The following is a 72089-nucleotide window of genomic DNA, read 5'->3' as shown; positions in this document are numbered from 1 at the left end:
AATAAAATGACGGCGAAGGCTTAGCCTAGAAGTGGCTATGGAAGAACATAGTAAAAGCTATGGAAGCACATAGTAAGAGAATAGGATACTAATAACTGCGGGTAAACGGGGGGAGAGAGAGAATACGATGTATCTGTGATACTACGTGCGGGTTACTGAACTGCACGGGGAGGGAGAGCAGAGCGATCAGCAGCAACTCCAACTACTCCCTACAGGTGTATGGTACACATGCATGCTTAAACTCAGGTAGCCGGGTAATTGTGCGGACCTCACCAGGGAGAGCGTTCCACAGCAGAGCACCAGCAACAGAAAATCTCCGCTGACCGCGGCGGCTACGGTTTGCCTGGCTTAGTAGGCCATTTGACTGCTGATGGCGGGTAGGGGTGCCTTGTGCTGGGGTCAGAAGCTGGGCGAGCACAGGGCTGGTGCGGGCGTGGATGCACCGCCAGATGGTGATCAATATTTTCTGCCTGTAGAGCTCGCTGACACGGTACAGGGAGTGAGCAGTGAGCAGCGGCTGCATGGCTGTCCGGGGCGGGTTGCCATCTATACAGCGGATGGCTCTGTTTTGCGTGGTTTGCAGTCGTTTCAGTTGACCCTCTCGCATTGCGGCTGAGAAACAGCAGGAGCCATAAAGCAGGTCGGGCATTATGACCGCCTTCACATACACCTGACGAGAGCGTCTTGATAGGCTTCGGCGTGCCCGCCACAAGGCGCCAATTTTCTTGGCAACCTTGGTGACCACATAGTTTACATGGGTGTCCCAATCTAGGCGATTGTCAAGGTGAACGCCGAGGTAGCGCGCAGAAGACGCTGAGGGGAGGAGACAGTCGCCGCTTTTGACTGTTACTTCCTGTACATGCTGCTGGGGAGAGATATTCAGAACCTGGCTCTTGGTGGCGTTCAAGATGAGGCCTCGGGACTTCAGCCAACCGGCCAGAGCAGTTGCCGCTGTGGTGAGGGTTCTGGACGCTTCCGCCGCTGAGGCCTGGGAGTCGTACAGGGCTATGTCATCTGCAAATTGTACACTTGGCACAGGCCAGGAAACCAAAGGAACATCGCGCGTGTATATACTGAAGAGGACAGGGCCGAGAACAGAGCCTTGGGGCACTCCGCAGGTGCAAGCCAGAGCAGGGCTGGTTGAAGGCGAGATGAGGATCTGCTGCTTGCGGCCGGACAAGTAGTCGACGAACCAACTAAGGGCTTTTCCAGAAATTCCAACCGCAAGGAGGTCTTGAATTAACTTGTCGTGGTGCACTTTATCAAAAGCCTTCGACATGTCTAATAGGCACAGCCCTGTGGTCTTGCCACTGTCTCTCGCCTTCTGCAGATTATCAGTCAGCACACAGAGGGCGTCTTCCGTGGAACATTTCTTGCGGAAGGCAAATTGTGTTTCGGGTAATGCCTGGGTCAAGTCCAAATGACGAACTAACTGGTGTTGCACTACCCTCTCCAGCAACTTGGACACTATTGGGAGAAGGGATACAGGTCTATAGTTGGTGGGGACTGATGGGTCACCGGCCTTGTACAGTGGCACGACAGACGCCAATTTAAATGCGGATGGAATCGTTCCAGTCCTCAGCGAGGTGCAGAACAGCACAGCAAGAGAATATGAAAGCAAGTCAGCACACTGCTGTAGCAGAGAGCCCGGTATGCCGTCACTACCTGTGGCTTTCCGCGCATCCAACTTCTCAAGGAGACGTCGGACGTCAGCAGGAGTCACAGGATCAAGTTCGGTTAAGGAGACGGGTCCAGCGGGACCGTGCGGGGTACAGAGTTGTTCAGGACGGTTGGGATCGGTGACAATGGAGTGGAACGTGTCGGCCACCTCGCTGATGCTACAACTAGGATCTTGGCGGCGACGTGAACGCCCAGTGACTGCATTTAGAATGGCCCAAGACTTCCTAGGGTTGGCCACATTTTCTTCGCACTGACGGGAGAAGTACTCGTTTCGCTTGCGCCGATACGCGTTCCGAGCAGTGCTACGTGCTTGTTTAAACTCTGCATACAGTGTGCCGTTTGTCCTATCCTTCCGCCAACGACTGTGCAGCCGCCGTTTACGCTGTTCGAGCTGGTGCAGCTCTCTGTCAGACCAGGGAGGTATCGCCCTCCGGGAAGGCTTAGAGTTGTGCAGCGGGGCATGCTTGTCCAAAACGTACAGGAACTTAGTGTGCCACTCTTTCCACATGTGATTTACATCATTGTGATCCGAAAAATCATGTAGAGAAGCCTCAAGGATATCTTGCCGAAAAGAGTTAATGTCAACGCCACGTATATTCCTGGTCAGCCGCGACGTCGTGGATGACGCGGGTGGAACGTCATTGGCAAGCTGAATAAAGGCTTCCACAGCGCTGTGGTCACTAATATCAGTGGGCACAACCGTTGCTAGGGACACTAGCGCCGGGTTGGTCAATATGAGATCGATCATCGTGCCTTCAGGACACTGTGGAGTTTCACGGGTCGGCTGCATGACGATGTTCTGGAGGCCAAACGCAGCACAGAGGTCGGTGAGGTGTTTGTGCTGGGGTGCCGGATGGGCTGGGTCCATATTGACATTAAAGTCTCCAACTAGGGTCACGGAAGAAGACTGCACAGCTGCTCGTACAATATCTGCTTCCAAATCTGCCCAGTAAGACACTGGCTCCCCCGGTGGCCGGTACACGCAACCAACCAGGTGCCGACCTGGTTTTCCGTTTATTTCTACCCAGACTGTTTCTGTAGATTCAGAATGCAGATCTGGGCGGGATCGAACTGGGAGATCTTGACGGTAGTAGAAGCAGACTCCGCCACCCAAGCGTTGAGTGCGGTCTTTTCGAATCAGATTGTACCCGTCAATACTGAGCTCTCCGTCTGTGATTTCGGGATCTAGCCATGTCTCTGATAGACCCAAGATGTCGTACTGACGCGTGCGGATGAGGCTGGCAATCTCTGGCAGTTTGTATCTTAAGCTACATGCATTGAGTGTGGCTATTTTTATGCCAGACTGAGTCGGCGTAGATGCATGGGGTATAAAAGGTGGTGCATGAGGATTGAGAGGGAGAGTCATAGTAGGGGCTAGATGTTGATGCAGATAGATACAGACAAATGCGGAATAAAGTTAAGCCAATGAGACAAACAATGCAAGGCGCGCAACCTCTAACAACTTACAAGCTGTCCCTTCGCCTGCTCCCGAGCTTTCGCTGTGGCATACTCATCCGAAGCCTTGTGACGAGTTGACGAATGGCTTTGCTCTCCTCACTCTCAGTCACCTGGACTCCCTGCTTTGTAGCCGGAGTAATAACACGCGCTGGGAACGTGTGTTTCCCACGAGCCAGCTTGAAGCCTTGGTCATCGGGTGATGGGTGACCAGCTTTGCCTCTACTCATCGGGAACGCGGGTGTGGATGAAGATGTGGGGGCAGTCGCCTCGGTTCGAGCACTCGTGCAGGGAGTGTGAACTCCCAATGCATTGGCGTACGTCCACGGTTGTGGTGCATCAGGGACATGATCCTGTGCCTCCTTGTTCACACTGCCTTCTTGTTGCTGTTTTGCTGGTGTTGGTAGCGCTGCCACTTCTTGGTTTTCCTGCCCCTGCCCAAGTGGTTCTTGGGGTGGTGCAAGCTCGCTTGTTGACGTTGCAGCTCCCGGACTGGGCTTGGTGCCCTGCTGCGAGATCGCCCTGCAATCCCTCGCCACGTGGCCGGGGGTGCTACATTTCCAGCACGTGGGGGTCTGCCCTTTGTGCCAAACTCGCAGTTTGTACCGGCCTACGGTGATGGAGCTGGGGACAGCGATTGTGGGTACCATGGTGTAGTATACGATACCTGTACTGAAGGTGCAGCCCTCAACCGTCTTTTTCTCGTTTTTCGCGGGCCCCAAGAGTGTCCCAAAACGACTCAGTGAAGACGCAACGGCCGACAGCGCCATGTCCTCCGGAACTCCAAACACATGCACCGTTTCAGCAGTGCCATCCCCTGGCCATGCACTTGAAACATGTCTGGGGCTGTCCGTGGTGGTATGTACGATACTTCTTACTACCGGTTCCCATGCGTATTCTGCACGGTACGGGGTTTTTCAAAACCATACTCACTCGGCGGACCCCAGTGAGAATCTTTACGCCATCATGAGAAATGGATTCTCTTTGCACCTCACCAACTAAGCTGCCAAATTCCCCAAGGACAGAGCAGATGTGCCCGTCATGCAGAGTAGGCTCGCAGCCATAAACATACACTGGTACAGCGGCAACAGAGCCGTCTCCCGGTAGCACAATCACCGTGTTGCCGTCGAGGACCACGTCAGTTTCAACCAGCTCGTCACGCAGGGGAGCATTGCTGAGGGTGAGGACACAAGTGCCAGGTCTTCCAGGGAGGTCAATTTGCAGTACTTCTTTCAGGGAGTATCCAGCAAGGACTAGCGCTTTCGCGATAACAAGATGAGGCGTCTTCCGGTCGCAGGGGAAGTGTGCCACAGGCCTCTCCATCGGAGCTCGAAATTCTCAAACTGTCTCTCAACACAGAATTGAAAAAAAAACATGATCTTATTAGACCTGGCTCCCAAACACTTTGCTAAGTATAACTGGTTTGTGTCCACCAGATCAACACGTCATTCCTTCTCATTACCCCGTGCAAATACCTCTTGTTTCTGAAATCTGCTATCTTCTCTGCGTACACTCTCTGGTCTTCCCTGCCAACTAGCCTTAATAAAGCATGCACAGACATTAAAAAGGAGTCAAGCTTCAGCTTCTTCGTCCTAAATAATCTCACCATTTTCGTCATACCTCCCCTTGCAGTACTCTCTTTGTTTCTCTCCTTATTATTCAGTTCGCCGTGGTTGGCTACCACCCGACTTCTCATATATATTGGCAGTCTTCTCACGAGCCAGGAGATGTTGAATTAATAATAATAATATAGATGTGGAAGAGAAAAAGACATATGGATACGAGTTAAGAGTAACTCTCCATCACTGTAACATGATACTATATACAGTCAGAAAGTGCAATAACTAGGCACAAAACTGACAGAGTACTGAAACATTCGACGTCCTGACACCAGTTATTGCACTTTCTGACTGTATATAGTATCATGTTACAGTGATGGAGAGTTACTCTTAACTCGTATCCATATGTCTTTTTCTCTTCCACATTTATTTATGGCTCAACATCCGAGTTTCAAATTGCACACCTGATGAGCCGTCACGAACCATACGGCGAAACGTACGTCGTGTGAAACAACTTGTTTTGTAGTCAACTAGTCCATCACAATGTCATGCATGAGGAGTACTGTAGGAGTTTGGCTTTCGGCTTGTACAATTCGTTTTCGCAAAGCTTCCCTTTCTTTACTTATCTTTGATATTTATGACCCACCCAAGTTGGGTGGTGTGCTGCTTTGCTGCTTCGAATTGTAGTTAGACCGCTTTGTCAAATATCGTACTGGTCTCGTCATCGTCCAGTAACAATCGACATTCTTTGTTCCGTTGGGACTGTGGCTTTTGCTCGTTTTCGTTGCGCTTGCCTTCCCCTCTTTGGTCTTTTCCATAACCTTGAACCTTCCAAGTTGGAAGGCTGTCGGTTAGCGCTACGGAGATGTGTTAAAGCTAGGTGTCAGGACGTCGAATGTTTCAGTACTCTGTCAGTTTTGTGCCTAGTTATTGCACTTTCTGACTGTATATAGTATCATGTTACAGTGATGGAGAGTTACTCTTAACTCGTATCCATATGTCTTTTTCTCTTCCACATTTATTTATGGCTCAACATCCGAGTTTCAAATAATATAGATACGAGTTTTAAAACTAGGATATGCTTTTGTTTGTTCCCCAGGCAGGCACAGTGGGTTGGTCAAAGACCATGATTGAGATACGAGAGGTACCTGGTTCAAGTCCTGCCTGGGAGCGGTTTTTCCAGCCGTGTTGCTAACCACAGTCAACTGGGAACTTGTGGCCAGTCGCCCTTTCCCAAAGGTGCTCTTCTTCGCACTTAGTGCTTTTCGCGTCCCTCAAAATATGCTGAAAAAGTGCTCTTTTTTCAGTGAAAACAGGCAAAAAGAGCTCTTTTTCAGTGAAGCATAGCCATGATACATGTTCAGATATACGGTTGGCTATAAAACCCTGCAATCGCCACGCAAAGTGGTCATTGGCTACCCCAGCCATGTATTGCTTAGAATAAAATAAAAAATAAAAATTAACCCAAGCTGAGAATTGACTACGCACTTTTCCATTTATGGGTCCACGAAAGGCAAAAACAGGAAGTAAAGTTCAAAAAACCCACTTGTTACAGCATTGTGTACACCAGGTACAAGCTTCACCAACTTGCTGCCCCCCCCCCCCCCTAGGCCTTGGCGGATAATGCCGGCAGAAAAATTGGCAGAATTCGGTACTTTTTCTGGTAAGTTTCATGCATGTTTGGTATGTGGATAAAGAAATGGAGCAGAATTCGAGGAATTGCCCGCCATAAGGTTTGTATGGTTCTGCCAATTTCGGTGCAAAAAAGCAGAATCTGCCACCTTTTCGAGCATTATCCGCCAAGGCCTACCCCCTCCCCCCCCCCCCAAAAAAAAAGCGGCGTGCCAAGGCCCATCAATCGAGCACTCGGAAACTGTGATCGCATGGATGATCTGAGCAAACAGATTTTAGCACTTTTTCAGCTAAAAAAGTTCAAAAAGGGCGATATTCACCAAAAACGCAATAAAGGGCGAAAAACGGGCTTTTCCAAAAGGGCCAAAAAGGGCGAGCACCTTTGGCCCAAAGCCAAAGGTGCTCGCCTTTTTGGCCCTTTTTGGGAATGGGCTAGTGGCCAGGCACAAGGGGTACATGGATGCAGCTAATGGGGTCGTTCTCAGCACTTGTGCCAGTGGTTGTGAGGCTTACCCGATATCCACTCACCCCCACCGTTAGGCGCTGCATCTGCCGCTAGGGTTTAACGGGTCTTAGCGGCCGTCGTGAGTTCCCTTCGGGAACGGACACGATAATTTATTTTTATTCCCGTAGCTATGCAGAAGACGTTACTTCAGTATATTCTCCCTATATTCGACTATTGCGATACCGCTTGGTGTGGCCTTTCTGACACAACTCTGAGCCAATTAGAAGTCCACCATAGATTTATACTTAAAATTCTTTACAACAAGGATCGATGTTTTCCTTCGGATGCCCTTTATCGACTTGCACACACTTCTCCTCTCTCCGTTCGTCATAAGCACCATCTCTGTACACTGGTTCATAAGATATTTCTTCATAAAACCCCTTCACACATGATGAAGTACAACAATTATTGGTTTTCGACAAGCTCAACCCGTAACGCGCTCACCCTGCCTCTTGTTAAGTCAGCCCAGTATCTAAAGTCCCCTTTGTTTTCCGGCTACTCTCATTGGTTATCATTACCATACGGTCTGAAAACTTGTTCTTCTATTGGTCAGTTTAAAGATCTACTATCACAACTGAACTAGACGCAATAATTATCATCGAAGAACATTCTCGAATACCTGGGTGATGCACGAATTTTGATAGTGCTCACTTCCGTTAATCGTTTTTCTTTGTAATTTTCCATTCATTTTCTGCTTTAATTCATATTATTTTTGCTTTGTTTTCCTAGCTTACAATTGCCGTGGCTGGCTCAACGCCCTTGTCTCAGGGGATTCTGTCCCTGCACTAGCTATGCTTGTCACATGCTATGAGATTGTGTCTAATAATAATAATAATAAGTAACGTCTGGCGCTAGCCAGGGTCCACACAGCTTTAATTCCCGTAGCTATGCAGAAGACGTTACTTCAGTAACGTCTGGCGCTAGTTTAGGGTTTTACGTCGGGCCCTAGACGACGGCTACTTTGGCCAACCGGACAACGAAGAAGTTGTGACCAAAGAGAATGATTTTATTTCTTGCGCATGCGTATGTAGAATGACGTAATAGGGCTTGAAAGTGATGACGTCAAAACGGCCAGGGAGTAGTAAGTTGACATCAGATTTCTATTTTTGGATCCACTAAGGTTTGACTTTGCTATTGCCTAAGTATGTGGGTGCATAGCAACCCACTCATGTCGCATGCAGGTGTGACTTTTATTTCGCCACCAGTTGTAACCCCGCCCCCAGTAGCCAAATCAGTCAGTTTCACTGGCTACATCACCATGCTGTGGGTAAGACCGCTTGAAATGTGCTTGGATCCATACAAAAACTGGATCCAAGTGGATCCAGTTTTTGAATTTTTGAAATTGTTGCTATGCTGTGACGTAGCACTTTCAAGCCCTATACTCAGTGAGTCAGGTCGCTACAGTACTCCCCCGCCAGTGGTGAGGTCGGGAGGAGCGAAGCACGATAAACAAGAAACAAGAAAGAGAAGAGAAAGGAAAGCGCAGCATGTACAAGGCGGAAAGGCAAAAATATAATATGATACATATGTACAAGCGAGAGCGCTGCGTGTATGAAATTTGTTTGTGACGTGGCAACAAAGGCCGAAACAAAATCAAAAACAGTGCAGAAAGCGGAAATGAGAGAGATGCATGACAGAGGCGGGTTAACATGTCAGAGGTGTGTTAACGTGACAGAGGTGGAGAGCATGTCAGAGGCAGAAAGAAAGAAAAGAGGAAACGTACGCATGACAGGAGTGTTATCGTGTCAGAGGCGGAAAGAAAGAAAAGAAGAAATGTACGCGTGACAGAGGGGTGTTATCATGTCAGAGGCAGCTGCAGGTTGCAGGCTTGGCGGGATACCAGCAGGAGCGCTGCACTGATGCGAGGCATGCCGAGTGAGGCGGGGACAGATGGAGGAGAGCGCAGCTCCATGGGGTCCGGTGCCGGGCGTGTGCCTGCGTGCGTGCACAGTGAGTGAGCTGGTACGACGGGTGGAGGTGGCCAAGTTCCAGCTTGAGGCCAGGACGAATATGGACGAATACGGACGACTGGACAATGCCGTGGCAGGATAGCGGGGTATCCAGGTGGGCCGGGGAGGGTGGCAGGGGCCACAGCAGCTCCGAGGCGGATCCAGTGATGGTGAGGCTCAAGTTTTACGTCAACAGCCGGCGATTGACGGGATCCCGAGAGTTGAGGCGAGCAGGAAACTGCGGCGGGCCGAGCTCAGGGATGGCATGCTCAAAACTCCGAAGAGCGCAGCGTCAGGGGTCACCAATTTAGGGTTTTACGTCGGGCCCTAGACGACGGCTACTTTGGCCAACCGGACAACGAAGAAGTTGTGACCAAAGAGAATGATTTTATTTCTTGCGCATGCGTATGTAGAATGACGTAATACTCAGTGAGTCAGGTCGCTACACTAGCCAGGGTCCACACAGCTTTAAAGGGAAACTGAACGCCAAAAATAAGTATGGCTTATCCGAAGGAGAATTGGGCACTGATCAGGGCCGTAGCAGGCGGTCCGGCAGGTCCGGCAGCTGCCGGACCAATATTCAGCCAAAAAAAAAAAAAAAAAAAAAAAAAAAAAAAAAAAAAAGCAGGAGCTCACACATGTGAGCAGCTCAGGATGTCCACCCATGATGTGTGAAATACACAGAAGAAGTGAGGTATATACCGGTAAGTAGAGGTAGTGCATGGTAATAGCAAGAGTATAATAATTATAACCCTTGGTAATAGCCAATACCATGTCATGTACATACATGTAGAACTACGTGTCCTGTACTGTATGACCTCCTGCCATTCCTCCATTGCAATGTCCTTTCTCCTCCCCCAAATGTCCATTTTGGCTCTTTTATCACATGCATTTAGATACTGTTGCTATGCTTCAAAGGCCTCAAGAATTTCTGTTTGGACAGACATAACATGCTGATGCCCTTTTCCTGACTCACGCAGAACATCCTTCTTCCTTTTCTCGCCCTACGTCACTCGAAGGATAGCGTGTGTGTTTCTGAACATTCAAGTGATGTTAACGTGGATCCTGCGAATATTATTATTATAGTTACTCTGCATGGTCACAATTACATGTACATACACGTACAATCATGTACACTTTGGGCTCGGGGGGGGGGGGGGGGCGGGGGGGGGGGGGAGCTTCGAGGTCGGATCCTGCCGGACCAACCAAAATGGGGCTGCTACGGGCCTGCTGATTCCGATGAGCTATGTCTCGAGCCGATCAGAGAAGAGGAACCGTGTCAAATTTCATAAATAACACCTCCCATATTTGGAAATTGGCCTTGATGACGTGCGTACTGCTTAGCTGTCACCATGCTGTGCATGTTCAGCAGTGTAATTGAATGGAAGAAAACAATTACTTTGGTGTTTTGCAGCTCTGTTTCGTTCCCTGACGGTAACCAAATCTAGATGTAGGAATCTGTTGAGCAGGAGAGTGACACATGTCTTCCCGAAGGCTGTCCAGGCTGCAGTGGTGATGAAGAAGACACGATCATCACCCCGAGATCGATTGTAGCGAATTGGAAAACTCATGGTGAATTTGCTTCCACTCCAAGGCAATGTCGAGGTATGAAGGGTGCTTGTACTGCCTTCCAAAGTGAAGAGGAGATGAACATGGCTTTTCATAGCTGTTGTTCTATGCCAACTCACCTACTCTTGCTGGTACCGTAGTGGCATATTGCAAATTTCGTGGACGAACAACTCTAGTCACTAGTGGCTAGTGAGCAACACTAACAGGTGAGATTTTTCAATTCGATAAAAATTGTTTTTGTTTGAGAACTGACAGTGGCAGTCATTAGACTCAGTAGGTGTCTCTCTCCGCTGGATTTTGCCGGTTTTCCAGCCTGGGTGTTCTTCGGCGAGGTGTTCTTCGGCGCCCGATCTTACTGTAGTCTCTCTATCACCCCTCTTCACCCAACACAACACACCAGCGCAAACGGCAGCCTCTTGGTGGAAATGTATGAATCACGAAAAATGCAAGTAGGAAAAGGAGAGAGAACAAGAAAAGAACAACAAGAACACAAAATCACGAGCACTTCAGCCAGGAAAAGACACGTCTAAAACATGGCATCCAAAATAGCGGCAGAGCAACCGATAGAGGCCCGTCGTGGCTGAAGCTGCTATTGCAGCGACAGCCATCACGGCCACCATTGAATGCAGAAAATAGATCAGAAAACGAAGTCGAGCAACAGCAACTCGAACGAAGCAAAGAAAACAACAAGACCAGCTACGCGACTACGCGCAGCAAGCAAAGGCGTAGCGATGACATCATTAGTCACGCGTGAACACAGAATCTAGCATGCGCATGCAGCCTTGCAGGCGCTGGCGAAATAAATAATGAAGTCAAGACACAAAATAAATAACACAACGATCGACGAGCGATCGTTGCAGGAAAACAATTACAATTCAAATATATTTTTCGATTTTGACAGCATGTTACAAGGCGAGGACGCGTAGTGCTCCTGACTACAACCATAAACCGGTTGGCAGAGTCCCGGTCTTGCGACCATTTGAACCGTATTGGGAAAACCCAGGTTCGGACCCTCGTTACTCTACGGGTTGGTAGGATTTTTATAATTTTCTTTTTTTGTGTTGTAGAAGTCGTCGTGTTGCCGCCGTAGTAGGACTCTGCCAACCGGTTTATGGTTGTAGTCAGGAGCACTACGCGTCCTCGCCTTGTATTTAAACATGCTGTCAAAATCGAAAAACATGTTAAACTACCAAGCAAGGCTTCTGTATATACCAATTCAAATATACTACTTCAAGGAAAGATGAGAAGTGAAACGACTAGCACTAGAAGAAATAGAATAGAATATAGAACAAGGACAATGGAAGCGGACTACGGATGAAGCTACAATGAGGTAAGAGGCATGACACACTGATGACAGATGTCACCACAACAAATACATAATCGTAATGTTTGTCTAAGTACTCACACATTGTATCGTCACACTACACACATTGTCATATTGTCACACCTCCCCCTGGTGACATCACGTCAACAGTTAACTACGGTAACGAATAGGAGGAACGAGACCAGCACGGTTGCGAAGACGATGACCACCAACTTGAAGTGGTTGGGCTGGCACATCAGAATCAGAATCACTAGTACTTGAAGCACATGCATCATCATACTCAGGCACACTCACACTTGACGGCTTAATTAGATCAATATTGACAGTCTTCACCCAATGTCGACCATTAGTGTCTCGAACAATTACAACAGTTGATGGAGAAACAACACTATCAACTGTCCATCCGGACTCGTACGGCGCTGTTCGCTTCTGGCGGCGATCTCCCTGCCGCAACATCACCGTGGAACCAACACTGTAGGGGTTCACACACCCAACAGGCTGAACAAAATCAGCAGAGGACAACTCACTTTCCACGTAGTCTCGCACAACAGCCGCTTTACTACACAAGCTATCAACCCATGCACTGGGGGACATGTCACAACGCTCATCGTCCACAATCAAGCCATGAGGGACCCAGCCACACATAGCTTCACTTGGGGAAACACCGAGCGCAGAGTGGGGACGAATACGATAATAGTACAATGATACATTCAAAGCAGACACCCAATCGTCTGATTCGTGCACAATCTTGCGAATTAAAGTCAGCAAAGTCCGGTTAAAACGCTCTACACCACCTTGACTTTGCAGATGACGCACTGCGCCATGTCGCACCTCTACACCAAATGCATCATACAAAGACGTAACTACCTGATTGACAAATTCTGTTCCATTGTCACAACGTACAACTGCTGGGGCACCCCAGCGGGAACATACATCCACAAACGCAGCTGCTAGAGACGGACCATCATGGCGAACCAATGGGACAACCTCGACCCACTTAGTAAACATATCGGTACAGACAAGAACACAATGATACCGGTGGCTTCTATTCGGACCCAACTCAAGGGTATCGAGCTGTACTACATTCCACGGACCAGATGGAATAACCGGACGTGTTGGCTCAGCAACAGGCCCACGCTTCGAATTAGCAGCAGCACACACATCACACGACTGAATCAACGACTGACAAACAACAGCCATATTTGCAAAATAACAACTCGCACGCAACAGCTTCCATGTGGTCTCCCAACTGGAATGACCGCTCACAGCATGGGCACGACACACCACTCGCTGCTGCAATGACTGAGACACAACTGGTACAACACGCACATCATTCGGCGGTACCTTCACACTACGATACAAGTAACCATCATCAGATACAGACAACTGAGACTTCAATTTCTTAAATACCGGGTCGGAAATCTCACGACCATGACGCACAGACTCAATCACACTAACAACAACAGGATCAGACTTCTGCGCATCAAGAATGTCCTGCAACACAATAGCACTCACAATCTTCGGGGGTGCAGAGACGGCAGCAACTACATCTGGCTTGGCTGATTTCTTCCAGCAGCGGATGAACAAATCTGGGACACGCGTCAGCTTGTCAGCCTTGTTCTGCTGGGACGGTACCCACTCAATGGTGACGGACAGCTTCGCGGTCGCGACAATGTCGTCGATGATGTTTAGTCGTCGGCGAGCCAACACTTCGCTCAGACCGGACACCTTGACACGCCGCTCATTGTTCAGGCACGACTTCACCCAGCCGTACACGGTCTTGGAATCAGTGACAAGACGGATGTTGCTGGCATTCCATTCGACTGCCGTCGACAACCCACGGATCACTGCTTCCAATTCTGCAATGTTGATATGTTTCTTCTCGTCGGCATCGCGAAGCCAAGACTTGTCCTCCATGACTTCACCACCAACTTCGGCAACAATGCCATATGCGACATCAGACGCATCGCACCACACGGTGAGCTGCTGCTCGTTCACTGACGCATTCCACACGCCTGTGGCCGGATCCTCATCTTGGACGCGACTTGCTAGTTCGGCACAACAGGTTACCACATCATTGGGGACGTTATCATCCCAACCACCACCGTCACGACATGCTAGGCGCTTCAGAAAGCTGCAGGCAGGTCGTAGCCACGAGCACACGGGATAGTGCGATACCAGTCGGCCGCACCACGAGAATACACCACGCTTGGTCAGCTTGCCACACTCGAGACTCACTCCGTCTCGACGCTTCCAACGGGTTTGACCATCTTGGCCCGTAAACAGCTGAAGTCCAAGTACTCGGGCGGAATTGGCGGGCTCAGCTGGCTTCGTGCGCAGGCCATAGCGCTCGAGGGTATCCGCAACAGCCTTTGTCTGCGGTTTCGGGACGTACAGATCGTCAACGTAATTGTCAACACCATCATGATCTCGTGTGCACCACTTGACTATCACGTCCATGAACTTCGGTGCAACGCTTAACCCGAAAGCCATGCGGGTCATCACGTACAGCTTTCCCCTCCATTTCACGCACTGATACCGTAGCAACTCAGGTGACATACGGACTTGCAGATAGGCCTTTCGAATATCCAACATCCCATACTCATTGGCATAGTGCGTACGCCACTCACGCAACTTCTCGCCACACACAGAGGCATCCATACCGGGCTGAGACACGAGGGCACGGTTCAGCGCACGGTAGTCGAGGCAAGGCCTAACAGGTGTAGTAGGCTTGTGCTCCTGGCTGACCGCAAGCCATGGCAGAATGGCAGCAGGAGCTCCGTGTACCTCTTCATCATGCTCGATGAGCCATCCGTTACCGATCCAGGAGTCCACTTCATGCTGGAACAGCTTCTCCTGATCATCGCTAAGTTTCCGGGGGTACTCCCCAATGCCGCTGCCGATGCGTCCGGTAGGTGGCTTGTCGTCCTTCCACCTCCATGCTGCCTGCCAACACTGCTCAGCTGCTAGCCACTTTATCTGACCATCCTCGACAGATAGCGTCACGTCCTCACCGTCTTACACCACGCTAACATGCCGAGACGGGTGCTGATCCGGCGACTGCAGAGCATCACTAACGACAGACGACACAGGCTCAGGGTCACTGGCGGTTGACGAACCAAACAACACGGACCGCAGATCACCTGACTCAGAGTACTGCAACCTGACGCCACCGATGGCACGGACAAGGTCAGATCCCAGCAACAGGTCAGCATTTATAACCGACAGCTCAGGAACTACAAACGCAACAACACGGGTAGGCGGCAAATTTACGGGTCCATCCAGGCGACGAATCGTTAATGAAATTGATCCCGAAATCAGCAGGGCTTCGCCATCCAGGGCGAGGAGCTTCTCCTGCTTTACCGCCGACACTTGGCTGCACATCTTAGCCGCACGTATAAAGCCAGACGACACTAGCGTGCGAGCCGACCCGGTGTCCAGCATGGCCTCTCCACGGCACCAGTCATCCGGCTTGGCCGACTCCACGTCCACATAGATCCTCGGCAAGGGGGCAGCTTCAGTGGACACCGCACACAGGCACTTGTCACTGCTACTATGCGACGTACCAGCAGCCGCCACACGTTCTGCTGCCTTGGCTTCTCGCCACTTCCTTCTCTCAGGGCACGCTGGCTTTGCATGACCAGGCTGATCACAAAAGTGGCACACTACTGGTCCACTGAAACGGGGCTTCTGCTTCTTCTTGAACTCTGGGCAGTTACGCTGGACATGCCCAGGCTGATTACAGTTATAGCAGACAACAGTACTGCGAGGTCGGTGTACACCTCCACTGTAACTACTGGTACTGGCACTAACAGAAACGCTCTGGCTGAACCTGCTCGTGAGTCGTGTACCGAGCATCGGCCGGTCTCACTGGCTCTGAGCGCACGCACACGCTCTAGACACGCAGGTATCGTCAGCTCTTGGCCAGCCAGCGACATTCTCAGCTGGCGGCCAAATTCGGGCTGTAGGCCAGCGAGTGCTCGATCACGATCGGATCCTTGCTGGCGGTACCACCCATGGTTAACGCGGTTTGTGCCCCGACAGCGCTGCATAACGCCGCAAATCGGCCACATACGCGTCGACACTTTCATCCACACGCAAACAACGGCGCTTGAACAAATCATACGCTCTGGACGGCGTCACACTGAACGCACTCACTAAAACTTTCTTGACCTCTTATCTGCTTGTTTGCTTTTGTCACTCTCTGCCATACGAGCAAACACTCGAAATGCATCGCCCTGCAAATATAAAGGTAGATGTTGCATGCGTGCATCTTCGTCGGACCATTCCTTGGCAGTGGCCAAAACTAAAAACTTTGCCCAGAATTCCTCTAGGTCTTCACCATCCTTGCCAGAAAACGGCTGGACAAGATACTTGGTAGACATGATTCACTCGAGTATTCCACGAACACACAGTAGGAACACACAGTAGGAACTCACAGTAAGAACTCTCGTCTCACAAAATAAATAAATCACTACGACACTCGTACTCCGAAAACACTTTCCCGACTCTATCCCGGGTTTCGGCACCACAAAGTTGTGGGAGAACTGGAGCTATCTAGTCTCTCTATCACCCCTCTTCACCCAACACAACACACCAGCGCAAACGGCAGCCTCTTGGTGGAAATGTATGAATCACGAAAAATGCAAGTAGGAAAAGGAGAGAGAACAAGAAAAGAACAACAAGAACACAAAATCACGAGCACTTCAGCCAGGAAAAGACACGTCTAAAACATGGCATCCAAAAGTATTCCACGAACACACAGTAGGAACACACAGTAGGAACTCACAGTAAGAACTCTCGTCTCACAAAATAAATAAATCACTACGACACTCGTACTCCGAAAACACTTCCCCGACTCTATCCCGGGTTTCGGCACCACAAAGTTGTGGGAGAACTGGAGCTATCTAGTCTCTCTATCACCCCTCTTCACCCAACACAACACACCAGCGCAAACGGCAGCCTCTTGGTGGAAATGTATGAATCACGAAAAATGCAAGTAGGAAAAGGAGAGAGAACAAGAAAAGAACAACAACACAAAATCACGAGCACTTCAGCCAGGAAAAGACACGTCTACTGTAAAACATGGCATCCAAAATGGCGGCAGAGCAACCGATAGAGGCCCGTCGTGGCTGAAGCTGCTATTGCAGCGACAGCCATCACGGCCACCATTGAATGCAGAAAATAGATCAGAAAACGAAGTCGAGCAACAGCAACTACAAAGTAGTAACTCGAACGAAGCAAAGAAAACAACAAGACCAGCTACGCGACTAAGCGCAGCAAGCAAAGGCATAGCGAATCTATTAGCGATGACATCATTAGTCACGCGTGAACACAGAATCTAGCATGCGCATGCAGCCTTGCAGGCGCTGGCGAAATAAAATTTTTATTTCGCCAGCGTTAATAATGAAGTCAAGACACAAAATAAATAACACAACGATCGACGAGCGATCGTTGCAGGAAAACAATTACAATTCAAATATACTACTTCAAGGAAAGATGAGAAGTGAAACGACTAGCACTAGAAGAAATAGAATAGAATATAGAACAAGGACAATGGAAGCGGACTACGGATGAAGCTACAATGAGGTAAGAGGCATGACACACTGATGACAGATGTCACCACAACAAATACATAATCGTAATGTTTGTCTACTCACACATTGTATCGTCACACTACACACATTGTCATATTGTCACAGTCCACACAGCTTTAATTCCCGTAGCTATGCAGAAGACGTTACTTCAGTAACGTCTGGCGCTAGCCAGGGTCCACACAGCTTTAATTCCCGTAGCTATGCAGAAGACGTTACTTCAGTAACGTCTGGCGCTAGCCAGGGTCCACACAGCTTTAATTGGGTATTTGTGTGTGTGTTTGTTTGTTTGTTTGTTTGTGTCACGCCTGGCGCTATCCCGTATCTGTCCCGTACCTGTCCCGTATCTGTGACTACAAAGGCTCTACAGGATTGTACATAACAGCTGTCCACAATATTTGCGGGCTCCTGTATCTGTCCCGTACCGTACCAATATTCGTCGTATTATGCATACGACTCCCTGATGTAGAGGGGGATTTGGAAAGAAATAGGGAGACGAGGAGGAAATTAAATTAGAATAGACGCCGATTAGGTGATAGGATGCGACAGCATAAACATACTTTGGAAGAGAGATCCCGTCGTCTCCAAAATAAGCGTGAACGAGCGATTCAGTGCCGGTTACAGGAAATGTCGGAAGAGAGATCCCGTCGACTCCAGAACGCCCGTGATCGGTAGAGTCCGGCGGTACCAGGCAACGTCAGGACAGACATCCCGTTGAGTCCAGAACGCCCGTGATCGGCAGAGTCTAAGCCGGTCCCAGGAAACGTCAGGACAGACATCCCGTCGAGTCCAGAACGCCCGTGATCGGCAGAGTCAGCGCCGGTCCCAGTAAACGTCAGGACAGACATCCCGTCGACGCGCAGAAAAACTAAATCTGCAGCCTCTTTTGCCGTCGAACAGGATACGTATTTATATAGGAGACTGTAAAGTTATGTAATGTCCAAATTTCGACGTGAGCAGCAGGTCACTCGCGTTGATTTTTTCGACGTGCGAGCCAAATAACGCGAGCTGAACTTTCGCGTCGCAGACATCCCGTAGACGCGCAGAAAAACTAAATCTGCAGCCTCTTTTGCCGTCGGACAGGATACGTATTTTAGGAGACTGTAAAGTTATGTAATGTGCTCCACAGGCAACCATGCATTCGGCGTCGTCATTGGCTCAACAGATCAATGATTATGTACATGTATTACTACAAAAAGGCCAGAAAATCCGATTCCTGTATTAAAATCAACTAATGTTCGCTGGCGATTTAATTTCGCTGATTTCGCCGCTTGGTACCAACCGGCCAAAGTAAATCGCAGGCCAACGTTTGTCATATAGGCAAATGATGCATGATTGAGCAATGGATGCATGTGAGAGCAAAAATACCGATCGATTTCAAATTTGACGTGAAACTGCGCGTTACGTCGGAAATAACGTGCATCTTTAACTCTCTAATCGAGAGGTTTCTATTTCTCATCGGCCAAAATTTGTTGATTTACAATATAAGGAGATAAAAATTAAAGAAGGAGCAAAACAAAAGTAGATGATTATTAGAGAAATAACAATCCGCAATAAATTCTGCAAATACTTTTGCCTAACTCATTATTCAAACCGATTGAAACGTTTTTGCAATACAGTGATGTGGCCAATCAACGGAAAAAGACAATTCCATCAGTTCTAATAAACATGTACGATGAGCTAGGCAAAAAAGCATAAAAGCATAGCGTAGGGCCCTGAGCTTCCAAGCTCTCTCGTTTGGTATTTGTGAGTGTGTTTGTTTGTTTGTTTGTTTGTGTCACGCCTGGCGCTATCCGTATCTGACGGCAAAAAAGCATAGGATGTTATAAATTTTTCAATTCTCCTATTTTTTTTTTCAGGCATATCCTGGGATTCGAACCCGCACTATCGCCCTACATGCATTCCCCCATACGCTTCGCATTCATACCCATTCTTCCAAGTTGCTTCACGTTATTATCTTGCGTTTGAAAGCCCTATTTGAATATTGCGGGCAGCTGTATGTGGCCAGCTGTGTTTGATGGTACGGTACGGTACGGTAGACGGTGTCGTATTACCCTCGATCGTACCTGTCCCGTACCTATCCCCTACCGTACCGTGCCATCAAAGACGGCTGGCCACAATGCATATTCAAATAGGGCTTTCAAATGCAAGATCACAATGTGAAACAACTTGGAAGAATTAGTATGTATGCGAAGTGTATCGGGGGATGCATGCAAGGCGCGCGATAGTGCGGGTTCGAATCCCTTCGAATGCTTTTTTTGTCTAGGTCATCAAGGCAAAAAAGCATAGTGTAGGGCCCTGAGCTTCCAAGCTCTCTCGTTTGGTATTTGTGTGTTTGTTTGTTTGTTTGTTTGTTTGTGTCACGCCTAGCGCTATCCGTATCTGACCGCAAAAAAGCATAGGATGTTATAAATTTTTCAATTCTCCTTTTTTTCAGGCATATCCTGGGATTCGAACCCGCACTATCGCCCTACATGCATTCCTCCATACACTTCGCATTCATACTCATTCTTCCAAGTTGCTTCACGTTATTATCTTGCGTTTGAAAGCCCTATTTGAATATTGTGGGCAGCTGTATGTGGCCAGCTGTGTTTGATGGTACGGTACGGGAGACGGTGTCGTATTACGCTCGATCGTACCTGTCCCGTACCTATCCCCTACCGTACCGTGCCATCAAAGACGGCTGGCCACAATGCATATTCAAATAGGGCTTTCAAATGCAAGATCACAATGTGAAACAACTTGGAAGAATTAGTATGTATGCGAAGTGTATCGGGGGAGGCATGCAGGGCGCGCGATAGTGCGGGTTAAAGAATTTATAACATCCCTATGCTTTTTTTTGTCTAGGTCATCAAGGCATAAAAAGCATAGCGTAGGGCCCTGAGCTTCCAAGCTCTCTCGTTTGGTATTTGTGTGTTTGTGTGTTTGTTTGTTTGTTTGTTTGTGTCACGCCTGGCGCTATCCGTATCTGACGGCAAAAAAGCATAGGATGTTATAAATTTTTCAATTCTCCTATTTTTTCAGGCATATCCTGGGATTCGAACCCGCACTATCGCCCTACATGCATTCCACCATACACTTCGCATTCATACCCATTCTTCCAAGTTGCTTCACGTTATTATCTTGCGTTTGAAAGCCCTATTTGAATATTGCGGGCAGCTGTATGTGGCCAGCTGTGTTTGATGGTACGGTACGGTACGGGAGACGGTGTCGTATTACCCTCGATCGTACCTGTCCCGTACCTATCCCCTACCGTACCGTGCCATCAAAGACGGCTGGCCACATACAGCTGCCCGCAATATTCAAATAGGGCTTTCAAATGCAAGATCACAATGTGAAACAACTTGGAAGAATTAGTATGTATGCGAAGTGTATCGGGGGATGCATGCAGGGCGCGCGATAGTGCGGGTTCGAATCCCAGGTTTTTAAAAAAGGATTTTTTTAAAGAAAACATCCCTATGCTTTTTTTTTTGTCTAGGTCATCAAGGCAAAAAAGCATAGCGTAGGGCCCTGAGCTTCCAAGCTCTCTCGTTTGGTATTTGTTTGTTTGTGTGTTTGTTTGTTTGTGTCACGCCTGGCGCTATCCGTATCTGACGACAAAAAAGCATAGGATGTTATAAATTTTTCAATTCTCCTATTTTTTTTAGGCATATCCTGGGATTCGAACCCGCACTATCGCCCTACATGCATTCCCCCATACACTTCGCATTCATACCCATTCTTCCAAGTTGCTTCACGTTATTATCTTGCGTTTGAAAGCCCTATTTGAATATTGCGGGCAGCTGTATGTGGCCAGCCGTGTTTGATGGTACGGTACGGTAGGGAGACGGTGTCGTATTACCCTCGATCGTACCTGTCCCGTACCTATCCCCTACCGTAACGTGCCATCAAAGACGGCTGGCCACAATGCATATTCAAATAGGGCTTTCAAATGCAAGATCACAATGTGAAACAACTTACTTGGAAGAATTAGTATGTATGCGAAGTGTATCGGGGGATGCATGCAGGGCGCGCGATAGTGCGGGTTCGAATCCCAGGTTATGTCTAAAAAAAAAAGGATTTTTTAAAGAATTTATAACATCCCTATTTTTTTTTGTCTAGGTCATCAAGGCAAAAAAGTATAGCGTAGGGCCGGCCCTGAGCTTCCAAGCTCTCTCGTTTTTAATTATAAAAAAATGGATTTGAAGTTTTTTGGTTTGGGTTTGAAATTCTTTATTTTACACATGCATTTTTCTGATTTCTTCTCCAGTGTATGATTTATTGCATTTTAAACCATTGTGTTAATTTGCCCGGAAAAGAGGCCGGAAAAAAACGAATAGAAGGCCCCGAGAACGGGAAACCAAAAAGCAAAACAAAAAACAGCAACATCAATTTACTGATTATGCACATTGCTTGAAAGCAAATCAAAACAATGATTAAGAGTTAATGATAGCTTGCATAGACCTCGGTCCTACCGGTAGGACCTACCGGTAGGACTATCATACACAGACATGCTGCATGGCCTCTGTTCTAACATTGACCTAAAACCTGACCCTAAACTGTTGCTCAGGGGCTAATGAAGGAGTCCACAAATTTTAGACGTGATCGCACAAGGCATAGTACGAAATTCCATGGTAACAGCAAATGGTAACCATGGAAACGGTGTATGGAATTATGCATTCCACTGCCTTGGCTGACAAATAAAAACATTAGTACCTCACCACGATTGATGTGTCATGGTCAAAATTCACTTTGGACAGAGTTGCTAGCGTTCCGACAGGAGTATGTGCGGCCATTTTGACAATTGATAAAATTGCGCCTATGCAATGCACTGGACAGTCTTGCATTTTGCGCCATTACTTTGCCTGACAAAGACCTCATCTCAACAATTGTTTCAAGAAATTTCTCAACCAAAAGCACTTTTGCAGCGCGATTTCTTGGGTCCTACCGGTAGGACGGCATGCAAGCTATCATTAAGCTGTCTTTTAGCCAAATTGACGCGGAAATCAGCGATAGTAGTGCAGGTCCTCTGGTAAATAATTCCAAACAAGAGCCGATTTACTTGAAAAGGACAGAAAGCCAGACATAGATCTATAGCGATTGATACTCTTAACTCGTTTCCATATGTCCTTTTCCTTTCTACTTTTATTATTGGCTCAATACCCGAGTTTCAAATTGCACACCTGATGAGCCGTCACGAACCATACGGCGAAAAAATGTTATAGAAATAACATGAGCACATAACATAGCAGACTCAGCGGAGGATGTTCAGGTTGGTTGTAACTCTGAGTTTCATGCCGTTAGGCAATCATCAGACAGCTGATACTCGGGTGTACCCAACAGTATGCTTATAAACACATAGGGCCACAAGCATAATCAAATTTAGCGCTAAATCTGGTGTGAGGTATGAGGAGAAAGCTGGTGCGGGCCATGGCGAGACAGTAGAAGTGCCAGGAGGGTAGTAGGCAACAGGCAGGTGTGAACATGAAAGCGGGGATCGGCTTTCACGATGATGTCCTTAGAGTTTTTGATCGTTTTGTAAGGACATAACATAATGTTATCGCATGAGCTGATCATTTAGTAACTGGTGGTGTTAGTGGACAATAGCGTAACTTGTAGTTCCTTGGTCCTTTCTCTTTTGTATAAATTAATCCTTGGCTCTCCATCCGAGTCCATTATTATTATTATTATTATTATTATTATACTCCACGATGGCGTGACGCCAATAAGGAAGATTGATAAGTGTGATAGAACTGATACTAGCCAGAAACAGGTACTGTAAATCAACAAATTTTGGCCGGTGAGAAACTTTGGCCGATCTCGAAATGAAACATTTGGCCGTGAACAAACTTTGGCCGATTGGGGTTCAATCTAGCATCTTTTACTCTAGAGCAAACTTTAGCCTGCGATTTACTTTGGCCGGTTGGCACCAAGCGGCGATATCAGCGAAATTAAATCGCCAGCGAAAATTAGTTGATTTACAGTAGATGGAAATTGCCCGGGAGGCGATAAGCATACTTTTCAAGTTATTTTTCTCTTTGAGTCGGATAGCCAATACTTTTTGCGATCCAAGGAAGTACAAGCCTACATCATTTTAACCTCAGCTATATACATGACTTATAGGCACCCATAGGGATGGCTTTCCTCAGCACCAGGTATTTCTCTGGCCAGTTGGTCAGCGTGGCGTTGATTGCGGACGTGTGTATGCTGTGCTAGGCCACTGGAAGCAACTCCAACCTGGCCAGCACCACCAGGTGGGGACTGCACTTGGACTAGTTGGTCATAGTAGTCATCCTGGTCAATGTCATGATTGCTGTTCAGATCAACCTCATTCACTCCAACCTCATGTGCCTCAGGAGAGTGGTGTGTATCGTAGCTGTGACCGGACAGGGCTTGTGTATTTTCAACATCTCCAGCTCCATCTCCTCCAACATTACCATCATACGACTCGAGATCCATATGGGCAGATTGCCTGCTTTCAGGGCCGGCCCCTGTAAGTCGTTTCTCCTTCTGACGTCGATTGCAGAACCACACTCGAACCTCCTCCTTCTCCAGATTGAGCATGTGAGCAATTCGGCCGAGATCTTCCGGCGATGGTCTTGGCTGCGTTCTGAAGCTCTCCTCCAAATATTTTCTTTTGTCTTGATCCAGCACGAGACGACGCTTTCTTTTGCGAAGAGCTGGTATCATCAGCATGCTATTTGATGGTGTCCGGATATCCACTGGAGTCATGAGAGCTGAATGCCCATAAGCCGTCAGCACGCCTTGTCCAGAGCCATAATAGGTGACGGGGTGAGGATTGCTAGTACTGGGCTGTGCATGATGGGAATGAGGGTTCTGCGGTTGATGATAGGCCTTTGCGTAGTCTGTGCTGTATCCTGAAGCTGCCATATGCATGCCTTCCATTAAAACCGGTTGATGTGCTGCTGCTGCTACGCGAGAGTTGTGAACTGGGTGTGGGTACTGCTGGTGTTGCTGCCGGTGGTGTTGATGCTGCTTTTCCTTCTGCTGGTGTTCCTTCTGTTGCTGGTACTTCTGCTGGTGGCGATGGAGCTGACCATGATGGGACTCTGGGTCATGGGCAGCCTGAACTGGCATGGCATAAACACGTGTAGCAGCCGACACGGGGATGAAATTCTTGGGCTGAACTTGATACGCAATGCTGCCAGCAGGCTGCAGATCTTGTGGAGCAACAGCAGTGGCGACAACACTGGACTGTGCCATGTCCATGTCACTTCTATTGGCGGCAGGATTGTTATTTTCAGCATTGACTCGGCCACTGGCGGCTGATGAGCTAATGGCAGCGGTTGCAGGAGAACAAATTGACAATGCCTCATGGTCGCTTAGCGACATCCACTTTTCAATGTAAGGACGCAACTTCATCGCATTCTCGTAGCTCAGCGTCAGTTTTTCGAAACGAGAAATAGTGCTCTGAGCAAAGTCTGGCATGCCCATTTGACCGATAGTCTGACCAACTTGGACTTGCGTTAGACGCAGTGATATACGCCTGTCCTTGAACTTTGCAGCAAACTCACGCAGCTCTCTTTCATCTTCCAGTGGAACCTGCAGCAACACATATGACCACAATAAATACCTTGTAAAAGTCTTTTTCCAACACAGGAGCCGGTTAGGACTGAGAAATCGGTCTCTGAGACTGGACCCCATAAGCAATTTCATTCGCATTTTCACCAACCCTATAACTGGAAAAGAAGAATATGTTGCATACCTGGAACCCGGATACTGAACCAAAATATATGTAAAAATGTATTAGTGAATATTAGTGAATATGGGTACAAATTATGAGTAACTCTCCACCACTTTAAAAAGATAAAAAGCAGTTTGAAGTGCGATGAAGCCTAGTTCACATTCTACGGAGCGCTATGTAAGGAGCGATGGGAATCGACGGGACGGCCTGACGGTGTCTAATGAGAACACCAGGCTGCAGGACTGACGGTGTCTAATGAGAACACCAGGCTGCAGGACTGGCAAAGCAACCGTACACTACTACCGTACGGATCGGGAAGCGACGGGATCCGGGAAAAGTTGAATCTGTTCTACGTTTCATACCGTATGTGGAGACGCAAGCGTACGAAACGGCTGCATTTTGAGTGTGAACAAGAGACAACATCGTACGCCAACTACTCCCGATTTTTACTTGAAAATGTTTAGCATTTCAAACACTACGCTTCCCATGCAGAAATGTCTAACGCAGAAATGCCTAACACAAATCGAGTTGGATTTAAGCAAAATAAAATGTCATGTCATTTCGCAATCTACACTTTCGCATGCAACGACGCACATCAACGCAACCAAGTAGACACTTTCTTTCATCTATCAAACGTTTTATTTCCCTTCTCTTCAGGATAGTACAGGGAATGTTGGAAAGTTGGAAATCGCATAACTATATCAGCCAGAGCGCACCAAAACATGACCACAACGTTTGGGGAAAAAGTCAAGAAAATCGCGATTTGAATTCCGCGGCAAAAAATCGAAGTGAAGTGCGACTCGCGTGCGCGCGCGCGCGCGAGTTACATGCTGTTCTTGTTCTCCGTAGTCGACTGGACTGTTCCTGCGGCATTTCTTTGTTGCAAGTATGTTTATTTGTTTGAGTTTGTATTCCATGTTGTAGGGTTCTAGGCAGGTGAAAACAGTACGGGAGGGGGGGGGGGGGCAGGGAAAACAGTTACCCCTAACCCATTTTCCATTTTCAAAATAACACCTGACTTCACCCCAGGCAAATGTGCCTTTAAGAACCCTCTACAACTGACTATCGACTGCACACTGGGTATTGAGCAGGGAGTGGTGCTTTCTTGCAGGTTTGCCGAGTGGAAGATTCGATCGACTTCTCGTGTGCTCTGGACGGCAGTCGGGAGTCAGTCAAGTGAGAATTCAAGTCGGCAGGAATAGCGCAAGCTCCCACATAGGGAGCAACACACAATTCCCATTATTATTATTATTATTATTATTATTATTATTTAAAAATTCGACGAGGAGACAATAATTTTAATATGGCAATAAGTAGGACGAGCTGAAGCGACATGTGGACTACTTTATTAACAATGTAAGCGATGGAGACGATGCAAGAAACAGCCTAAAGGGTAAGGAAAAATACATGTAAGAAGAAAAAGGCAATGGAAAAAAAGATGATTCGAACAGGTTCTGATTCGGACAGTGAGGGAGAAGGTGAGCTGAGTGAGGGTGAGAGTGAGTGTGAGGGTGTGCGCGTGAGTCGAGATTGTGTGCGTCCGTCTCGTAATAACAAGTCTTCAGTATACAATCATTTGGTTTCTAGTACTGACTGTTGTCGTACTTATTCTGATTCCTGTTTTTCTGTTTTGTGCCGTGCTCGTCATGGTTATCTTTTGCAGTTACAAGTTTTGGAAGCTGTTTGTCAGCGCATTCATAAGCCGAATTTGTGTGTCCAGAAAGATAGTGTTATTACCCTAAAATTGTTCAAATAATGTTCTGTTGTGTAGTGTGGCAACGTTGTTGCCACTTGTGCCTAAATGTGTTTTGTCACCTTCTTGTATAATTATTGTTATTATTATCATTCGTTCTCACTTTTGTTTTGTTTTTGTTGCTGATACACACCTGTCACGCTTAGTTCTTACTTGTATACCCTTGTTTTCTGCACACTTTTGTGAGAAATCGCACCTCGATATTCCAGTGCTGTTATTGTATCGTGTCACCCTACCTTGATTGCTATATTATTTCCTTTGTTCTCATTTTGTTCTTTAGTACAACGGTGATTCCTGAAGAGTGTTGTACGAAAACTTGTTCGAATCATCTTTTTTTTTCCATTGCCTTTTTCTTCTTACATGTATTTTTCCTTACCCTTTAGGCTGTTTCTTGCATCGTCTCCATCGCTTACATTGTTAATAAAGTAGTCCACATGTCGCTTCAGCTCGTCCTACTTATTGCCATATTAAAATTATTATTATTATTATTATTATTGAGAACTCAGATGGTGAGCCAAGGAAAATAAAAAAATTGAAACAATGAAAACGGTGGGGCACAAGTTATGTTAGAGACTGAGTCCATGAGCCTTCCAAGTTGGAAGGCCGTTGGTTACCGCTATCAAGCAGTGCTCAAGCTCACTTCCTTGCTGTGGAATGTCTCAGTTCTCCTTGTCAGTTTGGTACTACCTTGTGCACGTCTGAGTCAATGTTCAAACCCTGGTTGAGTTGGTGGACTCCAACGCATAACTTGTGCCCACCGTTTTCCTTGTTTCAATTTATTACTATTGTTATTTTTCACTGGTTCAAGTGAAAGACGCAAACAGGAAAAGTCTGAAGAAGAATTGATTGTCACCTCCAGGACTCGAACCAGGGACCCTCGCTTGTAGCCAGCGATGCTCTAACCACTGAGCTATGGTGTAGTCGTCATCCCACCAGAGACCATTCAACATTTTCTTCAAACTTCGTAACTCACACTTCCTGTGAATCCATTCCGTTTCGTTCAAGGAGAATCCAAGATGTCCTCCCACGTAATGGAGGTTTTGGCATACCTGCTGTGAGCCCTGAACTCAGATCATATGCATCTATCAAAGAGAGAAAACGAAAAGACAACCGTGCGCCTGAAGTTGCCCTGAATACGGTTCTGACATTTCCCCACATTTTTTTACTATTGAACACTCAGTTCATGATGAACTAAAATAAGGAGAAGAACTCGACACAATGGTACATATCCAGCAGGACGGAGTGGGTGGGACTTGTGAAGCTCAGCCGACCAAGGGTCTCGGCATCACAGCTGCACATGTGCACCAAAGGAAACAAAATGGGGAGTGGAAGGGCGGGGAGGGGAGCAGGAGAGCAGGAGAGCAAGAACTCTAAGGGTAGGAAGGAGAGGAGGGAGGGGAGGAAACCAGGAAACTTGTTATTCCAAGATATGAGTGCAAACAAGTACGCAAACAAGTACAAAGATAGCAGTATCAAGATCATGATGCTGAGGCGAAAGTAGAGGCTGATTTCCGTGCAGTTTTGACGAAGGATTAGAGTGAGAATGGAGGAGAGTTAGAGAGGGATAAAGACAGATGAATTGGGAGTTTGATGAGAAGGGAGTGCTCCGAGAACATGACCAGGGTCGTACTGGCTGTAGCCTAGGGGGCGATGTCCGTGGCAACTGACCAACCCGACCGTTTCAGGTAGTGGTAGGTCAGAACCTTGAACTGCTGCATCCTTTTGGCAGACAGTGCATGGAGGAGAGTGGCTGGCAGTTCATTACAGGCTTCGATGAGGCACTCCGGGAAAGAGTGCAGCGCAACATTGCACGATCTGGCAGGTAGGGATGTCTAGAGTTGAAGCTCGTGCGGTTGGCTGCCGAGCGGCGACGTGTGGCAGGCGCGATGGCGGGTGCGATGGCTCTGGCTGGGCGTGTCGCTGTAAGAGCTGGTGGGCTTGTGATGTGATGGAGCTTGTACAGAGTTGTGAGGCCGGTCACACGGCGCCGCAGGGACAGAGTGTCCATTGCAGCCCCTGTCCCAATCAGGGCGAGGGCACGATGCTGGACTCGGTCCAGCTGTGAGAGATGGGTAGCCGCAGCTTCCATCCATACAAGTGGGCAGTACTCCATTAGAGGCCGAATGAACCCCTGGTAAGCTGTGGCCCGACCCGGTGGGTCCAGGACATGGCACGACTTCCGGAAGAAACCAATTCGCTGTGTGGCACGCACTGCAGTTCCTCGAAGATGCTCCGAGTATGATAGATGGGCATCAAACGTCACTCCAAGGAGCTTCAGCCGCGAGCATTCCGGGATCGCTGTGCCGTTGAGCTGGATGGGTGGTGTCTCCCAGGGTCTGCGGTGGCGGGACACAGTCATGGCCTGTGATTTTGTTGGCTCGAAAGTGACGCGCCACTGAGCACCCCATTCAGCAACTGCATCCACACCAGCTTGGAGGTTGCGGCACACTTCTGTCACAGCATGTGGCGTTGGGATGTGGGTATAAAGCGTGGTGTCATCTGCGTAAACAGCCGGAGTGATCCCTTCCGGTAGGACGTCGCAGGCATCATTCACGTACAGCAAAAACAGTGTGGGCCCAAGGATGCTCCCTTGTGAGACCCCAGCATCAATCTTGTATGGTTCTGAAGATGCTCCGCCGACTACTGCCTGCAACTTCCTGTCGTACAGGTAGTCAGACAGCCAGTTGAGGAGGGGACCAGTGATGCCGTATGACGCAGCCTTGTGGAGCACGCCTCGGTGTGAAACTTTGTCGAATGCTCCTGCTATGTCTACAGCCAGCACGCGGACTGCGCCACCACGGTTGACTTCGGAGACCCAGGAGTGGTTGAGAGACGTGAGAAGGTCAGATGTGCTGAGCCCCTGCCGGAATCCGTACTGGTGGATGGACAGGGCCTTTTCATGCTCAAGATGATTGATTATGGCAGTGTTGACAATCTTCTCCATGACTTTGGAGACAACAGATAACAAGGACACAGGTCGGTAGTTCTTAACAGCAGAATGAGATTGCTTCTTGTGTATCGGGACCACACGGGCTACTTTCCAGAGAGAGGGCTGGACATGGCACCGAAAACAGAGTGAGAACAGCTTGGCAAGTGGTGCAGCCAAAACTTTTGAGCACTGCTTCAGAACTCTGGCGGGGATGCCATCGGGTCCGGTAGCCTTGGTTGGATCCAGCTGGCGGAGCTGGCGCTGGACTGTCGCTTCCCGAAATCGGACAGTTGTCAGGGCAGATGTACACCTAGGAGGAAAGTCAGGAAGGTCGGAGTGCTGTAGATCTTGATCACCCAGACTGCATTTGCTCGCAACGAATTCTCCAAAGCAAGTAGCCTTTTCCTGGTTAGTGACATATTCTCTGCCCTGGGCATTGTGTAGGACAGGGATAGACGAGCTGCGGCCAGAGCCTGCAGCTTGCTTCAGGAGTGACCACCATTGCTTGTTTCGCAGTGATCCATGTTTGAGCCGATCTCGGATGCGGGCAGATTCTGCCTGCTTTGCGAGACGAAGGCAATTGGCAGAGGCTCGGACTTTGGCATTGTATTCAATGAGTTGCTGGTGGCAGGTGGAGTGTCTCCTGAGACGGTTCCATGCATTCTTCTTTGCCTGGGTAGCGGCTGAGCACTCCGGTGTCCACCAGGATGGATCTGTTGGTTTCGTCGAAGTTATTTGTGTGGGATGAAGCAATTCATGCCTTCCATGACAACAGCGGTTACTAATCTGCAGGACGCCTCGGGGTCTTCTGATATATCCCAGTTTGCTGTTGAGTAGAAGTGCCGAAGCCGGCCCCAGTCTGCCTGAGCATACCTCCAAACGCGCCGTTTAGTTGGTGGTTCGCGGAGTGGGGTGGCATCAAAAGTGGCCACAACGGTGGCATGGTCTGAAGCTCCAATGGGGTCCAGTACATTTACCACCACTGAGGTCTCCGAGAAACCGCTGAGTATGAGGTCCAGGGTGTTCTCACCACGTGTCGGTTGAGTAACGTGCTGGTGGAGCCCGTGGAACGCAGAGAGTTCTTCCATGTATTCACCAGCTGGTGTAGTCTTCGTGCTGCATAGCCAGCTTTCATCATGAACATTTAAATCCCCGGCTATCACAATGCTGTTCCCGAGGGATCGAGCTTGATCCATGACTGAGTCAAGATACTCAAGCAGAAAGACATCTTGTCCAGGGCACGACCCGGGTCGGTACACTGCACATACAACTACTTTCTGGCCATTGTCCAGGTGCAGGCGAAGCCAGATGACCTCATGGCCATGGCAGTTGATGTCACTAAGGTGGTCAAAGGAGAGGGAGTCCCGGACCTAGACTGCAACTCCGCCACCTTGAGCAGATCGGTCAAGTCGGAGCGGTGGGTGGAAGCCCGGCATGGAGGAGTCAAGTAGTGAGGCTTTCTCCGGGGTGAATTTAGTCTCTGTTACGATGGCGATGTCAGATCTGCTCCATGCAACAGCATGCTGGAAGGCTCCAAACTTTGACAGCAGCCCAAAAACATGTCAGCAGGAGCTTCATTACTGGGTATGTCCTTGCGCAGCTGGTGTTCATTGGTGTTTGTGTGGCTGAATCGCTCCAGCTGAGGCAGCCTCTGCCTCACTGTCCCTATCGCCTCTGCTGCCCACATTGCCGGCGCCAGATGCACCAGATGAGCTGTCACCCTGCGGCCGTTTGCGGTGTCGCCAGGCTCGAGCGTAAAGCAGTCGTGGCCAGAAGTTCGCAGCAGTGACTGTTTCTAAGCCAGTGGCGTCGAGCGTCAATCGGGCGGAGACTTTCCCGTCTTCCGTGGTGTGCACGCTGCACTCATGGACCTTGACAGATTTGGCCACGGCCACAGATCGCTGCTGAGTGAACTCTGTCACTCGCTCCTCTGTGCAATCCGCGTGCAGATTTCCCACATACACGAATGCCTTCCTTGTTTGGTGGGGTTCTTACGCGTTTGAAAGCGCTACGGTGTTCTTCTGCCGCTGCACCAGTGCACTTGGTGACCTGGTCTCTTCGCGTACGGGCACGGCTACGAGATCCCTTCCGCCTCGTCGTACTCTGGGGCTGTTGTTCAGCCAGAGGAGAGGTAACACTTGCCGTTGCAATGGCAGACTCCTTCATGGCGACAACCTCCTCTTTCAGTCCTGTTATCTGCATGACCAGTTCTTCAATCCGGTTTTTGAGACGGACTTCCCGGTTTGCAGATTCCGACACAAGTGCTGACAGCGTCTTGACAATTTCAAAGACGGACGATTCGATTTCAGGGATGGAGCTCAAAAGTTTTATTTCCGATTCCGTCAGGCTGCGAGTGGCAGTTCTGGCCGGCATAGCTACCTGTGTCTACCTAGTAGCACTGCCTAGACTATCTACTACTTACCACTCTTCTCTTCTACCCTGTAACTACCTCCAGACCGGCCTGGTGCCGGCTGGGCTGATAAATCGCACGAAAAACTACGGAGCTCGAAAAAGTCGAACCGTACTCACATACACAGTATAAATCTCTGGACATATTGCTTACCTCGTCAATGGCATGCACTGGGCTAACACGTTCGCAATAATCCATGGTAGCGGATGGCACCACTGACAATCGCGGTCGGGGAGCTGCTGGTGGTGATGGAATTGACAACGGCATGGCGATTGGTGCTCGGCGCGCCTGTGACGGTGGAGACACAGCTTCCACTTTAGAATACATATGACTGTGATCGTCTTCACTCTCATAGTTAATGGCTTGCAGTGGCGGTGGTGTGCTGATTCGCTCTGGCAGATGATGTCTTGTTGGTGTGGATGCTGAAAGAGCGAACGGAAGTTGCTGGTAAGCCGCCCGTAATGCTGGATATGGATGCGTCCTAATGCGCACCTCAGCACTGGAGGAGAACACAAATGTTACAGGACACAGATCATTGTCCTAGTCAGGTCATTTTTTATCAACACAATGTGAAGATCCCCTATAGGGTGTGTATGTAGCTGCAATTGGACTGTTACATAAAATGATCATCAGGCAACATTCATGATGTGCCAGAAAGTTCTGCCTCCAAGTACAGTCAGTATCGCCTATAGCGTTGGTGTTTGATTTTGAGCATTTTGAGTAAGCTGTTGCAGCAAGCTGTTGCAGTAAGCGGTTGCAGTAAGCTGTTGCAGTAAGCTGTTGCAGTAAGCTGTTGCAGTAAGCGGTTGCAGTGAGCCGTTGTAGTGAGCTGTTGCAGTGAGCTGTTGCAGTGAGCTGTTGCAGTGAGCTGTTGCAGTGAGCTGTTGCAGTAAGCTGTTGCAGTGAGCTGTTGCAGTAAGCTGTTGCAGTAAGCGGTTGCAGTGAGCCGTTGCGATGAGCTGTTGCAGTGTTCAGTGTCTGCTCCAGCGCCGGGTGAGCCGGGTAATCCACCCGGTTGGGCGGCGCTTGGACCCGGTTGAAAATATAGTACCGGGTCACCTGCGACCCGGTTGGTACTTTACACTTTCGAACTAATTACTTTGAAAGGACTGACTACATGGCTTGTACTTCGAGTATGTGTCAGATACTTCTTCTTCTTTCGTAATTTTCTAATTCCTGTCCTCTCTTTTCTAAACGCGGCTTATCATTGGGCCTAGTTCCCGTTTATTGTCCGAATTGAACCTTTATATCATTGGGCCTAGTTCCCGTTTATTGTCCGAATTAAAATAAACCAACCAACCAGTTAAGACCCCCAAACAACATGAAAATATGCAGAATTTTGAAATTTCCAATCGGCTCTCAAAGGGTTAAAGCATGCGACTCGGCTGGTGAGACAGCGCCAGGTACATGTGTACCCGGCTCCGACCCGGTTGAAATGGTTGCGCCAGGTACACGTGTACCCGGCTGTCCTACAATCCTAGAGCAGACACTGAGTTTTGTAGCAGCTGTTGGCTTGCAGTGGTGTGTCGTGAAGCGATCGCGAATGCGGTCATCGCGAGCGTCCTTGAAGTCGCCGTTGTCCGCGCCGCCGTAGAGACGACGCAGAAGTGACTCGTCCACGGTCTCGGATGGCAACTGTGTGTCGCGTTCGAACATCGTTCGTCCGTGGCCGACATTGGACACGGCCGAGAGTTTCGTCTCCACTTCCTGAGATTTATCGCGATCGCCGGCGTTGTCGAACGCGAGCCATCCTAGATCCTGAAGTTGCAGACCAGGTTTGTTGCGGATCAATGTTATTTTTTTATCACTGATCCTGTTCACTGCGCCATGTAGCGGTAGCTACTTAGAGTAGTTTCGCCTGACTGTTTATTGCAAAAGGGGGAACATTCTCGGACACGGAAAAGCACAACTAACCGTAAGGAGAGCAGAAACGAAGAGTGATTCCAATCAGGAATCACTGTGTAAAGAAGACAGAGAGCGGAATGGACGGCGGTGCTGCGTGCACACAGCAGCGACCGGAAGCAGTGTGCCCAGTACGGGATGCCATGTATAGATGGAGCCCGAGGGCAGTGCACTCAGACATGAATACGCACGCGCACCCGAGTACTGCATTCAGTGCGGGGACTGTGCCATAGAAGGGGAAGGGTTAGTGATGCGCAGCCAGCAAGTGCAGCGGTACATGAATGCATGAGTCAATGGTACAGCAGGCAGGCTGCGGTTCTTATACAAGTACACACGTTAGATCAATGCGTGTAGGGAGTAGGAAGGAGAAACCAGGAGACAGACAATGATATGCCTAGGGATAGAGTTCTGTCATGATGCTACTTATTACACTACATCTCCCCTAACGGAAAGAGTTGCAGGCCCAGACAATGCTATGCCCAGGGATAGAGTTCTGTCATGATGTTGCTTATTACACCACACATTTTATCACTAAAAGCGATATATTATTATGACCGATACTGCATGCAATGTATGCGAATGGGGTGTCAAACGACTCAGCGCGCCGTGCACATACCCACTACATACATGTACAATGTCATGTAGCTGGCTGTAGCTCCTGACACACAAAATCAGCATTTCCTCATGATGGAGGCATATTCTGGCAACTTGTACGAGCAAAACTCACCAAACAACACTCACTGGACAAGTTCTTCACGAAGAAGTAACACCCTGTTCTCCTCTGACATCGCTTGATTTTGCATCAATCACTATAACCGAATTAAAAATAATGTACAAATAATCTACATGGAGATAATATTAATAATTTTAATAACGCTATGAATAGGATGAAGGCCACAGACATCACGCAACTACGTTACTTGTTTGACATGTATTACTGTGTATTTTATAACAAAAATATGGTTGAAAACCCAGACTTCGATTTTCTCGTTCCTATCATCAGTGGGAAAAAATACGGAACTAAGGATACAACCAAAGAAACTGAAGTTAAGTACTGGAAATAGAAAGGTGTTAGAAATAACATCAAGATACAAGTGCAATAAAACCACTAGAGGAAACGCAAAAAGGTAACAAGAATAAGTTACGTAACCAAAGGCGAGAAGGCACTGAACGAAGTGTCAACCTACGAATACAACTTCAGTGCAACAACGTGCTCTTTCTGCTTACACAAAACAGGCTTATGAATACGGATACAAACTGCCTCAAGGACTTTCAACTGTTGGACATAACGCGCACGACACAGTACAGAGAAATGAGAGTCATCATACACACATCGTTTCCTCTAGTGGTTTTATTGCACTTGTATCTTGATGTTATCTCTAACACCTTTCTATTTCCAGTACTTAAAACTTCAGTTGCTTTGGTTGTATCCTTAGTTCCGTATTTTTTCCCACTGATAAGAACGAGAAAATCGATTCTGGGTTTTCAATCATATTTTTGTTATAAAATACACAGTAATACATGTCAAACAAGTAACGTAGTTGCGTGATGTCTGCGGCCTTCATCCTATTCATAGCTTTATCAAAAATAATGTGATAAAGGTCTTTTTGAAATATGAACTTGATCACTATAGGCGATATATTACTATAGACGATTATTACTATACGCGATAACTGTGTATACTTAGTTATGGCAAATGAAAATGAATTTGAGAAATTGATCACTATGTCCGGTATATTACTATAGCCGCCAACCTTATAGGCGATACACGGCTGTTTCAGCCAGCGATTTTTGGCCATCTAACATGGCGGGGGGTCCCCGCTGATTTTTGCAAAAATCAAAGATTAGTCATTTTTACGTTGAGATTAAGGTGAGTTGCTATCATTCTTCCGCGATTTACTGCCGATAGCCCCACATTTTTGATACTAAATCTGCGGGGGTGGAAAGCTGACGCGTCAAGCAAAATTTTGGTACCAAACGTTCCTTGATCGGTGGAAGGAGAAGGAAGTTGCTTTCTGTTTTGGCGCAGTGGAATTATAGACTGAAATTGCTGTCAGTATATTGTTAGCTACCTTCATCACGCTCGTGGTAAGTTTTCTGGAGTTATTCAGTCACCACTCGAGGTTTTCCTCGCATCCTCGGGTAGTTGTCCTGTATATTTTCGCAAGTTCTTTAGAATACGATGGTGAACTCAAAAATACGATGGGCCTTTACTTTTCTCTGTTTCCAGTGGGAGATATACACATCTGCGACGCAGCGCACGACATGGAGCACCATGCAGCGCATTTGCAGCATCTATGCCGTGTTGGAGGCGCAAAATTTACTGCGTGCTCCCAACAGACGAGATATCCAGTGTCTGACTACAGCGAAACGATGAAAAATGTATTCAGTATTGATGTTTGTAATGACGACCCTACCATTCACCCAACATATATCTGTGCTCTTTGCCAAAGAGTGCTGAAGAGATCACAGAGCACAGAAAAGTTCAATCCCAGTGGTGGTGGTTGTGGACAAGGGGTAACATTTAGTTGGAAAAGACATGAACCTGTGAATTGCCGAGTCTGCACCAAGTTTCAAGAAAAATCGAAGGGTGGCCGACCAAGCAAGCGGAGCAGCAAAAATGACATCAAGAAGTAGCAGTGCAGGTGCATCTAGCAATGGCATGGACATACCTGAAAGTGACGTGCATGACATATCTGCACCTGATGACGAAGCAGAGTGCGATTTGACTATGTCAAGATTTGCCGACAGCAGTGCAGCAGCCACAGTACAATGCAAGATCTGCCGCAGCATGCCGAGCAATGGTGTTCAGTCACCATGCTGTTCTAGCGTATTTTGCACGAAATGCATATGCCAAGCATTAACCAACGGTGCGCAGTGTCCAGCCTGCCAACATACACTGCGTGCTTCAGAACTGGCAAAGCCAAGCGACCTGTTCTGTCAACTGCTTGCGAACTGGTCCGTCCACTGTGACTTCCATGAACCAGCTCTTCGTGGATGCCCAGCAGTTGTTACGCTAGAAAACCTGAAAGGTCATGTGTCAAAGTGTACATTTAATCCTGCCAATGAATCCAACCCAATATGAGCTATCAGCAAATCCACAGTCGTTGCTGACATACTCACTGCTCCCCCCCCAGCAAATTGAAAGGCTCTGTGGCCGATAATTTAACTGGCCGCCTTGTGACAGCCAAAGTACAAGATGGTACATTGCAAGAGAAAGCAGGTAGCCAGGGCAGGCCACAGACGTTCACACGCACAACTGTGTGTGAAAAATCGTCTGTCGATGCCAGTGCAAGGACTGTGCGGCGCAGATCTCTTGCGCTGGAGCAAGCCGAGATGACAGCGTCAGGTGGCCAGGAGGCTGCTCGAGTGCAGGAAGTGGCTCGCTTGAAGTGTCTCAGCAGCGCAGAAGAAGAGGAGCTGCTGAAAGAGGCTGGCTTGAAACCAACAGCCCCAGGCGAGGGCTCACTGCTAGCACTGAAAGCCGATCTTCAGCTCCCGTGGAACAGAGTCCGAAAGCTGAAGCTTTGGTTGCGTGGCTTTGGGCTGCAGATGGAATCTGAGCGCAAAGCCAGATCATATATTGCCAGCCAAGTACCACAATACATGCACAAGAGCATACCCATGGCATCAAAAAGTGGCACCATGGAGATGGTACCCATCGTGTACTTTCCAAGCCTCATCGACATCATCACGGTGTACCTTGATTGGTATGATAAGCATGGACAGCTTACCGGTACCAACAAATGTATCCCCCGAGAATGAAGTGTGGATCAAACTCGGTGGTGATCACGGCGGAGGATCTTTCAAGTTCGTCCTTCAGATCGCAAATGTGCAGCGGCCGAATTCACTCCTCAACACTATCCCGATTTGCATCTTTGAGGCACAAGACACGCCATCGAACCTTGAAACCGCGCTAGGAGTCTATCGTGACGAGGTCAGAGATCTGCAAACAACAGCAACATGGAAGAACAAGTCGTTCAAGTTGTTTTTCTTTGGCGACTACGAATACCAAACGAAAGCATATGGTTTGTTGGGGTCCAGTGGCACCCGACCATGCTTACACTGTCTATGTCAGAAGAAGAATATGGACATTTCACCAGCCCTAAACCCAGATGCCGATTCTATCAGCAGAACACTAGAAACTCTGTATGACGATTTCACTGGATTCACGAACAGTGGCTCAAATCTAAAGAATGCAAAGAACTACAACAACAGCATACGTCCAGTGATCTTACCTATTCCCGTGGAGAATGTTGTAATCCCGGCTCTTCATCTGGATCTGGGTATTTTCCCATCGATGCTGACTGCTTTTCAGGCTGAGCTCAAAGCCCTCAACATTGAGCTTGCCAGTAGAACAGCTACTGCAGACACCGCCGTTCCTGCCGCCGTTGCTACTACAGCAGACACCGCCGCTGCCACTGCCGTCCCTGCAGCCACTGTCGTCCCTGCAGCCGTTCCTGCTGCCACTGCTGTCCCTGCAGCCGTTACTGCAGCCACTGCCGTCCCTGCAGCCGTTCCTGCTGCCACTGCCGTTCCTGCAGCCACTGCCGTCCCTGCAGCCGTTCCTGCAGCCACTGTCGTCCCTGCAGCCGTTCCTGCTGTCACTGCCGTCCCTGCAGCCGTTCCTGCTGCCACTGCCGTCCCTGCAGCCGTTCCTGCTGCCACTGCCGTCCCTGCAGCCGTTCCTGCTGCCACTGCCGTCCTTGCAGTCGTTCCCGCTGTCACTGCCGTCCCTGCTGCCACTGCCGTCCCTGCAGTCGTTCCTGCAGCCACTGTCGTCCCTGCAGCCACTGCCGTCCCTGCAGCCGTTCCTGCAGCCACTGCCGTCCCTGCAGCCGTTCCTGCTGTCACTGCCGTCCCTGCAGCCGTTCCTGCAGCCGTTCCTGCTGCTACTGTCGTCCCTGCAGTCGTTCCTGCTGCCGTCCCTGCAGTCGTTCCTGCTGCCGTCCCTGCAGCTGTTCCTGCTGCCACTGCTGTCTCTGCAGCAGTTCCTGCTGCCACTGCCATCCATGCAGCCACTGCCGTCCCAGCAGGCGTTCCTGCTGCCACTGTCATCCCTGCAGCCATTGCTGCTACAGCAGTAGCTGGTGATGCTGGCAGCTTTCAAAAGCTTTCGTCACTGCATGCGGAAGCCAGCAAAACGGACGAGGAGATTTCTGCAGTTACCCAACAACTACATTTAGTGCAGCAGCAACTCCAGTACATTGTTCTCTTTTCTCAGCTTGACATACCTGCTGCCACAGCGGAGAGCGTGACACAACACCTACAAGACCAGTGGAAGAATGGTGATGCACGCCGTACTGCATTGCTTGCGCGTAGACAGTCACTCACCGACCAAATGGCCGCAATAAAACAGAACAAAAAGTTTGAGGGGCCATGTTTGGCAAGCATCGAGCCAGTTTTCCAGCGCAATGGAATCGATAGGCAAGCATACCATGGAGGTGCTTTTGTGGGCAACCATGTGCACATAGCTCTTCAGCCAGCAGTGACAACTGAAATAACCTCAGCACATTTATCTGCTGTAGCTTCTCGTGCGCCACTGCTGCTCCCAGAGGCAAATCGAATTCATGAGGATTACCAGCGCCTGATGTCCCTGTACGGTGAGTGCACTGCCCTCTTCAGCCACTGCAGGCCTATGGACGAGGCCACCATATCCAAGCTAGAAGGCTTGGTGGAGACATTTATGGCTGCATGCCGAGATATCGTCGTCAGCAAGAAGCTCGGCCACATCACGCCGAAATTGCACATGTTGGAGGTGCATGTCGTGCTGTCTATCCGGCGGCGAGGCGTTGGTCTTGGTCTCCTCGCAGAGCCAGGGAGTGAGAGCATTCACGCCCGCTTCAACGAGCTGAGGAGACACCACGAGGCCATCCGCAATCCCTTGGAGCGCCTCAAGTCTGTTGCACAGGCGCATTTGATTGCAACTCTCCCACAACACGAGTCGCTCCGTCCAGTCAGCAGGAAGAGAAGCTACCAACTATATCCAAGGTCTGTGAACGCATCTTCTATGAATCTCTCTACCACCATGTCACCCCTGCCCTCTCTCCTCTGCACAATCCGGCTTCTGTCGTGGCGACTCAACTACTTTGCAATTGACACGCTTAATCCAGAATATTTACGGACATCGTAACCTGAAGAAGCATGTAGGTCTTGTCTTTTTTGATCTGTCAAAAGCGTTTGATACAGTCTGGCATCGAGGCCTACTTGCAAAGCTTGAGTACATTTTTCTAGTACATGGTACAGCTCTGCAGTGGCTGTCGTCATATTTGTCGTCCCGTCATCAAACTGTCCGTGTCTCTGCTTCCTTGTCCGATCCTTTACCTGTAGTGTCTGGTGTTCCACAGGGGTCCATACTGGGTCCACTCCTTTTTCTAACTTACCGTATTTTCCGGGGTATAAGCCGCACCGGGGTATAAGCCGCACCCCCCTTTTTGAGGCAAAATATTGACTAAAAGTTGATATTCGGAGTGTAAGCCGCACCCACAAACCAAGATTTTTCACACTCATTGACAAATGGCCTTTCTACAAATTTATTATGGTTATTGAGCTAAATACCATGTTAGATCAGATTATGAAGTGTTAGTGCACCACAGGTTGCTGCAGATGTTGGTGTATTGCTGTGTTGACTACAGATCACTCCATGTCATCTGCACTATCTTCAGTCTCGCTGCAAGTGACTTTGATCAGCAACACAGGCGCGAAGCTGAGTCGAATGACATGTCACATGACGTCAGCATGCATACTGATGTATGCTAAGCATTCATTCGCGCAAGCATATTCGGTGTATAAGCCGCAGGGGCGATTTTGGTCCGATTTTTAGCGAAAAAAAGTGCGGCTTATACCCCGGAAAATACGGTATGTGAACGATCTGCCCTCTCTAGTTCCAGACGTCAGCCTTTTTGCTGATGACACTGCACTGTTGTGCTCTGACAGCTCGCCGTCCAACCTCGTTACCTCCATGCAGACCGGCATTAACTCCACCATAGCATGGATGGAAGCTTGGAAGCTGAGGCCCAACATCGCGAAGACCGAAGCAATGTTCATCAGCCCATCGCCGCCTACTCAGCCGTTGCACTTTCCAGGAGCCAATGCTAACGTTAAAATTGTTCATGAACACAAACACCTTGGTGTTATATTCGACAGCCATATGTCCTGGTCCCCACAGGTCCAGTCAGTATGCAAGCGAGCTAGCTCCTCCCTTGGCATGTTGCAACCTCACTGCCACCATTTAAATGACCATTGCCGAAAATTGTTCTTTACGTCGTATATTCTACCTATATTTGATTACTGTGACACAGCGTGGTGCGGTCTGTCTCAGGCCCTTGTTCAAACTCTGGAAATACACCAGCGTCTGCTTCTAAAAATCCTGTTTCGCAAAAATCAAACATTCTCCTCCCAACGTCTCTACAGTTTAGCTTCAGTATCTCCCCTCTTAGAGCGACACCAGCAACATCTTTGCATCCTTGTACACATGATCTTATTAGACCTGGCTCCAAAACACTTTGCTAAGTATAACTGGTTTGTGTCCACCAGATCAACACGTCATTCCTTCTCATTACCCCGTGCCAATACCTCCCTGTTTCTGAAATCTCCTATCTTCTCTGCGTACACTCTCTGGTCTTCCCTCCCAACTTATCTTAAAGCATGCACAGACATTAAGGAGTTCAAGCTCCAGCTTCTTCGTCCTAAATAATCTCACCATTTTCGTCATGCCTCCCCTTGCAGTACTCTCTTTGTTTCTCTCCTTATTATTCAGTTTGCCGTGGTTGGCTACCACCCGACTTCTCATATATATTGGCAGTCTTCTGACGAGCCAGGAGATGTTGAATTAATGGTGTACTAGCTGTGCTAGTACTTGTTAGCAACAATCCGAACTAGCGCACACACTGCACTGCATTGCTTTGTACTGCATTCAAGACTGACGTCATGCGCTTTGTTTTGCTGCGTAATCACAAATGGCACCAGCCCATTTTGCGGAAAAGAAAAACAAATCTTGCTTGCCCTGTTGTGCTCTTCCAGACAACGGATCGTGCTTCAGCAGTGTTTCTTTTCCTTTCGTAGCTTTGCTGCCAGCCCGAGTGTCACCTCGACACTGTATTTCTCCAGTATGGCTGACCTTACTGTCGACACTGTCAAGGCAATGCCTTGCCAAGCCCTCCGCGGCGAGCCTTCTCAGCGCGGCTTGAATCCGAAAGGAAACTGAGTAAAAGTATTTACAGCACCGTTTGCTGGCACAACTAGCCCTTGGTAGCTCCGGCCAGGAGAACCAGCAACATGACAGTGCGGACACGGCTCGCGAGCCCAGAAGCCCGACGTGCACCAATGCCTCCTCCGCCAGCTCAGGTGACGCGGGCTCAACGGATCTCTGCGCTCCCGTACGGGACGAGGTGTAGTCGGCTTGGTCGGCCGCCATTTTATTATTATCGGAGAGCATTGTGCCGCTCCTCACCCAAGGCCAAGGCAATGCGGCAGCTGCCGCCACCACGCCAGGTCAAGCTCCTGTAACCCACCCGACCAGCCACCTGCACCAGCTGTGCCCAAGGCTGTGCAAGAACGTATCTTGCGAGGGGAGTTCGTAGATTTTTCAAGTTTGTTGCCTGACATTCTTGCACACTTCCGGCCCAACATTCCGGCTGGTGCACAGCCCGAATAACAATAGCCAGCTAAATATCGTTGAGTCGGATGACGCGAAGCAGGTGCGTCGCAAGGTTCACGATAAATATACATGTAGCTACCCGGCTCGAGGCATGGATCACATACATGTCTGTTATCGCGGCTGCTGCCCTACACCGCACTGCTGAACTGCTGAACTGATTGCGTACCAGCAGTTGATCCCGACTGCTAACCGCCAGTTCTTCCCAAGCGCGTGGCTAGAGTACGACCGCCAGCTGCGGATGCTCGTGGCCCAGTATCCAGGCACGAAGAGGTTGGACACCATCGACGTGAACCTATGGCAGATAGCTGTCACAGGCCATGCACACCCAAAATGCGCTCAATGTAAGACGTTCCATCCAGGGGCGGTTTGTGTCCTTTTCGTCTCCAAGCCAGCAGCATTTACCTCCAGTGGTCGCAACCATACTAGCGACGGCCAAGAAATCTGCCGCAACTTCAATGGAGGTCGCTGTTCTTCATCGTCGTGCCGCTTCTCCCACACCTGCAGCCAGTGTGGCAAGGACCACCCATGCATCATGTGCAGCCAGCAGCAGCGCGGAGCCAATCGGCCACCCCGCCGCTCCTAGCAGAATGGCTACTGAATCGCTTGACTCGGTATGTAGCTTCTTTCCTATACACTCTGCAGACACCACACCGCTAGCTGACCACTTTGCCCGCCTGTTACGTAACCACTCAGATCAATCATGTGTTGCGTATGTTCTCCATGGCCTGCGCCGTGGCTTTACTATTGGATCTGCCGGCCAACACGACATTTCGGTTTTCTCTAATAATCTACCCTTGGCTTTCACTCACTCGGCATTTATATCCGAGCAATTAGCTGCTTCCTGCGCCCGCAGCGAGACCACAGGCCCATTTCCGTCACCTCCATTTCAGTTCATGCGCCACTCTGGTATTGGTGCCATCCCCAAAAAGAACGGCAAGCTGCGAATGATCCACCATCTGTCTAGTCCGGAAGGCACCGGCGCGAACGACAGCATTCCTGCCGAGCCGCTCTCTCTGCACTACGCGAGCATTGACAACGCGATCAACATCATCAGGTCATGCCCACAGCCTGTGTATTTGTCCAAGCTCGATGTACGCAGTGCATTTCGGCAGATCCCAGTCCGCCGTCAGGACCTCGCTGGGAAGGCTCCTACTACTACGAGCGCTTTCTACCTTGCGGCCTCCGCTCCAGCCCAGCCGTCTTTGACTCAGTAGCCACAGCAGTCAACTGGATCATGCAGCACGAGTTTGCTATAGATCACCAGCTTCATTACCTCGATGACTTTCTCGACATCTCCACTGGTTTGGCTGCAGCCAACCAGCAACTCACCATCCCCCTCCGGGCATTCACGTATCTCGGCACTCCTCTTTGCTCCATCCCAGCTCGAAGGGCCACCACCATCATTGACCTTCCTTGGTATTGTCCTAGACTGCGAGCGCCACGAAGCTCGGCTACCAGAGGACAAGCTGTCCGAGATCCGTGCGCCACTCATGGCTACTATCAGCGAGCGCAGCATCGGCCAGCGTCAACTCGAGTCCCTCCTGGGGAAGCTCACTTTTGCTGCCCGAGTCATCGTTCCTGGACACACATTCATGCGTGAACTATGATCAGCGTGCCCTGAACTGTATCTGTGTATGCGAGTGCGGTGCATAAAGCCCACCTTGAGAATGGGTTTGCCGGCCCCTTAGTAGATGCGTGGCTTCTGAAGAGGGTGTTGAAGGGCATCCAGCGATGCCATGGTACGGCTGTACTCACCCCTCGCCTTCCTATAACTATGCCAATCCTACGACACCTGACGGATGCACGCCGGAAAGGTAGTATCCTGAATGGCCATGACAAGCTGCTCTACCAAGCCGCCATGCTGCTTCTTTGGATTTCTTCGGTGTGCTGAATTTACTAATGGCATCACACGGGGCTGTACTAGCTCTCCTGGTGACGGACGCCTGCAACTCTTCCTGCTTTCATCCAAGACGGACCCATTCGGTAAAGGCGTTACTAGTGACATTGGCCCGTCTGTACCGCCGTACTGCCCGATCCGTGCCATTGTTAGCTACCCATTTGTCACTCGTCGCGAGGGACCGGAGCAACTCTTGTTCGTACTCTCGAACAGACAGCAGCTGACCAGGCAGTCATTCACAGTAACAGTATGGTCTCTTGTCGCTGCGGCCGGTGTACCATCCCAGTCGAACTACTCCGGGCATTCGGTCCACATTGGTGCAGCCACCACCGCTGCTATGGCTAGTGCCCCCGACTCCTTCTTCCGAGTGGCAGGTCAGTGGAAAGAGCGATGCGTGTCTATGCTACATCCGGACTACAACAAGCGGTAAGCGCCAGCTATCGTCCTGGCTTGCTGCCGTGCCATGGATGACATGATCCCCAACTCGGGTGAGTAATAAGCTACTGAACTCTAGCTGCACAATGCTTGCCTGTGCTGACATTAATTGACCCCTGCTGTGCGTCAATAGTGCTTAGCTAACGGAGTGCTGGTTTCATGGGTCCACTCTCACAACTGGTGTTATCTAGCTATTTGCTGCGGCTCTGCCTTGCGCTATATTACATCCATTTAGCATTGCAGCTCTACGTTGAGCTAACAGCAGCTCTACTTTGAGCTAACAGCAGCTCTACTTTGAGCTAACAGCAGCTCTACTTTGAGCTAACCGCAGCTCTACTTTGAGCTAACAGCAGCTCTACTTTGAGCTAACAGCAGCTCTACTTTGAGCTAACCGCAGCTCTACTTTGAGCTAACAGCAGCTCTACTTTGAGCTAACAGCAGCTCTACTTTGAGCTAACAGCAGCTCTACTTTGAGCTAACAGCAGCTCTACCTTGAGCTAACAGCAGCTCTACTTTGAGCTAACAGCAGCTCTACTTTGAGCTAACAGCAGCTCTACTTTGAGCTAATCGCAGCTCTACTTTGAGCTAACAGCAGCTCTACTTTGAGCTAACCGCAGCTCTACTTTGAGCTAACCGCAGCTCTACTTTGAGCTAACAGCAGCTCTACTTTGAGCTAACAGCAGCTCTGCTCTGAGCTAACAGCAGCTCTGCTCTGAGCTAACAGCAGCTCTGCTCTGAGCTAACACCAGCTCTACTTTGAGCTTCAAACCAGTTGTTTCGAAACCAGCACTCCTCAATCCAAAGATGCCTCTTTGTTGACTTGTTTGTGTGAGGGATGGGGCTAATGGTGTACTAGCTGTGCTAGTACTTGTTAGCAACAATCCGAACTAGCGCACACACTGCACTGCATTGCTTTGTACTGCATTCAAGACTGACGTCATGCGCTTTGTTTTGCTGCGTAATCACAAATGGCACCAGCCCATTTTGCGGAAAAGAAAAACAAATCTTGCTTGCCCTGTTGTGCTCTTCCAGACAACGGATCGTGCTTCAGCAGTGTTTCTTTTCCCACCATCCCTCCCTATCCAACTTATTCACACCATCATAATTATCATACCCACTAATCGGGTCCACTCTCACAACTGGTGTTATCTAGCTATTTGCTGCGGCTCTGCCTTGCGCTATATTACATCCATTTAGCATTGCAGCTCTACGTTGAGCTAACAGCAGCTCTACTTTGAGCTAACAGCAGCTCTACTTTGAGCTAACAGCAGCTCTACTTTGAGCTAACCGCAGCTCTACTTTGAGCTAACAGCAGCTCTACTTTGAGCTAACAGCAGCTCTACTTTGAGCTAACCGCAGCTCTACTTTGAGCTAACAGCAGCTCTACTTTGAGCTAACAGCAGCTCTACTTTGAGCTAACAGCAGCTCTACTTTGAGCTAACAGCAGCTCTACCTTGAGCTAACAGCAGCTCTACTTTGAGCTAACAGCAGCTCTACTTTGAGCTAACAGCAGCTCTACTTTGAGCTAATCGCAGCTCTACTTTGAGCTAACAGCAGCTCTACTTTGAGCTAACCGCAGCTCTACTTTGAGCTAACCGCAGCTCTACTTTGAGCTAACAGCAGCTCTACTTTGAGCTAACAGCAGCTCTGCTCTGAGCTAACAGCAGCTCTGCTCTGAGCTAACAGCAGCTCTGCTCTGAGCTAACACCAGCTCTACTTTGAGCTTCAAACCAGTTGTTTCGAAACCAGCACTCCTCAATCCAAAGATGCCTCTTTGTTGACTTGTTTGTGTGAGGGATGGGGCTAATAATAATAATAATAATAATAATAAGAGGAAATCCTCGCAGTAAAGTAAATGTTCCCCTGCATCTTGTTTGCTGGCCTATCTGAAATTCTCGGCCTTCCATCTCGTTTGAGCTCTTTCTCTCCTCTCAAAATAATGTTTTCCTTTGTTCTCATCTCAATCTCTTTCCTCACCATAATAATATTTTCGAGGCGATCGAGGACGCGTCTGCTGATCTGACGCGCGTGCATGTCAGCAAGTACAAAAATTCGGTTCGTCATGGTTTTGATGTGAAAATGTAATAATTCGCTTCGCATTATAAAATACCGATGGGATTTGTCAAAAACGGCGCAAAAGCCGCCATATTGTTAGATGGCCAAGTGGGAACAGCCGTGTAGTTGCGTGATGTCTGCGGCCTTCATCCTATTCATAGCTTTATCAAAAATAATGTGATAAAGGTCTTTTTGAAATATGAACTTGATCACTATAGGCGATATATTACTATAGACGATTATTACTATACGCGATAACTGTATACTTAGTTATGGCAAATGAAAATGAATTTGAGAAATTGATCACTATGTCCGGTATTTTACTATAGCCGCCAACCTTATAGGCGATACGGACTGTATTGTGCAGTGGGTGAGTAGTGCTCAGACTCTCGGTCAAATCAACTATAATGCCTGTTGCTGATTTTTGAGCTACAGTATAGCTCCCGATATGGTCATCACATCCAAGTCCACCTGTTGCTATGACAAACACATGCAAGTCTGGCTATTGCTGTGGCAATCACTAGCAAGTCTAGCTTTTGCTGTGTTTGCAGAATGTCCCATGACAAGACTGACTATAGGTAGGATCACGACACAAGTCCGGCTATAGCTGTGATCATTATGAGAAGTCTGGACATACATGTGGCTCTAATCACATGACAGGTCTAGTTGTAGCTATGACTGCAAAACCTGTCCAACACCAATATTTTAATGAAATCTAAGCCATACACGCATGCACCGGACCAGTATACCATCTTACCTGGAAGGCAGTCGTTTTGTTCTCCCAGCGTTGAGTTGAGGAGGTGACGCTTGTAGGCTTGGGGAGCCATGTTGACTTGTTTGAGATCCATTTCCACCCGTTTGTGTATCTCGCTCCCTTTGCAGCTCCTCCATGGTTGCGGTGAGCTCCGCCAGATTCTTCTTGGCATTATCCAACATTGCTCCGTTAGAGTTAGACTGCTCCTGGACTAGCTTCGTTACTCGATGCTGAGTCCCCAGCGCTGCCTGGCATGAAGCCAATGCCTCATGTAAGACGGAATTTTCATTTCGAAGCTCTCCCAATTGCTTTTCCTTTATCTGCAGAATCTCATTTTTGACATGACAACCAGGACAACTAGGCTGAGTGTGATGACCAGGATGAATACTGGGATGACTGGGATGAATACCGGGATTAGTGTGACGAGTAGGATGACCGGGATGACTTGGATGACTTGGATGACCGGGATTATCTGGATAACCGGGATGACTTGGATGACCGGGATTAGCAGGATGACCGGGATTACTTGGATAACCCCCGGGATTAGCAGGATGACCGGGATTACTTGGATAACCCCCGGGATTAGCAGGATGAGTGCGATGAGTATGGTGCAATGGATGAACAGGATGCCCGGAACTGGGGTGAGTGGAATGACGAGGGTGGTGTAATCTAGCGTCAGATGTTCGCGTATCACTTTCATTGTCAGTGCTACTACTGCTACTGCTGCCGCTTGTATTACTGCCACTGCTACTACTGCTGCTGCTGCTGCTGCCGCTGTTACTGCTACTATCCGCACTGCCGCTACTTGTCGTATGCTGTCTGCTGGCAATAAATTCACTCTCTATATTACCGCTATCTAATAATCTTGACGGTTGCGATGATTGTGGTGATGCTGCTGGTTCCAAGACGGGAATGGTTGTATGCTGTCTGCTGGCAATAAATTCACTCTCCATATTACCACTATCTAACAATCTTAACGGTTGCGATGATTGTGGTGATGCTGCTGGTTCCAAGACGGGAACCGCACTACTGTTGGAGAGGTCTTCACTTGATGATGCGCGTTTGCTGGCCGGCAGTCCCTCACTTGGTGATGGTGTGTGCGCAGTCATGGTGGGCTGCTTGTTCATACCACTAGGACCGTTATGATACTGGTTCAGCGGCAATGAGAAAGATTGCACATCGCTTGCGGGAGATTCCACATTGATAATATTTGGCTGGCTTTCGCCATATTCATTTTCTGCCAACCTGCCATCGCTACGTCCATGCATTATTGTGTGTCTCTTCCCAGGTGATTCACCTCTGATTCTCGGTGCCTGACCAATAACAATCACAGCAAGAGAGAAAAGCAGGAAACAAGAACAACAAAATCTAAGACCTAATCATTGTGGCGAAATCTGGCATGTCTGGCTGCATTTTACCAGCTATTCGTGCGTCAGTCAAGTGAAAATTCACAGCGGCAGTAGAAATGCAAGCTCCTACATTAAAACACGTATGTTTACCACCTAAGACAGTAGGCCAAACTGTGCAGTTCCTTACGTTGGGCAATAGATTTGCTGCATTGTCCAGGGTAAGTTGTTGGGGCTTCAAGGACCACTCCTACTACATTCATGTACAGTTGACCGGGTAAGTGATACAGCTCTAGATGGAAGTGTGAAATATGCCACTGGAAATTTTGTGCGAAACGAAGGTATACGTTGTGTATGCATGGCAAAACGAGAGATCAAATTGTAGACACCAAGCGTAAAGAGTCCGCGGGGATATGATGAAGCGTGAAGCAAGATAATTCTACTTCAGAAGAAGAAAAACAAGCCCAGATTAAGGTCTCTCCGGAGCACCACCGTGGCTGCTGTTATTTTTAGTTGAGCGGAGCCCGAGTTTCTCACCCTATGAGTGATAAAACATTGATGGAGCAAATGGTGCTGGCATTCACTACCTGCACGTGCTGATTTGATCTCTCCCCTTACTGCCTGTATGCCTACTAACGTCACAGTGGTTGAAAAAAGTGAGTGAATTATCGTGTCCGTTCCCAAAGTGAACTCACGACGGCCGCTAACACCCGGTGAACCCTAGCGTGGCAGCTGCACGTGACAGGGGCTACATTCACATGGTTATCATACCCTGACTAGATCTAACAGACTTCTAGGTCAAAAGCCGCGGCACACTCGGCCATTCGAAAATAATTTGAAACTGTCCACCTCTCCACACTGCACTCTTGGCCTACATTCACAACACAACCTTCTAGCCATGACTACTATCCAACGCCAATTATCCAACAAGCACACAACAGTGGTTCAACTACGTCTCTTCCCTGCTGTTACTTGTGTGGAAAATATGAATCAGACAGCATAACAGTACGACATAATTGAACTATTGTCGTGTGCCTATTGCATTGCTAGCTGTGTCGCAAAGTTGTGCACTGGAAGTTGTCCGCTGAATGAAGGTTGTGTATTAATAAAGTAAACCTGCTTTGAAGGACCTTTGCTTAAGGCAACCACCTGCCTTTAGTGACCACACTTAATGCTAGGACACCTCTGCACAGAAAGTGGCCATATTTCAGCGACATCTTGCCATACATGCGCATCACCTGCCAACAGCTAACAAATGTACATGCTAGGTCCTGCAGTAGCTTTGCAATGTAAATTGGCAGACCAAGGTCTAAAAAGTGTTGACAGGTTGCCAAAGTGACAGGCCAGTCCAATGAGCCATAGGGTGGTCGTATAAACTAGGCTTGACGGTACCACATGCGAAATAATTAATCATACGTATGCTCGGTGTCAGAGCCCAGAAAGGTTATTGTTTTTCATTTTATCTATTCCGTGAACTGGGTTCTCCACAGGCAAATAGATCTTGTATCTTGGGCTTTTGCTAAGAGTGCAGTGTTGGAGAACAAGAGATGATATACAATAGGCAGGGAAGTAACGAAATGGACATGTGTACATGTGTACATGTGTACATGAGTACATGTGTACATGTGGACATGTGTACATGAGTAGCTGAAGATACAGCAGTTTCTTAGAAACTAGAAACTATCGGCCATGGATATAGTTTAAAGATTCGCACATCTGCGTTACAAACGGCTTAGGAAGTTTTGCTCATGCCAGGTCACTACAATGCCTGTACGACCAGGGTGGCAGATGCAGCGCCTAACGGCGAGGGTCCATGTTAGTATTGTTACCCTCACTTCCAGTAGTGAGTACCCAGTTGACCGTGGGTGTCGGCGCACCTCCTTGCGGGTATAGTGGCTCACGCATGCATCACCGCATTTGTTAGCACAGTACACACTGGTCTCTAACTCAGGGCCTTTTGATTCGCAGGCAAGCAGACAACCACTCGGCCAAAGCGCTGGTCTGGATATAACGTACTTTTCCTTTTGAATCTACACGTGTGCAAAGACGTTACTTGCAGCTAGTGGCGTCTGGTGTAGCCGGGGTCCACAGAGCTCGACTTCGTATAGTACGGCCATCGCAGCACATGGCTGATGATTAAGGTAATGCCAAGGAGCATAGCGAGGGACCTAGCCTAAATCTCTTCATTCTCTTTGCACCGGATGCAAAGTACGCCTATGATGGCAGTCATTGGACTTCGGATTCAGAATACCTTGGCTGTCAAGTGCTAATGTATTACATGTCCGTCCCTTGCAGGTAGGCCAGCCTGACATTTTACTGTGGTGGTGGTGATCAATGCTGTCTGATAATCATCCATCTAGTGCATGATGCTGCAGACAATTACAGTAGCTAAAGACCTTCACCTTCTATTCTTGTGCATCATCTTTCAGGACTGGCCCGGATCGAGCATACTTGTGCCTGGTCTCTCCACTGCAGTTTAAGTTAACTACGCCAAAAATCAACTTGTTATACAGTATCCGTGTAACACTCACTGACCACAGCTACCTGTTATCCCAGACTATCATACTACCCCGGTGTTCTATTCTGCCGCACATGGCAGGAACTGCTGTGATGCTATCAATAGTACATCTTCAGCTAGAGCTCATTTACACACAGTTTTCAGGTTTGGTACGTACGTCTACTAGCCATAGGACTGGCTGGCCTAATGGCCAGATGCTTGAAGCGAGAAACACTGGCCAAGACATGGATTCGGGGTGGGAGTAAGGACCATCACAAGAGTCCTCTGTCTTCCTGTACATACTGAGAGATACATGCACTGTTTTCTATTAGCTGTGCAATCTCAAACCACAAAAAAACTGATCTCCTTTCCCCCCCCCCCCCCCGTGCTGGTTGTTTACAACACCACGGGCCAAAACTCAAAACTCGCTCATGCCCCTTTTAAACCCTTACAGGCATGTAGGAGACAAAAAGGCAGCAGTCCTCAGTAATCAAGGAGGCAAGGTGGCGGCACAATCAACCCTCTCAAACGCAAAACTAATAATAGTAATTAGAAGGTGTTGCAGCGGCCTGGAGCAAGCCAAAACAGGTCCTAATTCCACTAATGACCTAATGATGGCATTGGGGCTGCCGCCCTGGTGTTGCCAGTGGCATGGCAGATCTAGCCATGGCTGCTGCTGCTGCTACAACTGTCTCTACATGCAGGCATTCCAGTGAGCAGGCTGCATGATATGTCTGAAGTAAACTATGTTTGTCCTTGTGCTCTTCAACACCCTTATCATCTTCTTGACTTCAACACACTTAAGTACACAACACACACATAGTCATAGAGAGAGAGGGGACATGCTACACAGAGCTAGGTACATAAAATGTCTCCAGGGGGACCAAGTCAGCCAGGCTACAGTACATGACATTGTACTACTACTAGTACAATACACTGACACATACATACACATACACATACACATACATATACACATACACATACACATACACATACACATACACATACACATGCACATGCACATGCGCACTGCAGCTCCTACACAGCAATGTGTACAATGTGCATGCAGCCAAGCAGCGGTCTGGGTATCATTATAAGCAGCCCCCCCCCCCCCCAGCCTTCCCTAGCCTGCACTGAGCAGCAGCAAGTTGTACTTGTACTTAAGTTGTAGCCTAGAGCTGGGGTACAAGGCTAGCCACTTCAGAACACCACAGGGTCTCCATTGTGGCCAGAATGGCTTGTGGCACAACTTACACAACCGCACACTAGATAATCAAGGAGAGGCACACAGAGAATTTCACCGCAGGCAGCACTGCAGGTTAATAAGATAATGACCCACCTCCCTCATTAGCACATTTTCCTTTCATGCCATCAATACAGCACTTGAGATTACCGCCAGCCAGCAGTCCTCCCGTCCCTGGAGCAGCCTCTGTTCCACAAACACACCGGTACTGTGTTTCCCACAGCCCGCCCGACGCCCAGTCAATGACTAGCTAATCACTGACAAAAACCAACAGCGCCTAAAACAACACATCCAATTAGTACGCTGATCTCATGATGCAACCTTGTTTGGCATATGGCCAGAAGCAGAGAAGTAAAGCCAAACTAAAGCGGGATGTTCCACTGAATGCCTATGAATGCGTGTGTGAAAGCAACCAGATCACATGACACAGAATCATTATCAGAGTCTGGTCTGTGTTGCCATTTCTTGCCACAGCTGCCGCAACAGTGTGATGGCTTCCTCCTCCCAATACTTCAGCATCATCACATGATCTTAATAATTGTTAATGTTGAAGGTCCGTTTTTCACCTAACATTAGCAATATGCAGAGGAGTAGTCCATGCACGCATGGTGCAAAGAGGACTCACTGAACAGCTGGTGTTCGTACTGCACTGCTGCTGCTGCTGCTGCCGCTCTTTCCTGTTCGTGCAGGCTAGCGACACCCAAGCCGAGTTTCGGAAGTACATCATGTTCCCTGTACCACCTGTGCCTGCCGCTGTCCAGAGCGGCTCTGATCTAGTCCTGCTTCCCATCCAACAATATGCACCGACTGGATACTGGTGAGAGTGTGCTGAGGTGTGGAAATCACAAGCCCTCATCCACACACCCAGGGGCTCTGAGAGTATTCAAATCACCTACTGAGCATCTCACATCTGGAAGTTCCAAACATGCACACACCGTGCAGACACATAGTGCGGATACAGTGCAGCCGTAACACCATTGTGTTACACTACCACGTCTAGATACACCTGTCAGGAATTTTAAAGTCGCTCTTCCTGTCCTGTACGCTCTGAGGCACGCATCTTCTCACAACGGTACTTATAAAGGATCGCCACACATGGCCAGCAGTAGCAGCCAATGACAGTAGTAGCTGCAGCCAGTAGCAATTAGCAAAATAGTAACGTCAGCACCTGCTATCAGCCACCAGGGCACAGGCTACATGGCTGATCAGGTGAATGTGACCGACAATGACAGGTAGTAATAGCAGGCCAAGGTTCCCTAGTTTCCCCCAGACTGGCCAGAGTGAGGTGGGAGCTAAGCAGCAGGTCCTAGGCAACTCTCTGTTCAAGACTGTTGTGTCTTCCTAGTACTAGCAGTGCTGTAGGCCAAACGCTAAGGTGGCATCCGTGTACATGTTCTAACTACACCAACACATAGAATCTTCTCCTATCTGTACATTCTACATCAATTCAGACACTGTTTCAAGCGCCAGTCGCTAGTGGACATAGTATCTTTTGATGCTCCCTGGAAGTCACTAAACATCCAGTGAAGCCTTGCTACGTTAGCGCCTGCTATTCCCCAATACTGCTGAGTCAGCATGTTGTAGATTGTATCTTTCTCCCAGGACCCTGTGCGTTGCAAGTTAAACTGTGATATGAACATGTCTCATAGATCACAACGCATCATGACGAACTGATTGTGTGCTGCTCAGTGACGGTGATAAGCCAGGAGACAAATTCTTGCCTGATGAAAATCAGCCACTCAATCTGCAAGGGCAACTACTGTTTCCTGCTCCGCACCGCAGGCAGCCAGCCTAGAAGACCATATTGACAATGCCCCCCCCCCCCCTCTCCATAATCCTCATGCCATGACATGCTTGCTAGCTATTCTGGAGTCTGTATTCCAAAATAGCACATGCCTGCGTGCACAAGCCCAACAGGCCCCACTTTGTTCACCAACATTGCCCAACTGCTGCAGGAGGTAGCCATGTCAGAATGATAATGACTTGGTGACGCAGGGCAGGACCAATATCCACAAACATGCTGGTCACAAGGCCACAGAACACTGAACCACATGTGTGCCTCACAAGCTGCCGCTAAATGAGTAGTGAGAATGTCAGCCACTTATGAGCCCCACTTCCAAACAAAGATGATATTCTGCCATTTGGGATTGACAGGCCAGAACTACCAGTGCTCTTGGCTAATGCTTATCGCTCTGACACTATTACAAGGATTTCCATACAAAAACACAAGCACATCAAGTGAATGGGTCTTGAAAATACACGACCTAATCGCAATGTCTGATTTGCTATTGATGCCAGTGGCCCAAGGCAAGAGCATCTAACCAACCCACTTCACCTTGAAGAGGCCCGGGGAAACAGCCATCATCTGGGCTGCCTAGGCAAACATAATAATATGTAGTGCATGTACAACTGACCTACATCATGATATCAGTACATGTAACTGACCCACATGTATCTCAGTACAAACTCCTGCTCAGTCAGTGCTGTTGCTGTTGCACAGCTCAGGCTAACAGAACAGCTAGCTAACCACCACTGTGACAACCACTGTGACAACTAATACATGTACTTGACCATGTGGTAGTAAAACAGGAAAGATAAAACACAAGGTCTAAGGCAGTATAGTTACTGCTAGTGTACATGCGATTTAGTGTCCCACCCGCCCGTGTGGATTCACAGGAAGTGGATTTTAAAAGTCTCTGCTGGGATGACGACTACACCATAGGTCAGTGGTTGTATGATGCCTACAACTAGTACTGTGCCAGGGTCCCTAGTTCGAGTACTAGTACTGTGTCACAATGTGTGTCTTTCCCTCAAACAAGTGAACATTAAGGTGGCTGGGGCGGTACAACTTTCTTGGGAAATTTTTGACTGTATTTTTGAGTTTATCAGCAAGGCAGAGATGAAATTTGAAAATGTTTTCTGGGGAATCTCTGGAGAATAGCCTTCTCTAGCTTCCTCTAGTTTTAGTTTTACTTTTAGACAAAATTTGAAAACGTTTTATGAAAGGTTCGTGTTATTTTTCACGGACCTTTCATAAAACTTTTTCAAATTTTGTCCAAAAGTAAAAATAAAACTATTCATCTCGGACTTGCCGATAAACTCAAAAATGCAGCCAAACTCGATTTGCAGCCCAATCTCTTCTTTTATTGCTGTTCCGATTTGCACTTGTTTTTCTTTCTTCTTCTTTTTTCTTCTTCTTTTTTTGCCATGGCTGGCTATTCGCCCTCACCTCCTCCTTGATTGGCCTTGGCCATGAGTGTGTGCGTAATAAAAAATATAAAAAATGTATTCAAAATGACCTCTAAAAAGTTGTACCGCCCCAGCCACTTTAATGATTTGCTCTTGGACGGTTTTCTCCATTGTAGGCACTCAGACACGCAGGCACACATCTCACCTGACAAACAAGTGTTCCAATCACCGTCGGCCTGATTCCAGATACAATAACTGCTGAACATAGTACTAGGCACAAGGTCAATGCATACATCGCTCTGATCCCAACAAAAACATACTCAGTAAGCACAAGGTCAATAAAACAACACTGCCTCAATAAACATGAAAACAGACTGACTGCTCTGGAGGCAGACTTTTCATCTTTGTACTAGTACTAGTAGCATCTCCTCGCAACGATGTTTCCCAGTATGGCGAGTCTTCCCACACTAAAGCCTAAGGTGACTTCTCACCAAGTGCGAGTGATGCATAGCTACTAATCTGTATGAGGGCGACACCAATTCTTTATCCTCCACTCTCCACGTACAAAACCGCTGTAATATCTGTCATGGAAAATTACTTTCCCCGTAATCGACGATATGCCAACCACATGCAGTAAATAACTCTACAAAGTTTGAGTTCTAACAATAATAGAACACGTCAACAGGACAAACAATACTCAATAGTTCGAATCAGCTCTCGATCTCAGCACGACATCACTCATCACTCTAGCGTCCGTTCAAACTAACGAGACACGTACACCTACTACTACTAGAGTATAGACTTAGTAGTACTAGTAGTACCCGCACACACTGCAACACAGCGAAGGACATGCGCTGCTGAAACTCACAGGGTTTGGCTTCGAAGCCCACGTAGGTGTACGTCCTGGCTACACATGGAATACGTTATGTTGCATCGATGTATCCAAACCAGCGTTTTAGAGTTTTACTTTTAGACTTTAGTTTAGTTTAGCGTGGCTACAGTACAGAATACAATTACAAGCAGTCCACTCTACACCACAGACAGACAGTACTACACTCTAGACTAGAGTACAGACTCAGTGACATGATAATAACTACACTATTCCTGTAGTAGTAACTCACACATGCACAGGTACTGAGGTAGCGTGCTATCACTACGACACTACGACACTACTAGCATAAGAAAACTAGAAACTACTCCAGTACTTGTTCGAGCCAGGTGACAGTAGCAAGGCCGAGTCACTCATTTGAAAATAATTATGACATGCTTACCCTGTGGAGTGTGGGTGACTGTGGCGTGTTGCGTAGGCAGGAATCCGCTTCAGAACATATCGTGATACACACTAGTCAAAATATATTACTAGTGAAGCTCTGGGAACTGATCAACAGCAACACCGATTCGTGACGACCACCATACGGTGTGCTACAGGAGAGGAATGGCTCTGTCTAGCAAAATCCCCAACAATACGCGCAGGGTCTATAATTAAAGTGTTAGCTGCAGCTGGTAGATCTACTCGGACAGGAGGTAGATATTATGAACACTGCAGTCGAAGTGCAAAATACTCATCACAGAGAGATTGGGTTGGTAAGACTATAAAAGCTAGTGCTACGCAGCGCACAGACTCGAACGCGCACTCATGTGTACGTTCGTGAAAATGAGTGTCCATCGGAGACGGGCTCTGTACTAATAATAATATGAATCGCCTGATGAGTAGCTAGGCAAGGCCATAAACTATGTAAACACTGAAACAGCCCAATATTAGCGTAGCGGCACTTGAGCGCGGTGCGCGCAGTGGCTGATCCTGGATCCATGTACGGTACTGCATCTTGTCGCGGTCCTGCGGCCTAGCTAGCTATACGTACATTGTAGCTCTTCAGATCTCGATCCTCTCACTTAGCATGCACACCTAGAAGGGCCAGGGCAGGCCGGGGGAAGAGTATTAAAAGTCATGTACTTTTTACAACCGATATGCCGGTTCCGCTACTACCTATAGCCTAGGCGCTAGGGGTTTGATCAGACTCATAAGTCATAGTCGAGTCATACCACAAGTTGTGGTATGCGGCATAGCCACATTTTGATGAATAATACTCTCTTTCATACTCATACTCATAGTATTTGTTCCATCAAATGTTCACGTAAAAACTTGAATGATGGAAATATTGTCTTATATTATTATTGATTTCTCCCTGATCCTCCTCTAGGCCTTTGCGGATATTGCCGGCAGAAAAATTGGCAGAATTCGGTACTTTTTCTGGTAAGTTTCATGCATGTTTGGTATACATGTAAATAATTATGTGGATAGAAATGGAGCAGAATTCGAGGAATTGCCCGCCATAAGGTTTGTATGGTTCTGCCAATTTCACTGCTTTTCGAGCAGAATCTGCCACCTTTTCGAGCATTATCCGGCAATGCCTATCCTCCTCCCTCCGCGGATCCCTCACCTCGCTGATTGTTCACAGGGCGGGGTTGACATGTTGGATGCGTATGACGACAACATACAATGTAGACAGTTGAACATGATAATTTTCAAAGGTAACAATTAAACTATTTTTAGCAATGACAAAATATTTTGGAACAATCAACATTATTTTGCAAATAATGAATGGAAGGAGTCATGTTTTCTCTTTTCTATGTTGATCTCTAGCATGAACGGACACCTTGGTACTAGGATACTCATGTATTTTGTTGTGCTTGCGAATAATATTATTATTATTGAGGACACTTGCAAGTACGAAAAACGCACAATTTTCCCAACTTTGAGGCTCCATAAGTGCAACGAAGTGAATGCGTATAAATGATCCCAAACTTGGGCCAAAGCTGAATGATCCCAAAGTACAATAATTATGAGGATTTTGCGGGCATAATGCGAGCATCCTTGAAAGCATAATTCCATGATTTCGCGAGCATAATCCACTGGAGCCTGGTGCGCTGAGCAGGAACAGGTACTGTTCAAAAGAAGACTGGATGCATTGTTGCGGAAAGAATTGCTACGATGTTGGGTTGTGAGGTCGATAGGGAGTGAGTTGTAGAGGGTGAGGGCACTGTTGACGGGGGAATCTCTGTGCCTGTTTGTGTTATTTCACCATACACCTACAGTATACAATCATGTTGGTGTATCGTGTTTTCACAAAACGAGACCAACAGGGACCGAAGTGGTCTTGAGGGCACGAACATCTCCTCTCTCGATCTCCTACACTCGATGCGATATTCTACCTGGCCACGCCGAAAACGCACTGCGATGTGATGTCGGTTCTCCCATCGGATGCATTACATTTTTTTTTAATGTTTCCACAAAATCAGGTCTGGGTGCGAGGGAGTCATTACTCTGGCCCTCTGGGGGCCGTCCATGTGTCAATACCATGAATATAGTAGGCGTACTCGCACCCTCATCATGACCGGTGCAACTCCGCATCTTTTAAATGCAGTCACGTACATGTATCTCAAGCCATCTCAGTCGCCAAGCTGATCAAGCATCCGCTTTCATTTCGCTCTGCAACGAGCACTTAGGGTTCCCTGTAAAAAGACGGCAACGTCTGTAGGGATTTCCCTAACAAAATAACTACTACTACCCAATGCTACTACTCAACTGTTGATGTAATCCAACCAATCGCGTACCGCTGTATACCATGGCATGGTATACATGTAGACTAGAGTACATTTAGACTACATGTAGCAAAAACGCAGTACAGTACTAGTACTAGTAGTACCACGACTGTGTTCTATCCCGCACCACACGTACACACCATTAAAATTAAATTAATAATACTTGAGTGATAGTTCCGAATAAGTGTAGCTAGAGCTAGACCTAGAGTAGCCTAGACTTCTGATGGTCTTGGGAATCCACGCAGTGCACTTGGATTGGCTGGAAGTAACGAAGCTACATTGTACACTGTACACTGTCCATGTCCACTGGGTGTAGTACGTGTACATGCAGTGCTATTGGTTGATAATACAGCTCAGCTGACAGTTCTGTCACTAATTTTACCAGATTAGTATTTCTTCGAAGTACAATCTTTCCTCCTACTGGGAGTCCTAGGCTACAGGCCTGTCCCATTTCAAAGACACTGCAGCGCCCCCGGCCCCCCGCACTTGTACTGCAGCTCGAGCCTTACCCCCGCCGACCTTACTGGACACTTGATTGACGACTCCCGACTACTACTACTAGTACTACTCTTTGTACTAGTAGAACTATCTAATTATTTTGAGAACAGACGTGATGAAGGCATTATCCCGCTTACTGTGAATGTGTCCGCAGAGTGAGCAGACTCTTTCCAAGTAAGTATGGGTGCAAGGTACTGTATGTAGATGGTGACTTCTCCGCGTCTTTTCAGTATCAAGAGAAAGTGACAATGCAGACATGTACACTGTACTGTCACTAGTATTAGGGTGCCTGATTTCATTACTACTAATGCTAGTAAACAAAGGTACAACCAAGAGTTCATCTACTCTAGTCTTGGTACAACTACTAGTGGATAGAGAGAGCGAATTGTAGTAACCCCCGGCCGTCCGCTATGCTCGCGCCGTGTATGGTGCATGATCCGCCGCACCCGAACTCAAAAGGACGATAGTCTGCTACTACTACTAGTACTACTAGTACAGGTAGATCTACAAAGTGGACAGTGTGCAGTCCAGCTCTGAGGTCACAATATCATTATGCGGCCTACCAGTACCCGGTCAGTACCTGCATTTTATCGGGTCAAAGAAGAATGGCAACAATCTAGTCATGCTAATCAATAGAATTCTAATCTACTATATGTACTGGAGCTGAGAGTCATTGAAATGGCAAACGCTGAAAGGCCGCGGACATAATGAGGTGCCGATTGAGAAACCCCATGAATCAAGCGTTAGTCTTTGCCTGCCCGGCTTCGCGTAGCGAGCAGTAATGCCATTATCATTTGCATTACACTAGCATAGAACTTCTACCGCAGCAGGCCACAACCGAATCTGATTCGCATGCAGCTAGCATAATCAACCTAATAGTAGAGGAAGGTACACGTCACTATGGCTGAGCTGTGCAGGTTTCCATATCCTGCTGAGTGGAGTAGACCCGGTGGCAATGTGGCTTTCGATGGTGCATGATGCAATCGTGTCCTATCCTGAATGACTGATCAACTGATCAGGAAAATCTCCTAGACGGGCGGCGGACAGAATGCGATAAGTTAATTACAAACTGGCCAAGTTGGCTTTGGGCACGCCTGGCTAAGACCCTCGGGGTTCGTGTAGTGCTTGCATTTATCCGCCTCATTATGCTGGCGACTTCTGTAATGCTGCTTGTTGGCTTTTCCGTGACGTGCCAGGCATAACGACTAATTCAAATAGCGGCGGGATTCACGTCTTGTTGGTATGTACAGTCACGTAGATGTATGACCACGAGCAGCCATAGGCATAGGCATAGGCAAATCAGTGCTAGTAAGTAACACAGTTAGTTAGTTGGTTTAGGAGCAAGTGGTTAGGGGCAAATGTGCATGTACACTCATGTAGATGCATGAAGAGCATCACTACAAAGTACAATGTACATTCACTACATCATCATCCAATGATTCATTGTTTTACTACACATTCTATGATTGCGGTAGAGACAAGTACGTAGTTCGTGACACATTGAAACACTGTGCGCATGTGCTTGGCCTCTAGATGCGTCATATCGTAATTTTGCACAGCAGCCAGTAACTGACTAAGCAGTTACGCGCCTTCGACCAGCAAACATACTAAACTACTACTGCTGCTGCTACATTAGCCTACAATGACATATGTACAATCATGTAGTTCCGATTCGGTGATTCCATTCACTACCCGGCACCAGCTCTCTTCGCTTTGACTCTTCATTTTCTCTTGTGTCTGTGGGCGGTGCGGAGCGCCTATGCACTGTGGCGAGCAGCTCCGCTAACTGCCACTCAGCTATTATTGGAATGCGGCCTTCCATGCAACAATTAATAATCACCCAAAACAGACAGAAGACTGATGGCGTAAAAAGCGAAAGTATTAGCGCCGCCAAAGAGCCAAAGGCATACCACTTGCCCCCGAGCTGGATGCCAGATCCGCGCGTTGAGCTGCAACCAAACTGGATTCGCAGGACTGTACAACACTAAACTGTACTGATACCGTACTGATACCGTACTGATACCGTACTGATACCGTACTGATACCGTACTGATACTGATTCTTTTAAAGTAAAGGAACTAACTTCAAGGAACTAACTTCAAGCACGATCATGGGTCAGCTAGAAGAATATTGCCTCGTTAATTTACTGGCACGGCATTGTGATTAGGCCGACCTGCCGGCAGGCTATTGCTGCCATTGCATGAGCATTGATTTGCTTTGCCACAGGCAACACTGCCCGTATCAATATCATCATCTAGCACGTCACAAGGAATGATTATGTTCGCTCAGCGGAAATCTGACTGCAATTATTTCATACTGCGCAAGTACAAATATCAGGTACAATGTCAATGACGAAAAAGTAGGAAGTAATAAGTAGTTAGAAGTAAAGTAAAAAAAAGAAAGTACTCGCTAGTACAAGCAGTACGTCATTGTGCAGTCATGTTCATCGTTAGTTGTAAGTTGTAAGTACTGTAAGAGCCATTATTCTAACGAGGCGCATATACATGTACATGTATAACGATTTCTCGAAATTGACTACTACCGGTAGTAGTTTACGTGTACCAAAGGTAACGATTCTCACTCATTCTCAACGCTCAATACGACATTATTGTATCGATATCTGTATAACGATTTCTATTTTAACGACAGATTTCTCCTCGTTAACTCGTAAGAGTTAGCACTTCGTTATACATGTACATTTGTATACATGTATTATGGCTTTTAGTTTTACACTTACAGTAGCTAGTTACTTGTAGTTTTGCCCGAACAAGACTCAAGAGGCGGTTGATACATTGTATGTGGGAAAAAAGTACTACATGTACATGACTGTACTAATGCGTGCCAAAAAACGACTACGTCACACTGGAACCAAAGTCGCTCACACTCACAGTTTGTCACACTGACTATAATAATGTAATACTAATAGTATTAATACTGTGCATCACTGCATGCATGCACATCGCATGTGTTTTATTCGGCTTTCTTTCAGCGGGAAAGTAAACAAAAAAAGTAAATAATAATTATTATTTTCGTCGCCGCCAAGGGAACTCACGACGGGCGCTAACAGTAACCAGGTAAGAGTAACTAACAGCCTGAAAATCCAGTGGCAGATGCGTGGGGCGGGGGCGAGGGTACAAGCAACTGAGTAACTAAATAGTAAGTAGTTCCCAGTTGACTGTTGGTAGCAATAGTACCAATGCGGCTGGAAAACCTCTACCAAGACATGACAATCATCATGTACTAGGCTGCACTGACCAGGTATCCTTCAAACTCACGTCTCAATCATGGTCTTTTTAATAATACTCTCAGCTCAGACTAACCCACTGAGTCTGCGGCACTGTGCCCACAGACAATGATTATGTCATGTATTCTGGCTCACCAGGCGTGGGGAGCCAGAATATAATATGACATTGTTTGTAAAAAAATAAAAATAAGAATTATAAAAAATGTTCTCATGAGTCATGTACCGTATACTAGGCCATAGGAAAGTGGCCTGCTCCTGCTACAGTCCATTTCGAAACTATAGACGCGTAGTAGGCCTTGACGGATTATGCTAATATTTTCGTGAAATTATGCTTTTCGCATTGCTGAAAAAATTGCAGAATTATGCTATTTTTATGCTAAAAGTTATACATGTACATATTATGCCGCATTATGCTATTATTCCGCATTATGCTCACATATGCTGCTAATGTATATGATGGTTCTGTGCAAAATAACAGGGGAATTTTTTTGTAGAGGGCGCTGTACTGTAGTAGCAAAAGTTCAACAGGGTCAACGCACCGTCCGACCTAGCTACGACCGTCACTGATTGTAGTGGACTGGACATGTTATTAAGGGAGGCGTAAACCTACGACTTCCTGATGCATCAACTTGTACTTGTACTTGTAGAACATGTACAACTGCATGGAATTTGATGCGAACAGGCGGATTATTCCAATTTATGCGATTCGTATGCAATTGTTTTTGCCTCGAATTATGCGACTATTCGATTTTGGTAGGAATTATGCGAAAAATTGTGCTAGCATAATCCGTCAAGGCCTAACGCGTAGGGTTTTTGAAATATTTAAAATTTGGCTGGAACTTTTTGAGAAAGGTTTTCGGAATATTGCTCAGGACCGCTCCACAATTACTCTCATGTAGTTTCTAAACGATTGGATAACAGACGCCCAATTTGGAAAAAAATATGCACAAAGTGATCACAGATTTTATGTGGTATACATGTAGATGCTGGCATAACGGTTTTTGCCTAGGTACGCGTATAGTTTTGAAATGGACTATAGTGCTAGCTACACTGTATCTTGAGTACGTGTACATGTACATGTATATGACAATACGTTTGCGACTCAGTTCATGACGATCGGATTGTACCGACGGTCCGTGCATAACCTGCGGCGACTGTCTCCTCCCTTCACGCTTCAGACTTCAGTGTCTTCCGCGCGCTACCTCGGCGTTCACCTTGACAATCGCCTAGATTGGGACGCCCATGTAAACTGTGTGGTCACCAAGGTTGCCAAGAAAATTGGCGCCTTGTGGCGGGCACGCCGAAGCGTTTCAAGACGCTCTCGTCAGGTGTATGTGAAGGCGGTCATAATGCCCGACCTGCTTTATGGCTCCTGCTGCTTTTCAGCCGCAATGCGAGAGGGTCAACTGAAGTGAAACGACTGCAAACCGCGCAAAACAGAGCCATCCGCTGTATCGATGGCAACCCGCCCCGGACAGCCATGCAGCCGCTGCTCACTGCTCACTCCCTGTACCGTGTCAGCGAGCTCTACAGGCAGAAAATTGATCACCATCTGGCGGTGCATCCACGCCCGCACCAGCCCTGTGTTCGCCCAGCTTCTGACCCCGGCACAAGGCACCCCTACCCGCCATCAGCAGTCAAATGGCCTACTAAGCCAGGCAAACCGTTTCTGTTGCTGGTGCTCTGCTGTGGAACGCTCTCCCTGGTGAGGTCCACACTACCTGAGTTTAAGCATGCATGTGTACCATACGCCTGTAGGGAGTAGTTCGAATAGCTGCTGATCGCTCTGCTCTCCCGGGACTCCCGCCCCCGTGCAGTTCAGTAATCCTCACGTATTCTCTTACTATGTGCTTCCATAGCTTTTACTATGTGTTTCCATAACCACTTCTAGGCTAAGCCTTCGCCGTCATTTTATTGGGTCGTCATCCCGTTTGAATGTGCGAATGTGCGAAGTGAAATAAAAACCAACCAACCAACAACCAACCTGCATTTCATTCTGATTGACTTTTGCTACTAGTGAAGGAGGTCCTCCGCGCGGTCAGCAATGGGCGTATTTCACTTTTCAGCAACATTCTTCTCAGCCAAGTGATAATGGTTTGCCTCCAGCTTTCTTCTAGCGGCATAGCAAACTAACAGTTACTAAGAAAATGGCACTCACTGAATTTAGATTTGCACCACGAGGCGGTACATTACACGGTCGCTTGTGTGACCCCAGACCAAGCATGCGCATGGTGAATTCTTTCTTATTTGGAAGCGGAAAATAGTGTAAAACCATTCCCGGCTTGTAAGTACGATTGTATTAATACATGACAAGTGTATACCATACAAGCCGTTTTGATACATACATGTACAATGTACATGTACGATGGCATGACTAATGGACACTATTCTAGCAGGGAATGTGTCCGGACTCAGGTCATATTGCGACCTGATTCCGCGACGCCTGTGCATGATAATGATGTAACGTTTTAATTAAAGTATGTTGTTCCTGCGTGTGACCTACATGTACATGTAGATAGAAACATGCAATAATATATTATGTTGTACACGTAAATCATGAGCGACGAACTCCCTCCACTTACAATGTATACATCACCATCATACTCCAGGGCTAGCTGGTAGTAGTATGTTGAAGAAGTGCATGTAGGTACGCGTCAGCATAGAGGAAGGGCGAATTCAGATTGGAACCATCCTGATCAATTGTTTCGTCGGTGTGTCAATACTGCCGCCAATTATCATGCGTCAGTATACAGAAGAAGGCCATGGCAAAGATTGCACGCGGATGTGTACTGGGCAAATCTCCATGCGGTAGTGCCATAAAACAAACACTTTCAATAAACCGCTAATTCACATACACGTTTAACCACATCGCCCACCTACATGTACACGTCCATCTACATTCTACATGACGATTGTACATGTGGCTACATGTATGTTTCTCGTACGATTCATGGCGGCTCCCCTTGCTCAACACTGGCAGCTCACTGCATGCAGGGTGTTTTCCCAAACAAAGCAGCTCGGTATTAATTTTGTCGCTGGAGCGCGTCGGCGTGTCTGTATTCTTGCCTGCTGGCCAAAGAACAGATTTGCAGGAACTAGGATTGCCCGGTCCTGCGGTAGTGCGTTATACTGTACACACTCGTAGTACCGTCTCAACGAAACATCTACCGCTTTACATCCTAATCGTACATCAGGTGAACGTTGTCAACCGCTGAAACACAGAAAACAGGTGCTATGGTTTTAAAATCGTCTCCGCTGATTATGAAAGGAGACTAGTGTTATGATCAGGCGGAACATTAGCAGCGTCTGTGGCCAGAGGAAATGCGTACCACGGTGAGCGGGGTACCCGGGTCTGGACACCAGTTACATGTACTTGTGCTCAATGACACGGCCGGGTGCTGTTAGTTGCAAGCTATTTACCACAGAACATAAACTGACATTAACAACAACACCATGTATGTCAGCCTACTATACAGTCTACACGCACTTCTCGCCCGCCTGTGAATAGGCCGGCCGACCGGCAGTGTCTCCTTCCTCGGCATCACGGCTCTCCTACCCTACAACGGCTCTCCTACCCTACACACTCGCACAGGTGTCTTGTGTGCGCTCCCGACAGCCGCGAAGTTAAATATTGCCACCGTGCCATGCATGGCGGGTGCGTGACGCCCTAACAAAACGCACGAACTCGATGCGCCCGCGAAGCGGAACACGCTTCTTGTATAATTATGTAAAAGGCATTGTACCAGGCAGTGTGGTTTCGGCGGGAATAGGCCCGCGCGAGAGACAAACGTCTGCGCGTGCCAACACGGTAATGTGCTCATTTCCTGTGATTGTCCCCACGATCACACCATCATTGGACATGCCCACGTACAGCCTCCTCTACTCTGCAACCTTGGGCTAACAGCGCAGCTGCGTTATATTAATGTGTACGTGTACAATGTACCATGACCATCAGCACAACGACCTAGGCGCATTTAACCTTTTGGTATTTTGGGTATACTATAAGTACTTTCAACCAAGCCGGGGCAAAGGTGAGCATACAGAGTAGGACTTACAGTACCTACATGTACATGTAAACTAAAGCGCTCCATGGTCAGATACATGTGCATAGCCATGCACATGTACATGTACATGTATGTGTGCAGGATAGCAGTGATCTGTCCTTCCTGACGCCTGGATTAATGCCCTCTTCGCAAAGCACATTCTCAGCAGCTTTTTGGCAACTCCGGCATCCTAGCAAAGGTCCACCTCCGTCTCACCTTAGCTGTGTTAATGTCGATGTTCCACGTCATTCCATGACGAGTACGAAGGTGTATTGATACTCTAATAATACATTGTACAGTCTGCTGTTCATAAAAACTGTCCATTCTATCTTGTAGTGCCCCAGGGCCATGAGCCAATTTCAGAAACGTGGTAGAGCCTCCCAGGGCCACTGCTGCTCAAGGGAAGCATTAGCGCAACTATTATTATTATTATTATTATTATTTTGCTTGTTCGCGTTGGCATCAACCTGCATAAAGCAGGTATATAGCCTTCGCTTAAGCTGCCATAAAAAAGAAAGCTCATCCTAAGCGAGAGGGCTAGAGGGAAATATAACGATAACGAGATACAGAATACAAAGAAATCCAATGAGTTCAACGTACAATTCAAAACAAGAAAGAAAGGAAAGAAAAACAGAGCCGAATCTACCGATTGATCCATCAATCGACAAAGGGGACTAATCCGTTAGTGTTGCAAAGTAGAAGCTGATTATAGTTGCAGATCTCCAGGCCAGGGCCAGCATATTATTAGTTTACGATAATGCCAATAATGGGCAACCCATGGAAAAAGGCACACCTGTGTTCTTTGCCGAGGCTTTGGCCCAGCATGGACTGGCGCATACTACTAGTACAGTAGCCATAGTGACCAGTCAGGTCTGATACAAGTGCTAGTCAGAGATCTAGACTAGATTCTGCATGCACCGTCATGTAATTGTTAATGTTCAGGTGCTAGGTGCTGAATACAATGTCATGTAGGTAGCAACACGCGTTGTTGCATGACAACCGTGTAGTGTCACATGCTCCACCGCTCCTGCTAAGTAAAGTAAATAAAAAGCAACTAAGTAAGCCCGAAGGCCAGTACATGTAGGCTGAAGCCAGTGGCGACGAAAAATGAGTTTCAATGCGGATGGCATCTACAATGTAGGTACTATCGCTTTGTACCAGCTGTTTTCCACGTCCGATCAAAATTCCCAGGAAGCACAAAGCGAAAACCTCTGCTCAAGATAGCTTCTAATCGCAAGATTTCTGAGCTCATCGCGATATTAGTCAGGCATTTCCTGGTGATAGGTCGTGGAGATTGCACTGCTTGCTTAGCAAACGTAGTTAGTTGGGGAAGGGACCCTAGGTTTGACAGCCGATAATGAAGCGATATCATTCCGTCTGAGACCTGAAAGCCATCAGGTAGTTCACACTGAATCACAGGATGGTAACCAGTGCACTATTGTTTATAGCGCACATGTACATGAAGGAACGGAAAATAACACCCTTCTCGTGGGGTTACGCACGAGCTATCAATGTACTTCGAAATGTCGTTACCCAAGTCAATCATCTTTTGCAGGAGGAGTTCCACCTGTATACAAACTGGCCGGTTTAATTAACGACTTGACCATACAAACTTTAAAAGTCATTTTCATGGCGAGTAATCCTAATCGCATACAGGCGTTACACTACCATACACTGTACACATGTAAACTGAGGAACGAAAGAGAACTTGCCAGTCGTCACACATGGAAGATGAGAGACCAACCGGAATTACAGTTGCAACTTGCAGAGTTTCAAGCGAGTACTTCAAAGTATTGTACACTCATGTCAGTGTCATTTGTCTGATCGTTGTTCTTATGAGCATGAACCTCTGAACTGCAATAGGTTTTTCCGTCTTCCATATGAAAATCTTAACGCTCTGCTCGCTCAGCGTGACTGATCGAGCACTATTTCACCAGCTTCAGTTGCTACTTCTCTAGTTTTCAGGCTTTTCTTTTCCCCACACGAATGGCTCGTTCAAACTTACTTTCGAAAGCAAACTACAGAGCTGGCATTACAGCCATGTACATGTATATCGCCACAGGTAGCAAGAAACAAACTTAAAAAGTGGAAAACTTAGCATAAGGGTGTAACCTACGTGTATGCCCATATTTCAAGTGACTACTACAGTACTAGTAAAAGAATATTCTAATGCCTGAGACACTTACCACGATCCGCTTGCTCATCTCAAACTGCAGGGGTCCCTTGGTCGTATAAAACATCGTAGTGTTGCTCAGCATCTTACTTCCAACGTTCCTCTAGGTAGACTGCGATGCAATTTGTTGTGTACATGAGCACAACAAATTTCCTGAACAACTATTACTTCTCCCTTTACAACGACAAGACCACGGGGTATCTTTCCAAATTATGTGGGCGAGAGGGAGTAATATGATCGAATGTTTTCAGACATAGAATGGAAATGGCATGGAATTTACGTGTCTGATCATTTTGTGTTGCTTTGGCCTACGTGTAAGTTAGGCAAGACATGGTCATGATCTCGTATCCGTTGCGCACATCGCGAGCCATCATCGCATTTACGTGACGTGCCAATCCTTTGCAATCATTGCCCGGCTTCTTAGACTTAGTCGCCAACTTACAGTAGCCCTCCGAAGGCGAAGCTACCTATACCGGTTGCAAAAATAATAGTCACTCCTACATCTACATGTACATGATCTGGTGGGCATCTACATGTACATCTACATTGTACATTGTACATGTACAATGTAGATGTAGATGTACATGATGTAAATACGAGTACAATCACCTACTCAGTACATGTGCTTGACTGTACCGTGCAGGTCTAAAATTTAATGTTCTTTAAAACTAATTACTTCTCTATTATTGAGCTATTCATGGGAAGGAAGTCTTGACGGTACGAGTGTGGCCAGCGTCAGTGCATTTGTCCATCTCTGCGTCGAATTGGCAGAGGCGATAAGGACGACGCTGTCTGTTCCTAGTGACAAGGACAGTTAGGTGACTAGCTAGCGCGATACTAGCAGTAATCTACCCGCCTGTTTTGCTGCCTGACACCACTTATGGCATGCAGTACAGAGTGCAGTAACTACTAGTACTCAGCAGATTGCCGTTCATATTCTGTGGCTCTCAGATATCAAAGCATTAGTGATTTACGTCGATGATGCATGGAGACATTACGAATATGGGATGAGACCCGCTCCCAAGCTCCATTTCCACCCATACCATGTGTTGATGCCAAGTAGTTAGCCGGCTTTCAGAATACATACTAGTTAGTACATTGTACATGATGAGGAGACGGGAGATACAAGCATGCAAGCTAGCTTAAACCGTCCGGCTACATGCAGGGTCAATAGTACTGACCGTCTGCACAAACCGGTACATAGCCATTGAGTGTTAGAGCTGAATCACCTGCACTATCCCCATGGTGGGGTTTGAGCATGAAGCTCAATATAACATTTTGGTCCACATCCGTGGATACTGACATATTTCTGGTGGATTCTCGATTGCTTCAGCCTATGTTCGTTCGGCAAAGTCGTGCACAGTCGACTCATGATATTCCGTGAAGCTGCGCTCTCATGCCATACACGGTACTTTGTAGCTTGACCACTAGCATTCGTGACTTTGTGGATGTCTGTAATCAGGTCCAGGGAGATGCGCTGCCCCAGCCAGCAGCCGGTGGCCTAGGGCTTGGGTGGACAACCCACGAACATGTACATTCACATATAGGAAGCTTTGATGGCATCGACAACGTAGCACGAGCAGCACCAGTACTCCTCGTGTGATACCAGTTGATTCCGGCAGGTGCAATTTCAACACATTCGAACTGTTGATGTGACCGACTGAAGTACATGTACATAAACACAACGATACCGACAAGCACCAACCTTTAAAAGCGGTAGACCTCCTATCCCAGAATGACAAGGTTATACATGCACTTTGAATTTACATTCTGCAATTGCCTGTTACTTAGGCGTGCTCACGGCTACGCAAATGTAGAGATAATCCTTTTATGAACAGGGTGATAGATACTTGGTCCACGCAATCATCAGGGATCATGTATGGACCTAATCGAAATACATGTACTGTTGTGCTGTGCAATGTGCCTGGAAAGATTAAGTATGGGCGATAGTGGGCAGGGTCGCGACTCGTCGCCATTTTGAACACAGTCATTATTGTTGACTGGTCAGCGTTTGGGGTGGTGGTGATCATTCCATACCATCAGCGGTAATGTGTCCTGCTGTAGATCATGCTAGAGCCACTAGGCACTACCTATATGTAACATTACATGACTGTATATCTACACTGTACCTCCATCCCCTCTGACCCCTTTCTCGAGACCCCTCTAGCGAATACCAGTCTTGGTCATACCGGTCTTTGCCCATATCATGCTGGCTGATGAGCTTTTGTTCAACACGAAAATCTGAGTATTATTAACAGCCTAAAAAAGTAAAAGGACTTGTTTGTGTCACTGCTGTATGAACATTGTATTACTGGCTTTGTGCAGTGGACATAGAGCACTATACACAGCCTGAGGATCTTAGACAACTGCGTATACATGTATGTGTGTAACTAATACTTTCATGTTGCATGTTAAATAGGACATGCATGCGGGCGGTGTAGGTTACCAAGTCCTGTTGCAACGAATACTGGCATTAAAACAGACAGGTAAATCGGAACGTAACTA

The 72089-nt window shown here is 47.7% G+C and overlaps 2 protein-coding genes across 5 annotated transcripts; both read right to left on the bottom strand.

Moving 5' to 3' along the window:
• Positions 1 to 11823: 11823 nt before the first annotated feature.
• On the bottom strand, positions 11824 to 15611 carry LOC135806249 (uncharacterized). Its single transcript, XM_065320413.1, has 4 exons — positions 15525 to 15611; positions 14707 to 15408; positions 12940 to 14652; positions 11824 to 12669 (listed from the first exon to the last, which is right to left on the bottom strand). Exons 1-4 carry the CDS (start codon positions 15609 to 15611, stop codon positions 11824 to 11826), a joined length of 3348 nt encoding a protein of 1115 aa, XP_065176485.1.
• A 5907-nt stretch (positions 15612 to 21518) lies between these two features.
• Positions 21519 to 69739, bottom strand: LOC135804822 (uncharacterized). Of its 4 annotated transcripts, none has more exons than XM_065318780.1 (4): positions 69598 to 69739; positions 47749 to 49058; positions 32197 to 32542; positions 21519 to 24809 (listed from the first exon to the last, which is right to left on the bottom strand). In XM_065318780.1, the coding sequence occupies exons 1-4, from the start codon at positions 69667 to 69669 to the stop codon at positions 23364 to 23366; spliced, it is 3174 nt and encodes a 1057-aa protein (XP_065174852.1). In that variant the 5' UTR covers positions 69670 to 69739; the 3' UTR covers positions 21519 to 23363. The 4 variants fall into 4 exon arrangements, with proteins under 4 accessions (XP_065174852.1, XP_065174853.1, XP_065174851.1 ...); XM_065318781.1 differs by lacking the exon at positions 69598 to 69739 and adding an exon at positions 57295 to 57756; XM_065318779.1 differs by lacking the exon at positions 69598 to 69739 and adding an exon at positions 56229 to 57142.
• Between the last annotated feature and the right edge of the window lie 2350 nt (positions 69740 to 72089).

Source organism: Sycon ciliatum, chromosome 1 (assembly GCF_964019385.1).
Source record: "Sycon ciliatum chromosome 1, ocSycCili1.1, whole genome shotgun sequence".
In the NCBI taxonomy this organism is placed as follows: Eukaryota; Metazoa; Porifera; class Calcarea; order Leucosolenida; family Sycettidae; genus Sycon; species Sycon ciliatum.
The sequence above is the reverse complement of the archived record's forward strand: the minus strand, read 5'-3'. Positions and strand labels throughout refer to the sequence as shown.

Excerpts from the sequence above, each read along its gene's own strand:
- LOC135804822 (XM_065318778.1), bottom strand. The coding sequence starts at position 53,690 with ATGAGGGCTTGTGATTTCCACACCTCAGCACACTCTCACCAGTATCCA. Across the intron at positions 49,059-53,459 it reads GTACGAACACCAGCTGTTCA|GCACCGAGAATCAGAGGTGA; the intron begins GTGAGTCCTCTT and ends GTTATTGGTCAG. Across the intron at positions 24,810-32,196 it reads CAGTGCATGCCATTGACGAG|GTTCCACTGGAAGATGAAAG; the intron begins GTAAGCAATATG and ends GTGTTGCTGCAG.
- LOC135806249 (XM_065320413.1), bottom strand. The coding sequence starts at position 15,611 with ATGTCGCTGGCTGGCCAAGAGCTGACGATACCTGCGTGTCTAGAGCGT. Across the intron at positions 15,409-15,524 it reads GTGAGACCGGCCGATGCTCG|CCTGGGCATGTCCAGCGTAA; the intron begins GTACACGACTCA and ends AACTGTAATCAG. Across the intron at positions 14,653-14,706 it reads ATCAGCACCCGTCTCGGCAT|ATAAAGTGGCTAGCAGCTGA; the intron begins GTTAGCGTGGTG and ends GAGGATGGTCAG.